The sequence below is a fragment of the Anomaloglossus baeobatrachus genome, chromosome 11, assembly GCF_048569485.1.
Source record: "Anomaloglossus baeobatrachus isolate aAnoBae1 chromosome 11, aAnoBae1.hap1, whole genome shotgun sequence".
Taxonomy (NCBI): domain Eukaryota; kingdom Metazoa; phylum Chordata; class Amphibia; order Anura; family Aromobatidae; genus Anomaloglossus; species Anomaloglossus baeobatrachus.
In genome coordinates this window covers 115,278,276-115,350,364 of record NC_134363.1, presented here as the reverse complement: position 1 = coordinate 115,350,364, position 72,089 = coordinate 115,278,276, and positions in this window count along the sequence as shown.

Genomic DNA, 72,089 nt, shown 5'->3' with positions numbered 1-72,089 from the left:
AAAAATATATATTCAGAGTTGTGTTGCCATTTTCAAAGCCCTGTAGTGTTTTCATTCTTCGGTTGATTGAGCCATGTGATGGCTTGTTTTTTGCAAGGCAAAACAATGTTTTTACTGATAACATTTTGGGAAAAGATAACACATTTTGATCTCTTATTACGGCATTTTATTACGGTATTGCAGTGATCAAAAAAATGTAAATTTGGCTTTCTTGAATTTTTTTGTTTGAAATGTTTACCGATCAGATTAAATCTTTCTATATTTCAATAGATCAGAAATTTCTGAATGCGTCAATGTCACATATGTGAATTTTTTTTTTTTTTATTATCTTTAATTTTAATGGAGCCAAAGAGGGATGGTTTGAACTTTTGTTATTTTTAATTTTTTTTAAACTTTTTTTTGCTTTTCACTGTTTTTAACAGTCCAATCATAAGTACTACAACCTAAGATCATCTGATTTCTTGGGCTATATACAGCAATGCCACAGCATTGCTGTATATACCGTAGTGAAAATCACAGTCTACTTTGAAGCCTGGACCCAGGCAAGGTTTCAAAGTAGCATTGTTATGACAGGTATGTAGGTCGTAAGCAGGCCCTTGCTGTCATAGCAACCTATCGGTGATCTGAGATTTTGTTATGGGTGCGCCAATAGGTGCAGATAGACGCTTAATATGTCATAGTTTGACAGTGAGATTTAACAGGTTAACATTCGCTGTTGAAGCTCTTCTTCTTCCATGATTGTTAGCTGCAAATACCAGCTGTAAGGCCTCTTTCACACATCAGTGAAAAGCACAGACATTTTTCACTGATGTGATGAAGGTGCGTATGTCCCTCCATGTACCGTGAATTTGGCACACGTGTGGTATCTGTGATAATATATGGAGATCTACTCACCTGTCCCCGATCCTGCTGTCCATGCTGCTGATATCTTCTGCTCTCCTGTGTCCGGCCGCTGTGTCTCCCCTCTGCAGCTACTTCCGGGTTGGCTGTGCAGTGCACAACTGTATATTCATGAGAATAATGAGCCGGCCTGGAAGCAGCAGAGATCAGCGACCAGAAACAGCAGGAGAAGGTGAGTACAAAAAGCTTTTTATTTTAAATGTATGTGATTTTTCTGGTACATGTTTCACGGATCACACCATAGTACCATAGTGTGGTCTGTGGGACATCAGTGATGCCAGAAAAAACGAACTTGTCTCTGTGCGGAGCACACAGACACACATATACTTTACTCAGAAACACGTCAGTGCAAAATCACTGATGTGTGTACAAACCCATTGATTTTAATGGGCCTGCGAATGTCCGTGATTCTGGCATATGAAAAAACAGTAACATACGTACCAGAATCAGTTTCGTGTGAAAGAGGTCTAACACAGCCATTACCTGCTGAGTATGGAGTGGGCTCACCCCATGAGCTTGCTTAAAACACCCGCTGGTGACATGCACTGTACATGTATGGCGGAGGTCATAAAGGGATTAATCATGATTGAATAAAGTCTGGAATTTTTGAGAGAGCTGCAACAAATCTCATTTTTCTTTTTCCATGTCCTTCATATGTCTGATCAGGATAAAGTTTCCTGTACCTAAAGAACTTGGACATTTAGGTTGATACTTTATATGGAGTATGTTTTATGACCTTGTTCTTTTTTATTAAGGCTTCAATGGATTTCAGTTAAGCCTTTAGGATTGCACAGTTTGGTATCCAGTACTTATCCTACTTGCTTTTATCCAATGTACATTGAAGCCTAAAAGTCATACATATAAAAAAAACATAGACAACATATATTTGCATTGCCTTTCAATAGTGTTTGACCATGTTAATTAATCTAAAAATAAACAAAGTTGCTTGTAGTGATATATTTTAGAGATCAGTTGTGTTTACTGAAATTGCCCGCGCACATTATCTCTTTTTAATGTGATGAGATTGAACCTGACATATTGGTTCAATATAAGCCACATAGGATAAAGAGAATGCTCAGAGGCAAATGAGGAATTATCAGGAATCAGCCAGGAATGTTCATATTCGCCATGATGCGGTTACCATCATGTAAGCAGTAAGGGTTGAAACAATCTGTACCCTAAGGACAAGGCCATGTAAGTTTGACTATGCTTAGATTAAAACTAATCCTCAAAAAATAATTGCAAATTAAAATAAAATACAAATAAGTAATATACACTTACAAATGCAATTATGTTATGTGATGTCATACTGTTTTTAGGGGCAACAATATATATATTTTTTAAATTTAACAATTAAATGGTTTTCGCTTATCAAAAAAAAAAGGGTAGAGACCCACAGAAAGGCTGGGACACAGTTGTAAAGAGGCCACAAGATGGCAGAACATCACCCAAGCTTGTCTTCTTTGTTTTCAAATGGACGGTACTATATTGTGTTAAAAGAAAAAAACTATCAAAGATATAAAATAAGATAGTCTCTAGAGATGAGCGAGCCTCTGAAGGCTTGAGTTCGGTTCGGTTCGTCGAACGGAGGTCCCGTTCGAGTTTGGTTCGATGAATCGTTCGATGAACCTCTCGAACCCCATTGAAACCAATGGCAGGCAAACACAAACACATAAAAACATATTATAAATGTACACATACAGTTATTAAACATTGCCATTACACTTACAGGTCCCCGTGACACGTCCTGCACTCTGTCTCTTGCTGCTTTTCCTTCTGATAATCGCTGCATCTTACCGGTAACCAGCACTGATGATAGGACCTTCCGTGATGTCAAAAAAAGCATGTGACCAGTCATGTGTTTATTATCTCATTGGCCATTGGCTACAGACTGGTCACATGGCTATGATGTCATGCTAGGTCCTGACATTGCATCTCTCCGGTACGCGGTGATCGTTCCAGCATCTCTGTATACTGTCAGGGCCAGGCGGTCGGGCAGACCCAGGAGGTGGATCCACTGGGCCGAACTCTAAGATGGTGGTAAGGAGTCCGGTAGCTGAAGCACTATGGGCAGTAGAACAGTCCGTGCCAGTGAGTGTAACGAAGGAGTCCCTGGGACCGCGGAGTCACAGATGGTAGTCCGGGTGACGTAGCTCAGGTTCGGAAGCCGAGGTGATGTCAGGCGGGGTCCGGAACCTTTGGAGCGAGATGACGGGTCACCGCAGGGATCCGAGATGGTACGGACTGTCAGATGGCAGACGGACAGCGTGCGGGGTTCGGGATTCAGCAGGACCGGATGGCGAGGCAGGATCAGCTCTAGAAGAGAGATACGTGAGTATGGCAAGACGACACAAGGAGACCTGACTCCTAGCTTGGAAAACACGAAGATCAGGCCCCGCCCTCTTGGACAATACACCCCTATATACCCTGTACCTGTTCAGCCTCATTTCCTGTTAATGGACGCTGGCCCTTTAAGAAAGGGTCAGTGACCGCGCGCGCGCCCTAATGCGCATGCGCGCAGCCCGGGTGCCAGAAGCCAGGGAAGGAGGCTGAGAAGAGGACGCAGGGGAGCCGGCCAGGGCCTGGGAGGCCGTCGGGCGCCGCGATCGGAGACCAGGGGGCCTGGGAAGGACGGGCACCGGAGCCAAGGACCCGGGGAGCGTGGCAGGTGAGCCGGGGAGCGGGGCTGAGGACCCGGGGAGCGGAGCGGAGGACCCGGGGAGGGGAGCCAAGGACCCGGGGAGCGTGACAGTACCCCCCCCCCCACGCCCCCCTCCCCGCAACCGGGACATGAAGGCACGGATCAGAGGAGTGCCCACGTTCTCCCTGGTCTCCCAGGACCTATCCTCAGGACCATACCCCTCCCAGTCCACCAGGAAGAACTGTCGACCTCGTACGGTCTTCATGGCCACGATATCCCTTACCGCATAGATGTCGTCATCGGCAATAGGTGGAGGAGCCGGACTGGCAGCAGCGGAGAAGGGACCAAGGACAACCGGCTTGAGCAGGGAGACGTGGAATGAGTTGGGTATCCTCATCGTGGCCGGGAGCTGTAGCTTGTAGGAGACCTCATTGATCTTGGCGAGGACCTTAAACGGCCCGATGTAGCGAGGACCCAGCTTGTAGGAAGGTATCTTCAATCGGATGTACTGGGAAGCAAGCCAGACCAGGTCACCAGGAGAGAAACACGGAGGGTCCAGACGCCTCTTGTCAGCGTGTTTCTTCATCCGCTGGGAAGCGCGTCCAAGGGACGCCTTGACAGAGTCCCAAATGGTAGCGAAGTCACGGGCTACAGTATCAGCCGCAGGGACATCCGAAGAAGGGGATATAGGCAATGGAACGGAGGGCTGAAGTCCGTAAACGACATGGAAGGGAGATTTGGAGGACGACTCACTGATGTGGTGGTTATGTGAGAATTCAGCCCAAGGCAGAAGCGTGGACCAGTCGTCGTGATGGGTGTTGACATAGTGACGTAAGAAGGATGTCAAGATTTGATTGACCCTCTCCACTTGGCCATTAGACTGAGGATGGTATGCGGAAGAAAAGTCCAGAGTTACTCCCAGGTGTTTGCAGAGCGCCCTCCAGAAGCGGGAGGTGAACTGAGTTCCTCTGTCGGACACGATGTGGGATGGAAAGCCATGCAAGCGGAAGATGTGATGGATATAGGCTTCCGCGAGTTCCTGAGCAGAGGGCAGTCCAGCCATGGGGATGAAGTGGGCCATTTTGGAGAACCGGTCCACCACGACCCATATGACTGTGTGTCCAGAGGATAATGGCAAGTCCGTAATAAAGTCCATCGCAATGTGTTGCCAGGGAACTGAGGGTATAGGCAGAAGACGGCCATAGGGCAGGTGTTTGGGCGTCTTGTTTCTGGCACAAGAGGAGCAGGCAGAGACAAAAGCAGCGACGTCCTTGCGAAGGGATGGCCACCAGTAATGGCGTGCAATCGCACCCCATGTTCTCTTCTGGCCTGCATGACCGGCTGTTTTTGAGGCATGACCCCAGTGTAACACTTTTTGCCTGTCAGTCTCAGAGACATAGGTCTTTCCGGGCGGTATCTGGGCCAGGGTGACAGGGGCCACCGAAATGATCTTGCTAGGAGAGATGATGGGTTGGGTAGTCTCTTCCTCCTGTTCCATGGGCATGAAAGACCTAGACAAAGCATCAGCGCGTACGTTCTTGTCCGCGGGTCGGAAATGGAGCTGGAAGTCAAACCTGGCAAAGAATAGGGACCACCTGGCTTGCCGTGGGTTCAGTCGCTGAGCGGACCGCAGGTATTCCAGGTTCTTGTGGTCCGTGTAGATAATCACGGGGTACACTGCTCCTTCCAGGAGGTAGCGCCACTCCTCCAGAGCCAGTTTGACCGCCAATAGTTCTCGGTCACCGATGGTGTAATTGCGTTCAGGTGCTGAGAAGCTCTTGGAGAAGAAACCGCACGTCACCATCTTGCCGGAGGAGGACTTTTGCATGAGCACTGCTCCGGCTCCCGAGGAGGAGGCATCCACCTCCAAGGTGAACTGGCGGTTTAACTCCGGACGGTGGAGTACAGGCGCGGAGGCAAATGCTCGCTTCAGTGAGCAAAACGCGGCGTCGGCCGCAGGTGACCAGTCCTTTGGATTAGCCTCCTTTTTGGTCAAAGCGGAGAGAGGAGCAGTCAGGGCAGAGAAGTGAGGGATAAACTGGCGGTAGTAGTTGGCGAATCCCAGGAACCGTTGGATTGCCTTCAGTCCAGAAGGGGGAGGCCAGTTGAGTATGGAGGAGACCTTCTTTGGATCCATCTGCAGTCCAGTGCCCGAGATGATGTATCCCAGGAAAGGGAGAGAAGACTGCTCAAAGACACACTTCTCATATTTGGCGTAGAGACGATTCTCTCTCAGTCTTTGTAGAACCAGCTGTACGTTCTCTCTGTGGGTCTGGAGGTCCGGAGAGTAGATAAGGATGTCATCCAGATAAACTACTACACAGATGTAGAGAAGGTCCCGGAATATGTCGTTCACCAATTCTTGGAAGACTGCTGGTGCGTTACACAAGCCGAAGGGCATCACGCAGTATTCATAGTGCCCATCGCGAGTATTAAACGCGGTCTTCCATTCGTCCCCGGAGCGGATACGAACTAGGTTGTATGCACCCCGCAGATCCAGCTTGGTGAACACACGGGCTCCTCTGAGCCGGTCGAACAATTCGGGGATGAGCGGCAGAGGGTACTTGTTTTTGACGGTGATCTGATTCAGACCCCGGTAGTCGATGCATGGGCGTAGGTCACCCTCTTTCTTCTTAACGAAGAAGAAGCCCGCTCCCGCAGGAGAGGAGGATCTCCGGATGAATCCCTTTGCCAGGCTCTCTGTGATGTAGGTAGACATGGCCCTGGTTTCGGCGGGAGACAACGGATATATCCGTCCTCGAGGTGGTGTTGTTCCTGGGAGCAGGTCGATGGCACAATCGTAGGGACGGTGTGGCGGAAGTACCTCAGACTCCTTCTTGTCAAAAACGTCTGCGAAGGACCAATAGGCCGAGGGCAGTTCCGGTAGGTTCTCTGGAACCGGAGGTCGTCGGATGGGTTGTATGGATTTCAGACACTTCTCATGACAAGCAGGGCCCCATCGGGTGATTTCGCCAGTACCCCAGCTGACTGATGGTTCGTGTGTCCGCAACCAGGGAAGTCCCAGCAGGATTTGATGGGACATGTGTGGTAGGACGTAGAGAGCGATGTTCTCGGTGTGCAGGGCACCGATACGCAGTTCGACCGGTCTGGTGACCCAGGAGATGGTATCAGAGAGGGGTCTCCCATCCACAGAGGCAATCACTAGGGGCTTCTCGAGTAGAGTAACAGGCAGCTGGTACTTGTCCACAGTGGCCTGCTGGATGAAATTGCCTGCTGCTCCAGAATCGAGGTATGCCTCAGCCGTGAAGCGCGTCTCTCCCGTAGACACTTGCACAGTCCACATAACCGGATCTGAGAGAGTCCCAGCACCTAGGGTGGCCTCTCCTACCAACCCTAGGCTTTGGAGTTTCCCGGCCTTTCTGGACAGGAGCGTAGGAGGTGTGTTCCCTCTCCGCAGTAAAAGCAGAGGCCCTTGGCGAGCCGCTCTGCTCGACGTTGTTCAGACTGTCGTACTCGGTCGATCTGCATGGGCTCGTGGACGGGAATCCCAGCTGTTGATGACTGAGGTACGGAGGGCTTCTGTGGAGGAGAAGAATGCCGTACCGGACGTCTCTCACGAGACAGCTCTTTGGAGCGCTCCTGAAAACGAATGTCCACTCGAGTTGCTAGGGCAATCAGGGCATCTAGGGTGGAGGGCACGTCACGACCCGCCAACTCATCTTTGATGCGACTCGAGAGTCCCTCCCAGAAGGCGGCTGTTAGGGCCTCATTATTCCACCCGAGTTCTGAAGCCAAAGTGCGGAAACGGATGGCGTATTGGCCCACCGTCAGTGTTCCTTGACGTAATCGGAGAAGAGATGAAGCAGACGCAGAGGCGCATCCCGGCTCGTCAAAGGTGCTGCGAAAGGCCTGCAGGAACTCTTGAAGATCCTTGGTCATAGGATCCTCCTTCTCCCACAACGGGTTCATCCACGCCAGTGCCTCGCCCTCCAGGTGAGACATGATGAAGGCGACCTTGGCTTGGTCGGAGGCAAACAGATGTGGCAGCTGCGTGAAATGGAGGGAGCATTGGTTTATAAACCCCCTGCAGGTCTTGGGATCTCCGGCGTACCGGGGTGGTGAGGCCAAACGCAGTCGGGAAGCATCCGAAGAGGCAGCCACGGGAGCGGGGGACGTGGCTTGACTAGTGGCGGCTTTGGATGTTGAAGACGTGACTGCCGCTTGTAGCGTGGTCAGGCGAGTGTCCACGGACGTCATAAAGTTCAGCATGCGGGTCTGGACTTCACGCTGGCGTTGGAGTTCCTCTTGCAAGGCCGCTAGTGCTGCAGCGGGATCCATGGCCTGATCTTACTGTCAGGGCCAGGCGGTCAGGCAGACCCAGGAGGTGGATCCACTGGGCCGAACTCTAAGATGGTGGTAAGGAGTCCGGTAGCTGAAGCACTATGGGCAGTAGAACAGTCCGTGCCAGTGAGTGTAACGAAGGAGTCCCTGGGACCGCGGAGTCACAGATGGTAGTCCGGGTGACGTAGCTCAGGTTCGGAAGCCGAGGTGATGTCAGGCGGGGTCCGGAACCTTTGGAGCGAGATGACGGGTCACCGCAGGGATCCGAGATGGTACGGACTGTCAGATGGCAGACGGACAGCGTGCGGGGTTCGGGATTCAGCAGGACCGGATGGCGAGGCAGGATCAGCTCTAGAAGAGAGATACGTGAGTATGGCAAGACGACACAAGGAGACCTGACTCCTAGCTTGGAAAACACGAAGATCAGGCCCCGCCCTCTTGGACAATACACCCCTATATACCCTGTACCTGTTCAGCCTCATTTCCTGTTAATGGACGCTGGCCCTTTAAGAAAGGGTCAGTGACCGCGCGCGCGCCCTAATGCGCATGCGCGCAGCCCGGGTGCCAGAAGCCAGGGAAGGAGGCTGAGAAGAGGACGCAGGGGAGCCGGCCAGGGCCTGGGAGGCCGTCGGGCGCCGCGATCGGAGACCAGGGGGCCTGGGAAGGACGGGGACCGGAGCCAAGGACCCGGGGAGCGTGGCAGGTGAGCCGGGGAGCGGGGCTGAGGACCCGGGGAGCGGAGCGGAGGACCCGGGGAGGGGAGCCAAGGACCCGGGGAGCGTGACATATACCTGCGAAATGCTCTGGCACATGGTCGGCTTTCCCGTTCTGCTTCCCCGTTCCGTTATTCACCGGCTGCCACAGCAGGTCAATAACGGAGATCACCGTTGCTATAACAACCCGCCTGTCAGCTTACAGCCTGCAGCCTCTGCTCGCTCACTCACTGAGTGAATAGACTGCATGGGGAGCAGCAGCGTCTTCCTCCCATGCAGCACTGTCTGATGTAGCAAAGCTGCATGGGTTGAAGGAGAAAGAAGACAGAAGACCATGGATTGTGAAGGGCTGACAGGGAGTAATAAACATGGAGTCTCTAATGTGTCTGTGTATTTATTTCTATTAAAGTATTTTTTCTCTGTATGGTGTCTTTTTTTAACCCTTGGAGATTCTTAATGGTTGGGTCAAACTTGCCTGACATTAAGAATATCTGGCTTAATACTAGCTAGTGAAACAAAGCTAGTATTAACTCATTATCACTCAGCAAGCCACCCGGCTTCAGGGCTGCTGGAAGAGTTGTACACAGCGCCAGATGATGGCACTTCTATGAAAGCACCATTTTCTGGGGTGGCTGCAGACTGCAATTCACAGCAGAGGGGCCCAGAAAGCTCAGGCCAACCTGTGCTGCGGATTCCAATCCCCAGCTGCCTAGTTGTACCTGGCTGGACACAAAAATGTGGCTAAGCTCATGTCAATTTTTTTTTAATTATTTCATGAAATTTATGAAATAATTAAAAAAAGGGCTTCCCTATTTTTTTTGTTCCCAGCCGCTGAAAATGTATATCGCTACGTTAGGTCAAGTTTACATATTGCACATTTTATAGGGATTTGTGGTGTGAACCCACTTGTCTTGGTGCAGTGGCCTTTGCTCAGTAACAGGACGGTGGTTATATTCAGACTCTATGTGGTGATATTTGGTCATGGTGTGGCGGCATTATTTTGCAATGTAATAATACATTGCAAACCTTTATAAGGTGGGTGTTGTTCAGTAACACTCTGTAGTAATATGTGTTATTTCTGACTATAAGCCGACCGAAGTAACATGCGTAATGATTATTATGATAATATTTTGTTTGTTTTTTTGTTTTTGTTTGCTTTGTTTTTTTTATCAGTGGGGGGCCCCATTCAGACTTTTGCTATGGGGCCTCATGATTTCTATGCATGCCCCTGACTTCAAGGAATATACATTGGGACACTAGTGAGTTTTGCCTGCATTATTAAAGTATCCTGAAGCATCAGGCTGTCTAAGGACACATCAGGAATAAAGATACTGGTGGAAATACGTTAAACCCCAAATTTTTGACTCTTCAAAGGGTGATTAATGTGGAGATCATTACAGGACTCAGTCACCTCACATGGAGCCAATTCTTTGACTCTTCAAAGAGTAACAAATGTGGAGATCGTCACACATCTCAGTCACCTCACGTGGAACCAATAACGTGTTTATAATAAGGTGTTTATCATCCTACCATTTGTAACTAGTCTGCCAAGTACTGACAGAACTAGAGGATATGTGAACTAGTGTTATTGTACACTAGATTCTATCTTTTATGTTTAAATGACCATTGATGAACCACCCTTAGGGAGGAGAAATGCGTCGGGTTGAGTGGCGAAACGGGTTAGCAACATTGCAACCTGAATACATGGTGTACCTTACTGAATCTATACTTTATGGTACCCTAGTTGGATACTGATATACAGGGATATGTCTCCAATAAAAAATATAGCACAGACAAACAGGGGAAGAAACCATATTGTATTTTCATCCTAGTGGATTAAGTCACAATCCCCAATAGACGGATGTCTAGAATATACTCCAAGATAAACTATAAAATTCGTGTCAAAACACGTATAGGAGACTCATTCAGGTTTGTAAAACATTAAATTTTATTCAACATCAAAAAAGATAAAATTCCTTTTTCATAGATGTAATTATAAGTATGAGGTAAGGTGGATTCTAAACACACCTACCCACAAATAAACCACACAAATCGGCCCATCAACATCTCAAAAAAAGTATATACCCAGCCAGTGCAAAAAGCAATGAGGGAACACCAAGTGGTTGCACAATCGCATTATAAACAACAATATTTGGACTTACAAATGGTGTCAAAACAGAGAGCCTAACAGTGGTGGTTCAGAGGTGGGCAGGTGAGTATCCTTCAACCCGCCTTCACCCTGCTGATGAAGCTTTGGCGACACGCGCGTTCGGGTTGAAGGATACTCACCTGCCCACCTCTGAACCACCACTGTTAGGCTCTCTGTTTTCACACCATGGGTAAGTCCAAATATTGTTGTTTATAATGCGATTGTGCAACCACATGGTGTTCCCTCATTGCTTTTTGCACTGGCTGGGTATATACTTTTTTTGAGATGTTGATGGGCCAATTTGGGTGGTTTATTGGTGGGTAGGTGTGTTTAGAATCCACCTTATCTCATACTTATAATTACATCTATGGAAAATGAATTTTATCTTTTTTGATGTTGAATAAAATGTAATGTTTTACAAACCTGAATGAGTCTCCTATACGTGTTTTTACACGAATTTTATATGATATGTCTCCAATGTTGCTAATACCTGGACATGTGACTGTTGACCATGGACGGATAGGAATCAGATTTCAATTAAATGTGTGAGGCTCCTTATATTATAGACACAATTGTGAAATAATGCAGATGTCTGAATAGGTGCCAGGTAAATTGCAGAGGGGTACCCTCTATGCATGTTTGTTGTTTTTGGTGTATTTATTGGAAGGTGTGAAATTTATTTACACATTTTTAAACAAAAAAGTGTTTGGTATATATAAAAATATGTCAATTTTTGTGATAAATGCAATTTCAAAAATTGGAAGTTTTATAGTCTGTGGAATTTTTTTTATACCCAAAGATAAAAGTAAATCCATATATGTTTGGTGTCGACGAACTCATACTGATCCAAAATATCATAATGACACATCAGATTTACCATATAGTGAACATGGTGAATAAAATATCCGAAAACAATCATGCATTTGCACTTTTTTTTTGCAATTTTTCCGCATGTGGAATTTTTTTGCTGTTTTCCAGTACACTATATGGTAAAACGTATGGTTTCATTTAAAAGTGCAACTCGTTACCCAAAAAAAGCAAACTATCATATGACAAGATTGATGGAAAAATAAAAAAGATACGGCTCTCGGAAAAAAGGGAGCAAAAAAAAAAAACAACCAAAAAAAACGGAAAATCGCCTGGGGGTTAAGGGGTTAAAGTATATTTACAAATTTGAGACAAATCTGCAGAAATAAAACAAATCCTAAACCTAGTTTTGCCATAGGTGTGGATTTTGAATATTTTATGAAAATCAATATACAATTATTGTTACGAAAATCACATTATAGTATTGCCGTACATCTTGTAGACTTCATTGCAAGAAACCATAGGGTGCAAAAAACTCAAAATAAAAAGGGAAAACTAGGAATTTGTTTTCAATTACTGCACCATGCTGCAAAATGTTCATCTTTTTCTGAATAGCTTCTTAGACCACCTTTAGAATAAAGTATTTTTATTGCCATTATCATATTCGAAGAGCCATAATGGTTTTTATTTCATTTGCGTAGTTGTATGTCAGCTAAAAACAAAATTCAGAATTAGTTGTATTTGTCAGTAGCAGCAAATTTGGGTATATACAGCTTGCAAAATAAGTATTTTAACACGTCACTAATTTTCTCAGTAAATGTATTTCTAAAGGTGCTGTTGACATTAATTTTTCACTAGATGTCAGTAACAATGCATTGAATCCCCACAGACAATGAAGTCAAACCATAGATGTCCATAAATTGTGTTATAATGAGAAATGATATAGGGAAAATGTATTGAATACACTTATTAAAATGTATTTAATATTTCATGCAAAAACCTTTGTTGGTGATGACAGCTTCAAGATGCCTCCTGTGTGGAGGTTAGTTGCACGGATTGATCAGGTGTGATTTTGGCCCATTCTTCCACACAAACACTCTTCAAATCCTGAAGGTTTCATGGGCTCCTCCTATGAACTTTGAGCTGTAATTGCTTCCATAAATTTTCTATTGGATTCAGGTCATGTGATTTGCTAGGTCATTTTAGTACTTTTATTTTTTTTTTTCTCTGAAACCAATTCAGATTTTCTTTGGCTGTTACTTTGGGATTATTGTCTTGCTGAAATGTCCATCCTCTTTTCATCTTCATATTTTTGAGAGATGGAAGTAGATTTTTATCAAGAATGTGTTGGTATATTTGTCCAATCATCTTTTCTTCAATTATATGAAGTTTTCCAGTGCCATATGCTAAAAGATAGGCACATACCATAATGTTCCCACCTCCAAATTCACTGTTGGTATGGTGTTTTGAGGGTGATATGCAATTGCCTTTTGGCCTCTAAACATGCTGTGTATTATGGCATCCAAAAAGTTCAATTTTGGTCTTATTTGACCAGACAATATTCTCTCAGTATTTCACAAACTTATCAAAATGTTGTTGAGCACACTTTAAATGCATTTGAACATGATTTTTGTTGAGTAATGGAGTCTTGCATAGTGAACGTGCATGCAGTACATGAAGGTTGAGTGCATTCCTTATTATTTTCCTTGTAACAATTATACCTGCTGATTCTAGATCTCTCTGTGGCTATTTACAGGTGGTTCTTAACTCTTGGATAACTCTTATGATAATTCTTTTCACTCCTCTATCTGAAATCTTGTAGGGGAGCACCAGGTCATTGTCAGTTTATGACAAAGGCCTAAAACACACTTCCGCAAAAAAAGTGCGTGTGACACGGTACGTTTTTTGAGTCCGTGTTCCTTTTTTTGGGGCGTTTCTCCGGTACGTATGGCATCCATGTGATGGCGTATGCGAGCTGTGTGTACGTGTAAAGTGTCCGTGTTTGTGTGTAAAATGCCTGTGTATGTGTACGTGGAATGTCCGCGTGGAATGTCCGTTTGTGTGATGCACAATGTCGTTGATACATGTCGGCTGACAGCAGACAGAGTTGCACAATGAGAATGAACTCGGGTGAACTTCACCCGACTTCATTGTCATGCCGCGGCTCTGTCTGTGTGCCGTGTACTGATCAGCGGTCACCTGTGAAGGATTCAGCAGTGACCGCTAATCCCCCGAGTGACTGAAGTGAGCAGCCCTCTCTCATACTTACCGCTCCCCGATCACCAGCGCGGCGAGGAACAGCTGTGCAGAGAATATGCGGCAACAATTACTTTGAATATGCCGGCCGCTCATTAATCAATCTCGTATTCCCTGCTTTCCCCAACTACAGACGCCTGTGATTGGTTGCAGTCAGACACGCCCCCCACGCTGAGTGACAGCTGTCTCACTGCACCCAATCACAGCAGCCGGTGGGCGTGTCTATACTGTGCAGTAAAATAAATAAATAAATATACATGGGTCTCCGTGTGTACGTGTCTCCGGTACGTGCAAATACGTACCGCACACGTACAAATTAAACGGATGTGTGTTGCGGGTCAAAATGATAGCTTTTTTATTTTTGGATTATGGCCCTAGCAGTGCTCACTGGAGCATTTAGTATTTTAGAAATTCTTTTGGACCAAATGTTTATCAACAATAAGGTTACAAAGGCTTTAAGACTGCTCACTGGTTTTATCCATTATGAGAAGTGTGCTGTGTGGCCACTTGGTAATGAAACACCTTTTTATAGGTCATCAGTTTAACTATTTTATATTATTTTTCACTGAGCAGTAGAATTGCTTTCTAATTAAAGGGTTTCAGCTGCAGTCATGACTAACCATGGCTTTTCACATCTCCCTTTCTTTATGTGTTTTGTATTTGTTACCTGAGTCATTTCTTAATACTACACATAACCTAATTTATGGAAACCTATGGTTTGATTCTGTTGTCTGTGTGAATAAATGTGTTATTACCAGCATCTGGTGGGACATTCATGTCAATAGCACCTTTACAATTAATTATGTTTTTAATTAATTAAATTATAATTTAATTTAATTATTAAATAATTAATTTAGTTATTTTTACTTAGACAATTGTTCACCTTTTAAATACTTATTTCATCCTTTGTATATAACTTATTACCTGTCTTTATTATTTTTTTTGGAGGCGAAATAGAAAAAAGCAGTTATGCTATTGTTTTTAATGTTTCATATTTTCACTTATTCACATATTTCACAAAACAATGGACTTGTTAATTGTCTGGATCTCGCTGATTATGATGTATTCTAAATTATATAGGTTTATTTATGTTTTCCTACTTTAGTACATTAAATTCTCTGAAAAAAAATATATATTTTTGTGTGGTGAATCTCGTGATAGTCTGAGTGCCATATGTTTTAAAAAAAAATTTCAATGCAGCTGTATGAGTTGTAGTTTTCAGTGGTACTATTTCACTTTTTTTTACATTTTTCTGTTGGAATGTACAAAAGTAAACATTGCTGAATTAATGCTTTATTATTAACAATATAAATAATAATAATACTAATAATAAAACAATACCCAAGTAATATAGAATTTTTAAAATGTTTTCTACTCTTAAAATCAAATTTTGCAATATTTTTTTCTTTGAGGGGAGGGTTCACTGTATATTAATACTTGTAAAAATTATTTCTATGCACAGAGTTGTATAAAACCGTATTATTGTGGAGCAACCTGTAGAGATGAGCGAACCCAAACTTTAAAGTTCGGTGTTCATACTGAACACATACTTTACAAAAATATCAGTGTTGGAGTTTGCGTGCTGTTTGTATGCAGACTACTCAAGTGAGCATCGCTGAGCTCGGGTACACTCGGTGTTCAGTCCAGTGCGACCCACTTGCAGTGTTTGAATGCTCGCACTGGGGTTCCAACTTCCAATTATCTGCTCATCTTCAGTAGCCGATAGTTTTCATCTGTGTTATTTTTGGCCACGTACACTTTTTGGTCACTTTTAAAATCATTTTTTTGTAAGACTGAATGCCCAGTATCTAGAAATTCTGGTATTTCTTTAATATTTGTTTCATGTGTTCACTATATTGGATAATGTATGGTATACTTTTATTGTATGGATGAATATAGTTACAGGGATATCCAACTTATACAATTTTATTTTCAATTTTTCTACTTTTGCACATGAAAATTCCTGTTTTAACAAAAATGTTTTTTATTTGCATCATGTTCTGAGACATTTAGACATATCTTTGAAGTCTTTTTTTTTTCCGCATAATAAAAATGTCATTTTTGGGGTATGTTTTTATTACTTTTTTACATGAAAACCTTTTAAAATGTTTAAAAAAGGTGTTTTTACTTTAACACTTTTAAAGATTTTCACTTTAATTTTACAATATTTAGTGGAAATTTCTCATCCTATGATCAAACTCTATACACATGCTTCTCCCTAAAGCCCGCTTTACATGCTGCAATGTATCTTACGATGTGTCGGCGGGGTCACGTCGTAAGTAACACACATCATAAGTTACATTGCAGTGTGTGACAGGTACGTGCGATTGCGATTGAACGTTAAAACGTTCATCACATACACATCGTACCTTTCTCTAAAATTGCACGTCAGATTACACAGCACAACAAATAAACACTTTTTGTCTGCTACTTGGCAAAAACCATGTGCACTATACTAAATCGAATGCACTGAATCCAAATCTGAAGTTAGTTTTTTTGTAGCACGTCAGGATATTAAGTTATTCCAATTTTTGTGAAAATTAAAATAAGCAATTAATAAAGATACAGAATCGTTATGTCCCACAGTTTCACAACATGTATTATCATTTTTATTGAAAAAGAAGTATAGGTAAATAAACCAAAAAACTTAAAAATCACTTATAGTAGCTTAAGAAATCGCCTTGAACTCAGCAGAGTACTTTTAAAAGTGCTTCAGGCACTTGCTTTTGCGCTTGTGAGTGGTCCTAGTGGCCCGTTGCAAAAACCAGCAGTAATCGCCCATCATGTTGGGGTTAAAGCGACCTGGGTATCTTTTTTCCATAGTAGAAATGTCCTGGTGGAATCTCTCACCATGTTCGTCACTGACATTACCCATATTTGGAGGAAAGAAGTCAAGATGTGAATGTAGGAAATGCATTTTCAATGACATTCGGGCACCATGCATTTCGTATGCTTGAAGCATATTGTCTATTAGTTCAGCATAGTTTTCTGCTCTTTCGTTTCCAAGGAAGTTTTGAACTACTAATATAAATGCATCCCATGCAGTTAGTTCAAGTGGGCTGAGTTCTTTCTTGAAGATTTCATCATGGATTAGTTGGTGGATTTCAGGACCAATAAAGATTCCTGCTTTGAGTTTGGCCTCAGTTATCAATGCACTAAACTTTTCCTTCAGATACTTAAATCCATTCCCTTGATGATCCATTGCTACTACAAAATTTTTCATTAGTCCTAGTTTAATGTGAAGAGGTGGAAGATAAACTTTAAGTGGATCGACAAGTGATTCGTGTTGAACATTGTGCTTACCAATCTTATGTTCATCTCTATTGGGCCACCGTTTAATTTTATAATGGTTGTTGTCATCTCGACTGTTCCATAGGCACAGAAAGCACATATGCTTAGTGTAACCTAACTGCAAACCAAGGACTAGTGCAACAACTTTGAGGTCAGCACAAATGTTCCATTGATGTTCTGAATATTTAATCAATTTCAGAATGATCTGCATAGAAGCATAGGTCTCTTTCATTCCAACCGCATGTGCAATGGGGACAGATGGCTTTTCATTGCCATTGTGCAACAGAACAGCTTTCAAGCTTGCTTTACTAGAGTCTATGAACAGTCTCCATTGATCTGGAAAATGTCTACAACCCAACTCTAGCATAAGCCCATTCACATCAGTACAGAAGAAGACACCATTTTCCATGACATTTTTCTAAGTATAACTCAAAATCTGGACGTGCTGTGCAAATTCTGAGTTCATATTTGGAATCAGCATGTTCAAATTAGTAAAGAACACATGTTTTACCCTCAGTAGCAAAAACATTGTTGTGCTGTGTTATTCATCGTACCCGCGGTAGCACACATCTCAGTGTGTGACACCCCGGGAACGATGAACAGATCTTACCTACGTCCTGCGGCTCCCGGCCCACAATGCGGAAGGAACGTAAACATCCCGCTCCGCTCCGCCACTCCGCTTCTATTGGCCGGCTGCCGTGTGACGTCGATGTGACGCCGAACGTCCCTCTCACTCCAGGAAGTGGACGTTCGCCGCCCACAGCGAGGTCGTATGGAAGGTAAGTACGTGTGACAGGGGTTATTCGTTTGTGCGGCACATTCAACAAATTGAACGTGCCACACATACGATGGGGGCGGTTACGATCGCATACGATATCGTATGCGAAATTGCAACGTGTAAAGCAGGCTTTACTCTTACATTCTTCTTTTTCTTTGTCTGAGAACTGTTTCTACAGTGTACTGTATCTTGCTGCATACTACAATGTATAGTTCACTTATATTGGCATGATTGCTTTAGCAGCAGTGTCCATCAGCACATTATCCGAAGAATCCCATTTTTCCTTTCTCTTTTCCTATATACAGGTCTACCTGATGACACAACAAAATGCCTGCTCCCCCAGATAGAGCCATAGTCATGTGGCACTTTGAAAGCATATCTGAAATCAGTGTAGGTGTTTGCTGTTTAATCTTCTTTCATGTTTCATGCTACAGCAAGTGCCTTCAGCTATGCCTCCTACACTGACAGAAGGACAGGAGTGGTAACTCTATCAGATCATCTTCCAAGAAGGTCACAGCATTTTCCCTGTGTGGATTCTTCTCATAGTATAACCTGTATTCATGAGGGTGGTGTGTGGTTGTTTGTGTTAGAAGAAAAGCATAAGGGGCTGTCTTTCTTTAATATGTGCCTTCTTTTATGAGTGGCACCAGCTCCCTTAATCTGTGTAACTATTTCTTCTACACCTCAGGAGCTATCATCTGTTACTGATAAACACTTACTTTGTATGTTACATGTAATTTTTCACAGTTTCTTCTACATCTCAGAGGCTCTCATCTATCACTTGAAATAGTAACTTCACACATTCCATGTATGTTTCATGATTTGCTGGACAAAAGGAACCGAACCTTTCCCTTCACTTGTAGCTACCAACCTACTCCTTACCACTTCTTTATATAAACAGTGGGTACAAAAAGTATTCAGACTCCTTTAAATTTTTCACTCTGTTTCATTGCAGCCATTTGATAAATTCAAAAAAGTTCATTTTTTTCTCATTAATGTGCACTCTGCACCCCATCTTTCCCCAACAAAATAGAAATGTAGAATTTTTTTGCAAATTTATTAAACAAGAAAAACTGAAATATCACATAGTCATAAGAATTCAGACCCTTTGCTTAGACACTCATATTAAAGTCACATGCTGTCCATTTCCTTGTGATCCTGTTTGAGATGGTTCTACTCCTTCATTGGAGTCCAACTGTGTTTAATTAAACTGATAGCACTTAATTTGGAAAGACACACACCTTTAAGACCTCACAGTGCATGTCAGACCAAATGAGAATCATGAGGTCAAAGGAACTGCCCAAGGAGCTCAGAGACAGAGTTGTAGCAAGGCACAGATCAGGCCAAGGTTACAAAAGAATTTCTGCAGTACTCAAGGCTCCTAAGAGCACAGTGGCCTCCATAGTCCTTAAATGGAAGAAGTTTGGGACCATCAGAACTCTTCCTAGACCTGGCCGTCCAGCCAAACTGAGTATTCGTGGGAGAAAAGCCTTGGTGAGAGAGGTAAAGAAGAACCCAAAGTTCACTGTAGCTGAGCTCCAAAGATGCAGTAGAGAAATGGGAGAAAGTTCCACAAAGTCAACTATCACTGCAGCCCTCCACCAGTTAGGCCTTTATGGCAGAGTGGCCTGACGGAAGCCTCTCCTCAGTGCAAGACATATGAAATGTGGGTTTTCTACACTGTAACCACGCAGCTTAGACACACTGTTCAATGAGTATTTGTATTACCATGTTCTTGTGAGAATTACTACACTCAAGAAGATTTGCCAGGCCTGAAGACATCCACCCCATCATTACTCTAACACCATTGATAGATCTGTGAAAAGTCTTTCTTTTTCCTGCTTTTGCTCTAGCAGATGATGCTTTTATTGATATAATTTTGATTTTCATTAGTGATGAGCGAGTATGCTTGTTACTACTCGGTATTCGCACGAGTATCACTGTACTCGGGCTACTCGGCGGGGACCGAGTAATCTCGCGATACTCATGCTGTACTCGTGGTCTTCATCCCTGCATGTTGGCGCTCTTTTGAGAGCCAGCCCTCATGCAGGGATTGGCTGGCAGACCACTGCAATGCACAGCCCTGTTAGTTGTGGAATTGCAGTGATTGGCCGGCCTGCACAGCGTGACCGAGCCTTTATACCGGCGGGCGCGCTGTGCTCTGCACACAGCCATCTCATATTCCATGCTTTCCACGCCCACAGGCGCCTATGATTGGTTGCAGTGAGACACGCCCCCACGCTGAGTGACAGGTGTCTCACTGCACCCAATCACAGCAGCCGGTGGGCATGTCTATACTGTGCAGTAAAATAAATAAATAAATAATTAAAAAAACCGGCGTGCGGTCCCCCCCAATTTTAATACCAGCCAGATAAAGCCATACAGCTGAAGGCTGGTATTCTCAGGATGGGGAGCCCCACATTATGGGGAGCCCCCAACCCTAACAATATCAGTCAGCAGCTGCCCAGAATTGCCACATACATTAGATGCGACAGTCAAAAAATGACCGACATCGCTAGTAAAAAGCACAAAACGTGCGTTTTGGACATCGGAGTGCCACACAATGTTTTACGTAAAATCTTTCATGTATTAATCTCAAAAAGTAACATACACCAGCTCTATCTCACTATTGGGTATGTGGCCTTAACATTTCCGCCATGAAAAATCATTTTGGTGTCATTTTGGAAGGTTTTCTGGTGAGTCCGTAAAAATGGCGTAAAACGCGGACAAAATTGTTCACAGCTGTGACTTTTGAGTGATAAATGCTTCAAGGGGTCTTCCCCATGCTGTTGCCATGTCATTTGAGCACTCTTCTGAGACTTTTGTGACATTTTTAGGTTTTCTACATGCTGCCGGGGGTCATTTCACAAAAATACTCGGGTCTCCCATAGGATAACATTGGGCTCGGTGCTCAGGCCGAGTACACGAGTATCTTGGGATGCTCGGCCCGAGCCTCGAGCACCCGAGCTTTTTAGTACTCGCTCATCACTAATGTTCATACAAAATTTAAATAGCTGTAAAGTGCATTTTTGAGAGAAGTATAATGACCAAAAAATTAAAATACTTCCTTTTCAATATTCTTTTTTTTTTTCCATTTTTCTTTTTATTACAGATTAGTAATGAGGGTGTCTCATAGACTCATCCCATTACGAATATAGGCCTTAGTGGCAGTTGTGAGCTGAGATTAACCCCTTATTTACTCTGATTGCCACCACACCAGGGCAATCGGGAAGTGCTGGGTAAAGTACTGAGATTGTAACATCTAATGGATGCGACAATCTTGGATGGCTTCAGGCTTCTATTTTTAGACTTGGAGGCCAATAATTATGGATCTCCCCAGCCTGAGAATGCCAGCCCCCAGCTGTCTGGCTTTATCTTGTGTGGGTATCACTAGTTATATTTGGACAAAAGAAAGGTGGATGAAAATATTATATTTTGTTCTTTTTCATGTGTTCTACATTTTTATTTAGTCCAGTTAGGGGACAAGAACCTATGATCGCTTACGCTATATACTTTACTACTATAGTATTGCAGTATATTATGTTAATTGACTTGATTTGATTGCATGAGTTTTTGGATGTTGATATGTAATACAGCAAGCATCTTCTTCATACAGTGATACCACACATCCACCATAAATGTTCACTACCTGTTACAAAATAGTTAAACAGGTATTCCAGACTGATTGAAAATTGAGCAAAGAATAGGGATTAATGTAAAATATAGAAATAAACAATATTCACCCTTTAATTTCCCTGTTGCTCCAACACTGCCGCTGCAGTGGTTCATGGTATTCTGGAAAGTGTTGACATCTTATCATCATTCACATAACTGCTGTAGTCAATTACTGGGGTTGATTATGTGCCATACATGTATATATTACCATTGATGTCAGTACTTGATTGTACCAGTAATATTATATATAGGCCACAGCCACACCATGGTTACCAACTTAGTGTATATAAAGCATTATAATTTGAATCTTGGTGTATCATATGGGACCTGGGCAAATTGCTAATAATTATGAACAAGAAAAAACAGGGATTGCAATCACAACGCCCAAATGCTGAAAAAGTGATATCTTTATTAAACAGGGTAGGTGAGGAGCGGCACAGTTACAAGCAAGAACACGGGCAACAGGATTAACTGGAATCAAGGGTAAATACTAGTGATGAGCGAGTACTAAAAAGCTCGGGTGCTCGAGGCTCGGGCCGAGCATCCCAAGATACTCGTGTACTCGTCCCGAGCACCGAGCCCAATGTTATCCTATGGGAGACCCGAGTATTTTTATGAAATGACCCCCGGCAGCATGTAGAAACCCTAAAAATGTCACAAAAGTCTCAGAAGAGTGCTCAAATGACATGGCAACAGCATGGGGAAGATCCCTTGAAGCATTTATCACTCAAAAGTCACAGCTGTGAACAATTTTGTCCACGTTTTACGCCATTTTGACGGACTCACCAGAAAACCTTCCAAAATGACACCAAAATGAATTTTCATGGCGGAAATGTTAAGGGCACATACCCAATAGTGAGATAGAGCTGGTGTATGTTACTTTTGGAGATTACATGAAAGATTTTACGTGAAAACATTGTGTGGCACTTCGATGTCCCTGAGAAGAGACGTACATGAAGGCCTCTTGAATCTAATGTGCCCATTTTGAGGAAGTGGGTCTATTGTAGTATAGCCCTTTGGCAGGGCAGCCAAAAAGTGGGAGGCTCCACGTTGTCCCTGGATAGAGACGTGCATGAGGGCCTGTAAACCTGAAGTGCCCATTGTAAGGAAGTGGGTCTATTGTAGTATAGCCCTTTGGCAGGGCAGCCAAAAATTGGGAGGCTCCACGTTGTCCCTGGATAGAGACGTGCATGAGGGCCTGTAAAACTGAAGTGCCCATTGTAAGGAAGTGGGTCTATTGTAGTATAGCCCTTTGGCAGGGAAGCCAAAAATTGGGAGGCTCCACGCTGTCCCTGGATAGAGACGTGCATGAGGGCCTGTAAACCTGAAGTGTCCATTGTAAGGAAGTGGGTCTATTGTAGTATAGCCCTTAGGCAGGGCAGCCATAAATTGGGAGGCTCCACATTGTCCCTGGATAGAGACGTGCATGAGGGCCTGTAAACCTGAAGTGTCCATTGTCAGGAAGTGGGTCTATTGTAGTATAGCCCTTTGGCAGGGCAGCCAAAAATTGGGAGGCTCCACATTGTCACTGGATAGAGACGTGCATGAGGGCCTGTAAACCTGAAGTGCCCATTGTAAGGAAGTGGGTCTATTGTAGTATAGCCCTTTGGCAGGGCAGCCAAAAATTGGGAGGCTCCACGTTGTCCCTGGATAGAGACGTGCATGAGGGCCTGTAAACCTGAAGTGCCCATTGTAAGGAAGTGGGTCTATTGTAGTATAGCCCTTTGGCAGGGAAGCCAAAAATTGGGAGGCTCCACGCTGTCCCTGGATAGAGACGTGCATGAGGGCCTGTAAACCTGAAGTGTTCATTGTAAGGAAGTGGGTCTATTGTAGTATAGCCCTTAGGCAGGGCAGCCATAAATTGGGAGGCTCCACATTGTCCCTGGATAGAGACGTGCATGAGGGCCTGTAAACCTGAAGTGTCCATTGTCAGGAAGTGGGTCTATTGTAGTATAGCCCTTTGGCAGGGCAGCCAAAAATTGGGAGGCTCCACATTGTCACTGGATAGAGACGTGCATGAGGGCCTGTAAACCTGAAGTGCCCATTGTAAGGAAGTGGGTCTATTGTAGTATAGCCCTTTGGCAGGGCAGCCAAAAATTGGGAGGCTCCACATTGTCCCTGGATAGAGACGTGTATGAGGGCCTGTAAACCTGAAGTGCCCATTGTAAGGAAGTGGGTCTATTGTAGTATAGCCTTTTGGCAGGGCAGCCAAAAATTGGGAGGCTCCACATTGTCCCTGGATAGAGACGTGCATGAGGGCCTGTAAACCTGAAGTGCCCATTGTAAGGAAGTGGGTCTATTGTAGTATAGCCCTTTGGCAGGGCAGCCAAAAATTGGGAGGCTCCACGTTGTCCCTGGATAGAGACGTGCATGAGGGCCTGTAAACCTGAAGTGCCCATTGTAAGGAAGTGGGTCTATTGTAGTATAGCCCTTTGGCAGGGCAGACAAAAATTGGGAGGCTCCACGTTGTCCCTGGATAGAGACGTGCATGAGGGCCTGTAAATCTGAAGTGCCCATTGTAAGGAAGTGGGTCTATTGTAGTATAGCCCTTTGGCAGGGCAGACAAAAATTGGGAGGCTCCACATTGTCCCTGGATAGAGACGTGCATGAGAGCCTGTAAACCTGAAGTGTCCATTGTCAGGAAGTGGGTCTATTGTAGTATAGCCCTTAGGCAGGGCAGCCAAAAATTGGGAGGCTCCACATTGTCCCTGGATAGAGACGTGCATGAGGGCCTGTAAACCTGAAGTGTCCATTGTCAGGAAGTGGGTCTATTGTAGTATAGCCCTTAGGCAGGGCAGCCAAAAATTGGGAGGCTCCATATTGTCCCTGGATAGAGACGTGCATGAGGGCCTGTAAACCTGAAGTGTCCATTGTCAGGAAGTGGGTCTATTGTAGTATAGCCCTTAGGCAGGGCAGCCAAAAATTGGGAGGCTCCACATTGTCCCTGGATAGAGACGTGCATGAGGGCCTCAAAACATTGTTCCCATTGCAAAGGAGCGGGTCTCCTGTCGTTGTAATGTCCATTCTGAAAGAATGGGCGAAAAAATTTACCACTGGGGGTATACCTGAAACAAAGGCCTAACTATTGTAACGGTCATCATGGTGGCGCATGAGGAGAAGGAGGAGCAGTCCAGCGATTATCCAAAGTCCAGAAGTGTGTACCCATGGGTGAGTGGAGGTACATGGCAAATTCCCGTCACAAACTTTAAATTCCGCTCTCATTTGCTGGTGGTGTGGTGAAGTCTGGCCCAATCCAACACTTGTTCATCTTGATCAGAGTCAGCCTGTCAGCATTTTCAGTTGACAGGCGGGTGCGTTTATCTGTAATGATTCCACCTGCGGCACTAAAAATACGCTCTGACAAAACACTAGCGGCAGGGCAGGCCAGGACTTCCAAGGCGTAGAGAGCCAATTCATTCCACGTGTCCACCTTGGATAACCAATAATTGTAAGGCACAGAGGAATGTCGGAGTACAGTTGTTCGATCTGCAAGGTACTCCTTGAGCATCTGGCCAAACTTAGGATTTCTTGTGGCACTACCCCGCACCTCAGGGGCTGTGGTACGTGAGGGGCTGAGAAAACTGTCCCACATCTTAAAGATTGTTCCCCTACCTCTGGCGGATTGGACTTGTGCCCCTCTCGGCTGTACGCCTTGGTTGTCCACTGATTCCTGACCTATGCCGCTAGCGTTTTGTGAGGTGAATGCTTTGCCTACTTCCGTGACTATGGCCTTCCGGAACTGCTGCATTTTGGCTGACCTCTCCGCCTCGGGAATAAGAGACATAAAGTTCTCCTTGTAGCGTGGGTCTAACAGTGTTACCAACCAGTAATGATTGTCGGCCAAGATGTTCTTAACGCGAGGGTCACGAGACAGGCAGCTTACCATAAAGTCAGCCATGTGCGCCAGACTCTTAACAGCCAGGACTTCAGTAGCCTGACCAACACGATGACTGAACATGCTGTCCTCCTCCTCCTCCTCATCTACCCTGTCCTATGGCCAGCCACGCTGAACCAAGGATATGACTGGTGTGCATGTCATATCCTCAATTTGGCCGGAGAGTTGCTCCACGTCTTCATCCTCCTCCTCGTCATAGTCCTCTACTGCACGTTGTGATGAGACGAGGCTGGGCTGTGTGTTATCACCCACACCCACTACTGTTTCTTGCTCCAACTCATCGCGCTCCGCCTGCAATGCATCATGTTTGTTTTTGAGCAGAGACCGTTTTAGAAGGCAGAGAAGCGGTATGGTGACGCTAGTAATGGCGTCATCACCACTCCCCATCTTGGTGGAGTCCTCAAAGTTTTGGAGGATGGTACATAGGTCGGACATCCATCTCCACTCCTCAGGTGTTATGTGTGGAGTTTGACCCATTTCCCGACGGCTTAGGTGATGCAGGTACTCAACAACTGCCCTCTTCTGCTCACATATCCTGACCAACATGTGCAGAGTTGAATTCCAACACATGGGGACATCACACACCAGTCTGTGAGCCGGAAGATGCAAACGGCGCTGAAAGCCGGCAAGACCGGCTGAAGCAGTAGGTGACTTTCGAAAATGTGCAGACAGGCGGCGAACTTTTACCAGCAGATCAGACAGCTCTGGGTATGACTTTAGAAACCGCTGAACCACGAGGTTGAGCACATGGGCCACGCATGGAACATGTGTCAGCTGGCCTCGCCTCAAAGCCGCCACCAGGTTCCGGCCATTGTCACACACGACCTTTCCTGGCTTTAGGTTCAGAGGTGTGAGCCAGTGATCTGCCTGCTGTTTCAGAGCTATCCACACCTCTTCTGCATTTTGGGGTTTGTCACCTATGCAGATTAGCTTCAGCACAGTCTGTTGCCGCTTCGCCGAGGCAGTGCTGCAGTGCTTCCAGCTTGGGACTGGTGTGGAGGGTAAAGTGGATGAGGATGCACAGGAGGAGGCTGAAGAGCATGACATTCCGGAGCTGTAGAGTGTGGGTGAAACCCTGACTGAGGTAGGGCATGCAAACCTTGGTGTGGGAAGGACGTGTTCCGTCCCTCGCTCAGACTGGGTCCCAGCTTCCACAATATTAACCCAGTGTGCCGTCAACGAGATGTAGCGGCCTTGCCCACAAGCACTTGTCCACGTGTCTGTGGTTAGGTGGACTTTGGGTGAAACAGCGTTGTTCAGGGCACGTGTGATGTTTTGTGACACGTGGTTATGCAATGCGGGGACGGCACACCGGGATAAATAGTGGCGGCTGGGGACCGAGTATTGTGGGACAGCTGCCGCCATCAGGTCGCGGAATGCTTCTGTCTCCACCAGCCTAAAAGGCAACATTTCCAGAGCAAGCAGTCGCGAAATGTTAGCATTTAGAAATGTGGCATGTGGGGCGTTGGCAGTGTATTTGCGCCTGCGTTCAAAGGTTTGCTGAATGGATAACTGAACGCTGCGCTGGGACAAGGACGCGCTTGATGATGGTGTCATTTCTGCGTAGGCAACTGCAGGTGCAGGACCGGAGGAGGCTTGTTCGCAGGCAGCATGGACAGGGGACTGGCTCGCATACACAACAAGCGAAGACGTAGCAGTGACATCAGCAAGCACTGCTCCTCGACTCTGTTGTACTTCCCACAAAGTCGGGTGCTTGGCTGACATGTGCCTGATCATGCTGGTGGTGGTCAGGCTGCTAGTTTTGGTACCCCTGCTGATGCTGGCATGGCAGGTGTTGCAAATGGCCTTTTTAGAATCATCTGGAGCCAACTTAAAAAACTGCCAGACTCGGGAAGACCTAACATTTGTACAGGCACCTTGTGTCGTGTTGTTGTTCCGGGGAACGGTTGCCTGACTTCTGCCTGGAGCCACCACCCTGCTTCTTACTGCCTGTTGGGATTCTACGCCTCCCTCCCCCTGTGCACTGCTGTCCTCGCTCTGCATATCCTCCTGCCAGGTTGGGTCAGTTACTGGATCATCCACCACGTCGTCTTCCTCTTCCGCACCCTGCTCCTCCTCCTGACTTCCTGACAATTGTGTCTCATCATCGTCCACCCCTTGTTGAGACACGTTGCCAACTTCGTGAGAACGTGGCTGCTCAAATATTTGGGCATCTGTACATACGATCTCCTCATGACCCACTTCAACATGAGCTGGCGACAGGCCAGAATGTGCGAATGGAAACGTGAACAGCTCTTCCGAGTGTCCAAGTGTGGGATCATTAATGTCCGAGGACGTGTACTCAGCCTTGTGGTAGGAAGGAGGATCAGGTTCTGAAATGTGCGGTGCAGTATCACGGCTACTGACACTTGACCGTGTGGAAGACAGAGTGTTTGTAGTGGTGCCAATCTGACTGGAAGCATTATCCGCTATCCAACTAACAACCTGTTGACACTGGTCTTGGTTCAAGAGCGGTGTACTGCTGCGGTCCCCAAGAATTTGGGACAGGACGTGCGAGCGACTAGATGTGGCCCTTTGTTGTGGCGAAATTAGAGCTTGCCCACGACCTCGGCCTCTGCCTGCACCACCATCACGTCCACTTCCTTGTTCGTTGCCAACGCCCTTGCGCATTTTGCAATGCTGTGCTGACGTGTATTCACTAGACTTGTGCGTTATATCCAAGTTTGTGCAAAACGCACACAAGTGCACCTGAACGCTGCCACCAACAGGCACACACGTGCGGTTTTTAAATGCAAGCACTGACGCACTAAGAACCTAACAGGTTTTTAGGAGCGACAATTACTGAGAAGTCTGACACTATCAAACACTGCTGATGTGTATTATTCACTAGACTTGTGCATTATATAATAGTTTGTGCAAAACGCACACAAGTGCACCTGTACGCTGCCACCGACAGCCACACACGTGCGGTTTTTAAATGCAAGCACGGACACACTAAGAACCTAACAGGTTTTTAGGAGCGACAATTACTGAGAAGTCTGACACTATCAGGACTGTTTTAGACTGTGTACACCAGCCCCAGATATGATGAAGGCTGGTATACGGTCACCACTAGGAATGGCTATATACCCTGCCTGTCTGCCTGCCTGTATACTGCTACAATAGTCCTGACAAGGACTCTTCTGGTCACTAGCCTGTATTCCGACCTGGCTATACCCTGCCTGTATACAGCAACAATATTCCTGAGAAGGGCTCTGCTACTGTACTCCGACCTGGCTATACCCTGCCTGCCTGTATACAACTATAATAGTCCTGAGAAGGACTTCTGGTCATACTGTTTGCAGCCCTGCTACGGAAATAACTATAAAGGGCCGCAATCCTTTCCCTGAAGCAGCAACCCTCTCCCTGCACTGACTGTCTGGATGGCTGTGTGCAGAGCACAGCGCGCCCGCCGGTATAAAGGCTCGGTCACGCTGTGCGGGCCGGCCAATCACTGCAATTCCACAACTAACAGGGCTGTGGCATTGAAGTGGTCTGCCAGCCAATCCCTGCATGAGGGCTGGCTCTCAAAAGAGCGCCAACATGCAGGGATGAAGACCACGAGTACAGCACGAGTATCGCGAGATTACTCGGTCCCCGCCGAGTAGCCCGAGTACAGTGATACTCGTGCGAGTACCGAGTAGTAACAAGCATACTCGCTCATCACTAGTAAATACCCAACAGTAATACAGAGAAATACTGTAGTCAATTACAAAATGTAATGAATACGGACAATACAACTCCTTATATTGTATAAAGACAAAATAGATGGTGTCACAAACCACCGGGGGGGTCACTCAGAAATCCCCCGCGCTGGCTACCAGTACGTCACAATCGGGGGGTAACAAGTGGGGGTCACCCCTCCTTTATACCTCCCGACCGACAGACAGAGCACGTGATGCGCTCTCTAGCGCCCCTCTTATAGTCAGGCCAATTATGGAATTGCCCGACAATAAGCAAGGAGGCCGCTATACTACTTATGCCGATTATTGAAGGGTCCCCGGTGAGAGTAGGGTAAGGGCGGCACGGTGGCTCAGTGGTTAGTACTGCAGTCTTGCAGCGCTAGGGTCCTGGGTTCAAATCCCACCAAGGACACTATCTGCAAGGAGTTTGTATGTTCTCCCCGTGTTTGCGTGGGTTTCCTCCGGGTTCTCCGGTTTCCTCCCACACTCCAAAGACATACAGATAGGGACTCGAGATTGTGAGCCCCAATGGGGACAGTGTTGCCAATGTATGTAAAGCGCTGTGGAATTGATAGCGCTATATAAATGAATAAAATTATTATTATTATTATTATATATTCCCCCGACCTCCGCGGGCGGAATATATAAAATCTCCCCGTATCTCACTGGCCTCCCCACAATAATCCTTGGCACAAACTCGCTGCCACCAACCGCTTCACGGTAACTATTAGCCGAACACACAGACGTGGGATTCAAGATCGAGATAACAGAACAGCCCAAGATTAATTATATAATTTAATCAGCCTAAAGCACACTAGAAACTACAATATATACAATAGGGAATCTACAGAATATACATATGTCAGAGTACAGTTACAATCAAAGCATGGGTTACAAACAGGCATACACAGTTCCAGCAGTTACCTTGTTGCGTCTGGCCACAGGGGGGCGCTGTACCCAGGTTTCTAGGATCCTTCCCACAGATGTTTCCTACACGTGCCCCCAGCGAAAGAACACTGGAAAATGGCCGAAGTAGGGTTATCAACCTGGGCAAGTCCAGGTCCCCTCCTACCTTCGTGACCTCAGAGGGAGCACTGCTCCACCCCTGGCTGGAGTTATGGACAAAATCCACAACATGGAATATGGCCATAACTTTGCCTGGGAGCGTCGTAGGCGGACGCCAATGCTCTCATTGTGACAGTTATGAATTTAGCTACAGAACGAGGGGACTCATGACCTGTCTGCCAGTTCCCCATTGGCTGATATCACGCCTGGGGCATTTCCCAATGTCCTGCTCCCATAAAAAGGGTGTGCCGGCATCGTCCGCATGCAGAGACACCATTTTTATGGTTGCCATATTTATCGGAAATATGGCTTGCGAGATATGAACCATTTTTTACTGGAGTCGTTCTGTCTGGCTATTTCCATAGCCTTGCTAACTAGCTAGCAGCTCCTACTACAGGGTGACGGCAGGGAGTCATCCTGTGTCCATTGTTCCCACACCACCTAATTTCCATATCACAGGACATGGCCATGGAGGTGTAAGTGGAACACTGAGAACAAGAAGGGAGGGGGCACTGCCAGGGAGTGATGAGGGATTATGACTGGAGTCATAATTCATCTTCATATCCCGGGATTTGCCTCACACCTCCCCCCTTTTGAGGGCGCTAGGGGGCAGCACACTCCGGTGTTCCCCCGTGCGCCTGTCCGCGACCTCTCCTTGTCGGGACAGCCCGTCTGCGTTACCGTGGTCACGGCCCCTTTTGTGGCGAATGGTGAAGTTGTATTGCTGGAGCGCAAGGCTCCATCGCAACAATCGCCCATTCGTCCCAGAGACGGTGTGCAACCAGCTGAGGGGATTGTGGTCCGTCTCCACGATGAAGTGGCGCCCGTATAGATAGGGTTGCAGACGCTGCAGGGCCCACACTATGGCCAGGCACTCCTTCTCCATCGTGGAATAGGCAACTTCCCTTGGTAACAGCTTCCTGCTCAGGTACAAGACTGGGTGCTCTTGGCTCGCAGAGTCCACCTGGCTGAGCACCGCACCGAGGCCGAAGTCACTGGCGTCGGTCTGTACTACAAACGGCCGCGTGAAGTCGGCTGCCTGTAGCACGGGCGGGCTGGACAGGGCGTCCTTTAGGGCCCGGAAGGCTGTCTCGCAGTCCATTGTCCAATCGACTGCAGAGGGCAGCTTCTTCTTGGTGAGGTCCGTCAAGGGCTTTGCCAGGCTACTATAGCATGGAACAAACCTCCTATAGTACCCAGCGGTCCCCAAGAAGGACATCACCTGCTTCTTGGTCCTGGGGGTGGGCCAGGATGCGATGGCTTCCACTTTCTCAGGCTCGGGCTTCAGTGTTCTCCCACCTACCCGGTGACCGAGGTACTGGACCTCGCTCATGGCCAGCTGACACTTTCCCGGCTTGATGGTCAAACCTGCCCGGTGGATCCGCCTGAGCACCTGTGCTAGATGCTCTAGGTGGTCCTCCCAGGTGGGACTGAAGACGGCAATGTCATCCAGGTACGCGGCCGCGTACCCTTCAAGTCCCTTGAGCAGGGTGTTGACCATCCGCTGGAAAGTGGCAGGGGCATTCCTCATCCCGAATGGCATCACCGTGGACTCGTACAGTCCAAATGGGGTAATAAAGGCAGAGCGTTCCCTGGCCTTGCGAGTCAGGGGGATCTGCCAATATCCCCGGCTCAGATCCATGATGGTCAGGTACTGAGCCCCGGCCAACTGATCGAGCAGGTCATCGATGCGTGGCATTGGGTACGCATCGGCGACCGTGACCGCATTGAGCCCCCTGTAGTCCACGCAGAACCGAGTGGTTCGGTCCTTCTTAGGGACGAGGACTACAGGCGAGGCCCAAGCGCTGTTGGATGCCTGGATCACCCCCAGCTTCAGCATCTCGTCAATCTCCTGGCGCATGTGTTGCTGCACCTCCAGGGAGACCCGATATGCTGAACGCCGGATCGGGGGATGATCCCCAGTGTCCACGTGATGGACAGCCAAGTCAGTCCTTCCGGGCTGGTTGGTAAACAACCCCCGGAAGGGGAGGAGGGTGGCCCACAGCTGGGACCGTTGGTCTTCCAAGAGCTGGTGGCCAACCTCCACATCCTCAATGGATCCGCCTGCCCTAACCTGGGCTAGCATATCCAAGAGGGTTTCCGCTTCTCCCTCCTCGGGCAGGTTGCACACGGGGAGCGCACATGCCTCCCGCTCATGATGTGCCTTCATCATGTTCACATGGAAGGGCTTCCGCCTTCCACGGGCAGGGTCCAGGGTGACCAGGTACGTTACAGGGTTGAGCTGCTGGTACACGAGGTATGGGCCTTCCCAGGCTGCCTGAAGCTTGTCCTGTGGTACGGGGACCAGTACCCACACCTTTTGACCCACTTGGTAGGTCCTCTCACAAGCGTTCTGGTCGTACCAACGCTTCTGATCGGCCTGGGCTTGAGCCATATTGTCGTGTACCAGTTGCGTCAAGGCCTGCATTTTGTCCCGGAAGCGCATGACATACTCGATAACCGACACTCCAGGGGTGGCCAAATCCCCTTCCCAAGCCTCTTTCACCAGAGCCAGGGGGCCCCGCACACGTCGCCCGTACAGGAGCTCAAACGGTGAGAATCCTGTTGAGGCCTGTGGAACCTCCCGGTAAGCAAATAACAGGTGTGGGAGATACCGCTCCCAGTCACGCCCATGGGAGTCGACCAACATCTTAAGCATCTGCTTTAAGGTGCCATTGAACCGCTCGCACAGGCCATTAGTCTGTGGATGGTACGGGCTGGCCACCAGATGTCGCACCTGGACTTGCTTACAGAGGGCCTCCATCAGCTGGGACATGAATTGGGTCCCCCGGTCAGTGAGCATTTCCTGGGGAAAACCCACTCGGGAGAAAATCTCCAGCAATGCGGTGGCCACCTTGTCAGCCCGAATGGACGACAAGGCCACTGCTTCTGGGTACCGGGTGGCATAGTCCACTACCGTCAGTAGGAAGCGTTTCCCGGAGCTGCTGGGGATGGCCAGCGGGCCGACCAGATCCACAGCCACCCTCCTGAAAGGCTCATCGATGATTGGCAGAGATACTAGTGGGGCTTTGGGGCGTGGCCCCGCCTTCCCCACTCTCTGACAGGTTTCACACGAACGGCAGTAGGCAGCCACATCGGCCCCCATTTTTGGCCAGTAGAAATGCTGGTTTAACCTGGCCTTGGTCTTAGCGATCCCTAGGTGTCCGGCCATCGGAATCTCATGTGCGATCCGCAACAACTCCGTCCGGAACGGATAGGGTACCACTAACTGTCGGTCCCTGGGCCACGCCTCCGGTGAACCCTGCTGGACCGTGGCCCGGTACAGCCGTCCTTGGTCCCAGACCACTCGCTCCGGGTCCGAGTCCGAGGGAGGCTGTGCCGCCTGCTCCTTAAGAGCTTTCAGGCTGTCGTCAGCCTCTAACGCTGCCTGAAACCCCTGACTAGATGTGGCCAGAATCGACGAGACTGTCACATCTTCAGTCAGTACCCCGGGACCTGTGTCCTGGCCTCCACCTGACTCGGCTGCCACTTGGTCAGAAGGGGAAGAGCTATCGGACCTCCGGGAGGCCCCTTGGCTTCCAGCACTCCCACTGCGGGTGACAGCGGCCACAGCCGCTGCGACCGTGGGTCGTGCCTGCTCCTCCTCCGTTCCTGACCAAGTCGCCGGTTCAGGCAGACCTACCTGGCTTCCTGACACCCCGGTTGTGGGGGAACCATGCACCGAGATCTTACCTGGGAGCACTTCCGCTCCTGGACCGGCCCCAATCTCACCTGCCTGCTCCCCTCCTGCAGCAACAGAACCCCGCTGTGAAATCTCTGGGGACCCCACATTTGCTGTGGTAGCCCCCACCCCACACACTGGTCCTCCCCCTGCAGCACCCTGCTCTCTGCTTATCCCTGCAGAGGGCAGCAGATCCCAGCTCACAGGCTGGTTACTTGTAGAGGCATTGTCACACCTTTCTCTGACCCCCTCCCCTGTCACAGCTGCAGCTGAGTGTGTGTCTATGGTGTCTATGCAAGCAGAAATATCAGAGTTCACTCCCTCCTCCCTTACATCATTCATAGATAACACATTAACATTGTCCGGAGGCACGTCAGTACTGGCTGAAGGTTCAGCCCTTGGTTGGGGCCCAAACTGGGAGGTTATCTGCCCCAAATCTGTCCCAAGTAGCACGTTTGCGGGGATCCGATCAGTTACCCCCACCTCCCTCACCCCTCGCCCTGCGCCCCAGTCCACATAAATGTCAGCAACAGGCAGCGCCGGGTCAGTGCCTCCAATCCCGGAGACAGCGAGGGTTTTTCCAGGGATCAAGTCTTGGGGGGACACCATCTCAGGCCGCACCAGAGTCACCTCCGAGGCGCTGTCTCGCAGTCCTATGGTCACAGACCGGCCGACGGTGACAGGTTGGAAGCTGTCCAGGGACCTACCACCACCCCCACCCACACAATACACCTTGGGCGGCCCTTGGGACGGGGACGGAGCCGGGGCCTTGGGACGCAGAGGGCACATGGCCTTGAAGTGTCCAGGTAGGTTGCGCTGGTGGCACCGTCTTGGTTCTGCCACGGGCCTGGAGAGGGGAGTTGAGGGGGACACCCCCTGCAGTCTAGGGGCAGGTGGGGCAGTCGCAGAATTCATCTTACCCCCTCTCCAGGTGCTGCTGGTGGCTGCTCTCCTGGCTTCAGGAGCCCGGTTGTTGGTGTAGTCATCGGCAAGGGCAGCTGTAGCCGTGGACCCCTTTGGCTTCTGGTCTCGGATGAACTGGCGGAGATCCTCAGGGCAGTTCCACAAGAGTTGCTCCGTGATGAACAAGTCCAGGATCTCCGGTCCGGTGGAAAGCTGCAGGCCTTGGGTCCAGTGGTCGGCAGCTCGGGCAAGTGCCCGCCGGTGGTCAGCCCAGGAGTCCTTTGGTCCCTTCTGTAGGCTCCGGAACTTCTTGCGGTAGGACTCTGGAGTGAGGTTGTACTGTTGGATCAGGGCCCGCTTGATGGTGTCGTAGCCCTGATCTGCCTCAGCAGGCAAGTCCCCAAGGATATCCAGGGCCTTACCCCTTAAACGGGGGGTCAGGTATTTGGCCCACTGGTCCTTGTTCAGATGGTGCTGCAAGCAAGTCCGTTCAAAAGCAGTCAAGAAAGAGTCCAAGTCTCCATCCTTCTCCAGCACTGGGAAGTCCTCAACACGGACCTTTGGAAGTTTGGTGTCTTGAAGGTCACGTGTGGCTGATGAGGGCCGGAGCTGAGCTAGCTGCAGCTGGTAGTCACGCTCTGCCTGGCGCTCTTCACGCGCTGCCTGCCGCTCCGCAGCCTCAGCCTCACGCGCTGCTTGCCGCTCTGCCCTGCGCTCTGCCAGGAGTCCCTTGTAGCCCTCCTGGTCTCCAGCCTGGAGAAGGGCCATAGCCATTTGAAGAAGGCTATCCGAGCCTCCCAGGCTCGGTGGAATGGCACGTGGTGATCTGCGGCCCGCTGCGGAGCCTGGTGATTCACTGTCCCTTGCAGAGCGGAGGGCTGGCATCTGGCTCGTTGAGGACCCTTGGGTGAGCTGCTCCTCATCTTGTCCATAATTGCCAGCTTGTGCGCTGTCCTCTGCAGAACGGTTTTCTGGCGTCGAGCTCCTGGAGGACTCGTGGGCAACCTCCTCATTACTGTCCACAGCACCGTCCTCCCTCTCTTCGGCTCCTGCTTTAGCATTGGCCAGTTGCATAGCTCTGCTCCTGGTGCCATCAGCCATTCTTGCAGACTTTTGGTCACTGACACAGAACTGACACCTGATGCCTCCACACACCTTACAGTATCTGCACTCTGACACTCTAGTGTTGAGCTAGTCTGAAGACCCCAGCAGCCACAGCTGCTGCAGGCAGTCTTTAGTGTCTGGGAGTATGGGTCTCACACTCACACACACTATTATCTCGATCCCACCGCTATGCCACCAATATGTCGCAAACCACCGGGGGGGTCACTCAGAAATCCCCCGCGCTGGCTACCAGTACGTCACAATCGGGGGGTAACAAGTGGGGGTCACCCCTCCTTTATACCTCCCGACCGACAGACAGAGCACGTGATGCGCTCTCTAGCGCCCCTCTTATAGTCAGGCCAATTATGGAATTGCCCGACAATAAGCAAGGAGGCCGCTATACTACTTATGCCGATTATTGAAGGGTCCCCGGTGAGAGTAGGGTATATATTCCCCCGACCTCCGCGGGCGGAATATATAAAATCTCCCCGAATCTCACTGGCCTCCCCACAATAATCCTTGGCACAAACTCGCTGCCACCAACCGCTTCACGGTAACTATTAGCCGAACACACAGACGTGGGATTCAAGATCGAGATAACAGAACAGCCCAAGATTAATTATATAATTTAATCAGCCTAAAGCACACTAGAAACTACAATATATACAATAGGGAATCTACAGAATATACATATGTCAGAGTACAGTTACAATCAAAGCATGGGTTACAAACAGGCATACACAGTTCCAGCAGTTACCTTGTTGCGTCTGGCCACAGGGGGGCGCTGTACCCAGGTTTCTAGGATCCTTCCCACAGATGTTTCCTACACGTGCCCCCAGCGAAAGAACACTGGAAAATGGCCGAAGTAGGGTTATCAACCTGGGCAAGTCCAGGTCCCCTCCTACCTTCGTGACCTCAGAGGGAGCACTGCTCCACCCCTGGCTGGAGTTATGGACAAAATCCACAACATGGAATATGGCCATAACTTTGCCTGGGAGCGTCGTAGGCGGACGCCAATGCTCTCATTGTGACAGTTATGAATTTAGCTACAGAACGAGGGGACTCATGACCTGTCTGCCAGTTCCCCATTGGCTGATATCACGCCTGGGGCATTTCCCAATGTCCTGCTCCCATAAAAAGGGTGTGCCGGCATCGTCCGCATGCAGAGACACCATTTTTATGGTTGCCATATTTATCGGAAATATGGCTTGCGAGATATGAACCATTTTTTACTGGAGTCGTTCTGTCTGGCTATTTCCATAGCCTTGCTAACTAGCTAGCAGCTCCTACTACAGGGTGACGGCAGGGAGTCATCCTGTGTCCATTGTTCCCACACCACCTAATTTCCATATCACAGGACATGGCCATGGAGGTGTAAGTGGAACACTGAGAACAAGAAGGGAGGGGGCACTGCCAGGGAGTGATGAGGGATTATGACTGGAGTCATAATTCATCTTCATATCCCGGGATTTGCCTCACAGATGGTGACATGCCCATATAGACTCCAACCAGGTATTCAGAAAATATATGGTAGCCCTCAAGGACAAGGTAGGTAGTGTGCCCACAAACACTCTGGAGTAACATAAACTCCTATTAGCATAATAGATCATAAGAAAAATAGCACAGATAGTGTCCTATCAAATAAGAATCTAGGACACTCACCCACCTGAAATGATCAAAATATATTAATAGCAAATGCTGAGACAAATAGTCACAGGTACTACCATACCTGGGGAGAGAGGCCCGAAGATCCACGTGTACCCTCATCCACCCGACGGCCATTTTGGCTATCAGTGACAAAATGCATGCGTTTTGCTTCCCCAGCAAAGTCTATGATAAATCAGAAATTCCATGCTCACATTGCTTTTTTTCAGCAGCGTTTTGTTTGACAAATATTTGTCAAACTCGTTGCGTAAGAAAGCATGTCACTTCTTCATTGCATTTTGTGAACATTTTCCTCCCATTGAAATTAATGAGGTGTGTCAAAACGTAACCAAAATGTTTAGCTGTGCATTTGAACTGACTCTTTGTTGCGTTTTGGATGCACTTTTGTCAACAAAAACACAGATCACCAACTTTTCTCCATTCTCTCGCTCACTCTCTGTCTCTCTCCACTTCATACTCACTGATCACCGTCATGGTGCGATTGACATACTGCTCCCGCAGCTTTCCTGCTTCTGAAAGTGCCGACCTCTCACTATGCTCATCTCATATTCACTTCACCCGGTCATTAGGCTCATTTCATATTTACTACTTCCCATGCCCATCAGCGTCTATGATTGGTTGCAGTCAGACACACCCCCACGAGATGAGTGACAGCTGTCAGACTACAACCAATCACAGGTGCCTGTGGGCAGGTCTATATCGTATAGTACAATAAATAAATAAATAATTTAAAAAAATGGCATGCGGTCCCCCCCAATTTTGATACCCAGCCAAGATAAAGCTTCACAGCTGGGGGCTGGTATTCTCAGACTGGGGAGACCTACATTATTGGAGACCCCAGCCTAAAAATATCAGCCAACAGCTGCCTGGAATTGCTGCATCTATTAGATGCGACAGTCCTGGGCCTTTACCCGGCTCGTCCCGATTGCCCTAGTGCGGAGGAAGTCGGGGTAATTAGGAGTTAATGGCAGCCCACAGCAGCCATTACATATAAGTCCTTAGCTTCATCACTAATCTGTAAGTGAGAGTAAATAAACCCGAACATCGACAAAATCCTTTATTTGAAATAAAAGACAAAAAACCACCCTCTTTCACCACTTTATTAATCCCCGAAATACCTGTCCAGGTCTGATGTAATCCACACGAAATCCCATCATGCTTCCAGCACTGCTACATCTGACACTCACAGCCAGCACCATAGAACAAGACTGCTTGCTGTGAGCTCCACGCACCAACTGAAGTGAGTCACGCTATCAGCGGTGACATCATCCAAGTTGACCACAAATCAGGCTGCAACACAGAGACAGAGTTGCGTGAAGAGAATAAATGTGGGTAAACCTCTGATGTCACAGCTACGGGCCCCGCACTACTTCCTGTGTCTCATCAGAGGTTCATCTGCGTTCATTCTCATCATGCGGCTCTGTCTCTGTCTTCTGTCAGCGGGCAGTTATGCTCTATGATGCTGCTGTGACAGGACAGAGGTGTAGCAGAGCTGAATCGCCGTAGGACCTCGTGTAGATTACTTCGGACCTGCAGGGGTGTTTAGGGGTGAATAAAGTGGTGAACGAGAGTGTTTTTTGTATTTTATTCCAAATAAAGGATTTTGTGGTATATGTGTTTATTTACTTTCACTTACAGATTTGTGATGGGGCGGGGTCTCATAGATGACTGCCTTCACTTATATAGGACTTAGTGGCTGCTGTGGGCTGCCATTAACTCCTTATTACCCTGATTGCCACCGCACCAGGGCAATGGGAAGAGCCGTGTCCAGCGTCAGAATTGGCGCATCTTATGGATGCTTCACTTCTGGGATGACTGTGGGCTGCTATTATTAGGCTGTAAAGGGCCAAATAATAGTGGGCCTTCCCACCCTAATAATATTAACCTTCAGTTGTCTCCTGCACCTTGGCTGGTTTTAGAAAAATGTGGGGACCCCACGTCACTTTTTTCTTTTTAAATAAATGAAATAAAAAAAGTGTGCGATCCCGTCTGTTTTTCATAACCAGCCAAGGTACAGTAGACAGCTGAGGGTTTCAGCCTGCAGTTGCTGTTCCTGTGCTGAATATGAAAAATGGGGTGGACACATTGTCATTTTTTTACCAAAAAAATTAAAAAAATAAAAAAACAGCTGGCCAAGCTAGCTATCCCTCTATCAAGCTATTCTGTTATTTCTTTTTCTCTATTCTATATGTTGTTTCTTATTATCTATTCCATATGGTCTTTCTATTTATTCTATATGTTCTTTCTATCTATCTATTCTTTCTATCTATTTCTTCTATCTAGTTTAGTTACCGATCAATTATCCTATCTTATCATATTTTATTTCTCCTTTAAAAATGCATCAAAAACGCATTGAAATGCATCAAAAACACATCGATTTTTACCGCTTTTTTTGTCAAACGCAGTGTTTACAGTTGTCAATTCTGCCAGAGGGTGCTGTTGTGAATGTTAGTTATGTCTTGGCTGCTGGGAGGCTCCCTCTGGTGGCCAGGAAGGGTTTGGACAGAGACCAGGTGGGTTGTGCAGTGGGTGTTTCCTTTCATAACTCTCTGCTTATTTAAGTCCTGGTCTGATTGCAGGCTGTTGCCGGATATCAGTTGTTCTTTGTATCTTTAGCCTGCTTGATCCTGCTTAACACCACATCTTCTCCAGATAAGTGCTTGCTCTTTATTTATTGTCTGGTTCTTTTGCTTATCTGGGTTTGTCATTTGCTGTGGTTGGTTTCAGTTTATTTGCTTGCAGGGATTTTCCCCCTTAGTGGATTGTTGAGGAACTCCCTGCAGTTCTGTTTGGAGTATAGCTCCTTTGGGTCCATGTGTTTGTGGCTTGTTGACTTTGTTATGATTCTTGTTTTCTGTTCATTGGTATGACAAGGGCACCTGGTATAGGACGGAGTTCAGATCGAGCGATCTGAGGGCCTTTTTGTACTATCAGGAAGTTGGTATTTTGCAGGGGTTTTCTCTGGCAACCATCAGTCCCTTTCCCGTCTTTTCCTATTTTAGTCAGCTGGGGCCTCACCTTTTGCTAATCCTGTCATCTACCTGTGTATTGTGTTTTTCCTATATCACCGCAGTCTTTGAATGTGGGGGGCTTGCTATTCTTGTCTATTTTCTGAGGCAGAGAGTTATTCATCTTTCCTACCTTTAGGATAGTTAGTTCTCCGGCTGGGTTCGCGGTGCACAGGATGTTAGTTCACCCCTCGGCTACTTCTAGTTGTGTTGGTTAGTAAGGGGATGGCGGCCAGATTAGTTGCCAATGCTCTTGTCATCTTTTTGCCAATGATTTGTGGTGGTCTTCCATGGTTCCGGATCATAACAGGGTGCATTTTTTGGCAAATCAAGAATGCAGCGTGCGGACATACCCTTAAACTTCCGACACAGCTGGCTATCAAAGAGCAGTAACACTTGCGCAGCAGGATATTGAAGCGTTTAGTAATGGTATATTTTATACCATTCTCTACTCTTTGGCCAGTTTTAATAAAGTCTGAAAAAAGTTTATAATAAATGCAGTATATTTTTTAACAAAACCCCTTTGACTAAAGCGTGCGTAGGTCCATTTCTCTACACACATAAAATGATCACATTCAATAGCAGCCTAATAAATACATGCAAATGTGTTTCTCTCTCTTCATTTTTGCAGAAGTTTCAATGCATTACATAGATTTAGTTCTTTCTTCTATGTCTGATATTTGCTATGAAATTAATTTTGCTAAAATCAATTTTACAAGCATCTTCTCAAAAACATAAAAATATTTATCTACAACACATCTATAAAGTCTTTAGCTCAGCACGTTTTGAGTTTGTTTACAATTCTGTGAAAAGATCATAGCTCTTATTGCATATTTGTTACACTGAGTGGTTTCTGATCTTTAAACAAATATTTTATCAGATACAAGAAACCTGGGGAAATATGCAATAATATCTTTGAATTATTTAAACATTGATCTGTGCACAAAAAAGTTTTGCTACATAACTTATGGCTGAAACCATCTAGTCAATTTAGGGGTACTTTGCACGCTGCAACAACGCTAGCCGATGATAGCGATGCCGAGCGCGATAGTACCCGCCCAAGTCGCACATGCAATATCTTGTGATAGCTGCCGTAGCGAACATTATCGCTACAGCAGCTTCACATGCACATACCTTTTCAGCGACGTTGCTGTGTCTGCCGAAGAATCCCTCCTTCACCGTGACGTCACTAATCGGCTGGCCAATAGAAGCGGAGGGGCGGAGATGAGCGGGATGTAAACATCCCGCCCAACTTCTCCCTTACGCATTGCCGGTGGACGGCGGGCGCAGGTAAGGAGATGCTTGTCGCTCCTGCAGCTTCACACACAGCGATGTGTGGAGCTGCAGGAACGACAAACAACATCTTACCTGCGGACGCACCAACATTATGAAAATGACCGACATGACACAGATCAGCGATTTTTTACTGTTTCATGCTCGTTCATCTTCTTTCCTAGGCTTTACACGTTGCAACATCATTACCGGCGCCGGATGTACGTCACTTTCGATTTGACCCCGACCATATCGCAGTAGCCATGTCGCAACTTGCAAAGTACCCCTTACAGTTATAGTCTGTTCTCATAATAGTCAGATTAAGGGTGTCCAAAGCCCTAAACAGGTTTGACTTTGTGAGCCCCTTGATGTGCTAGATCTCCTGATTGAGAGAAGAAGGCTAAAAAAGGCTAAAGAAGAAGTGAAACAGAAATGATTTATGAATTATCCTACAATGGCATATCCCCTCTCAAAATGAGTCCAGACCATACCTCAGACTAATAAAAACCACTCTCAGAGAGATAAGCTACAGTATAAAAGAGAAAAAGCCATGCAACAAAGGATATAATGTGCTATAGACATTAAAGGAGGATACTAATGTAATAAGGAAGAGCGCTATATTTAATATACCAGGACACCATGCAATAAAAAAACAATGCTATACATAATAACGCAATACGAGATACCGCTATGCCTACTAAGAATGGATATTATTTACTAAAATATATTGATATACATAAAAAATTACAAGTTTGCAATAAGGGATAATGCAATTTATATTGGAGATGGCATGGCAATTTACACAGTTACATAGGTTTAAAAATGAACTAGGTCTATCAAGTTCATCCTTTCTCTTCCAATTCTATTTTTTTTTTTGTTACTAGTCATTTACAGTAATACTCTGTGCTGTGGGTACAATTTCCAGCTTGTGTCCTACTACATTATCTATATATTTACTTAAATACTCTGTTCTCTGGGTGGAAAGAGCACTTTCGAGCTTGTGACCTACTAAAATATCTTAAAATTAATTTCCTGAAATACGTTGCACTTCGGCTGGAACCGGCACTTTCCAGCATATAATCTATGACAATATATCAACAGTATTTACTGAAATACTCTGTATTGTGGGTGGAACCAGCAGTTTTCCACTTTTGACTTACTACAATGTCTCCACAGTGCTTTCCTGTATGCTGCATGTGGAACCAGCATTTTTCACCTTGTGAATTACTTCAATATCTCCTCAGTCATTTCCTGAAATACTCTGTGATGTGAGTGGAACAAGCACTTTTCAGATCATGACCCATTACAATATATTAACAGTCATTTCACTTAAATACTCTGTGCTGTGGGTGGAACCAGCACTTTCCAGCTTGTGACCTACTATAAGGCTGGGGCCACACGAGGCACTACTGCGATGCTTACATGAGACTCGGCTCATGCTGGCAGCACAGCAGGAGCCGAATGTCCTGCGAGTGTGCCTGCGTCTGAGGTCCGACCCTGCGAGCAGACCTCAGAAGGGGAGGGCTGGCTCTAAGGAGGGGAGGGAGGGATTTCTCTCCCTCTTTGCTCCGTAGCCGGCTATTGCGATTCTCGCTCTACACTCACGGTACCCCGGTGTACCGTAAGTGCAGTGCAATTTTTCTCTCGCCCCATTCACTTGAATGGGTGCGAGAGAAAAGAATCTCGCATTACAATCGCAGAATGCTATGATTGTGTTCTCGGTCCGATTAGGGCTGAGAAAATAATCGCTCATGTGTGCTGTCACACAGGCTAGAATTGGTCCGAGGGGAATGCGATGTTTTATCACACTCCACTCGCATCGATTTTCTCGCCGTGTGGCTTAGGCCTTATAACTCAACATTAATTTCTTGAAATACTCGCTGCTGGGAGACAATTCTCCTTCCACTGTTTAACTCTGTCTATGACCAACCACAAAATTATTATACCCCTTAAGTACTCTGTGCTGCAGGTGGAACCTGTAGTTTCCAGCTTGTGAACAACCACAATATCACAACAATCCTATCCTAAAAACCTCAGTGCTGCTAGGAGGCCCTGCCTCATTCACAGTATAGCTCTTCTCCATCTGTTACCTACTACAATATCATCTTGCTGCTTTCCTAAAATACTCTGTGCATCTGACCTCCTAAAGGACTGTGATGTTCTGCTAAATTACTCTGTGCTGCAGGGAGATTCTTCTTCTTCCTCCACTATGAAACTCTCAGGCAGTGACCCACCTTAAGGTCAATACACATCTCTCCTGAAATGCTCTGTGCTTCTGAGAGACCTCACTTTACACTCTCCATTTTATACAACTGGCATATTACTGCCATATGGTACCAAGATTGCATTGTATAGACCCAGTATAATAACATCATGTAGTAACAAGATTGAATTGTATATATCCAGCAGAATATCGCCATAAAGTAACAACATTACATAACATTGTATAGACCCAACATAATAGTACCAATACCATTACCTACATCTGTCTCTGTATCACACTAAAGGAACTAAAATACTCAAAGTAGTTCACTGATTTCAAAAGGATAACTTACTTACATGGAAAGTTATTCATAAAAGATATCCTTTCTTATTATGGCTAAGACAATTTAATGACATTTCCACCGTACCTGAAAAAGTCTGAACCACACTAATCCCTAGTCAGAAGGGATACTATATACAATAGTTATTAGGAGTGTAAATAGAAAAAAGACAATGTGAAGGCTAAACACCAACCCTACATGAAGGAACATGAAAGCTGGGATATAGAAGTGGTGTGATTGATCTTGCACTGATAAGGATAACCCCACAGTTTCGAGAAATCTCCTTCCAGTGAATGTCTGCTGAATCTGAAATCGAAAGTAACTGAGCGCTAGCAGGAGGAATTCAGATCACATAAAGATTGCTGGTATAAACTCCTCTCTCAGTAGGAGGAGGTGCACAACACTCATGCTTTATTGTTAATACACAAGCCTTTTATAGAGTAATAGTGGGTTGATCCCTTAGAAGAACACCTAACAGTATGGCATTGGTTATATTAGAAGCATACGCAGAAAGCATATGATGATGTTTATGTCCATATTTGGGATTTCCGCTTCAGCAGAATTAAGCTGGTGTCACACACAGCGACAACGACAACGACGTCGCTGCTACGTCACCATTTTCTGTGACGTTGCAGCGACGTCCCGTCGCTGTCGCTGTGTGTGACATCCAGCAATGACCTGGCCCCTGCTGTGAGGTCGCCGGTCGTTGCTGAATGTCCAGCTTCATTTTTTGGTCGTCACTCTCCCGCTGTGACACACACATCGCTGTGTGTGACAGCGAGAGAGCGACGAAATGAAGCGAGCAGGAGCCGGCACTGGCAGCTGCGGTAAGCTGTAACCAGCGTAAACATCGGGTAACCAAGGGAAGACCTTTCCCTGGTTACCCGATGTTTACGCTGGTTACCAGCCTCCGCTCTTGCTCAGTGCCGGCTCCTGCACTGTGACATGTGGCTGCAGTATGCATCGGGTAATTAACCCGATGTATACTGTAGCAAGGAGAGCAAGGAGCCAGCGCTAAGCAGTGCGCTGCTCCCTGCTCTCTGCACTGTGACATGTAGCTGCAGCACACATCGGGTTAATTAACCCGATGTGTACTGTAGGAGAGCAAGGAGCCAGCGCTAAGCGCGGTTCCCTGCTCTCTGAACATGTAGCACAGCGACGTTATGATCGCTGCTTCTGCTGTGTTTGACAGCTAAGCAGCGATCATAACAGCGACTTACAAGGTCGCTGTTACGTCACCGAAAATGGTGACGTAACAGCGACGTCGTTGTCGCTGTCGTTTAGTGTGAACCCAGCTTTACTCGTGGAACCTTATCTTCACCTCACCATAGCTTGCAGGATCCTTGTCTCATAGCACCGCGAGGCCACTATCTTCAACCCAACATTACTCTCAGGGTCCTTGTCACATAGCTCACCAGTCATGGATCTGAACTTGCGCAGATGCAGCCTATCATCATCATCAACATCTTCATTCTGTTTCCTTGTATTTGACATCAGCTGCAGGCTTTGGTGTACATACACTTGATTCATGATATGCAGCAATAATCAGGAAACAGGCTCTACCTTGTTACTCATACACTGTAGAAAAGAAAGCTTAGTTATAGAAAAGAATATATAAATATATATATATATTTATATATATATATATATATATATATATATATATATATATACACTCTCTCTCTCTCTCTCTGATTTATATATATATATATATATATATATATATATATATATATATATATATATATATATTGCATTCCCACAGTAGAAAAGCATAACAGCATATAGAAAAATATATTGTATTCTCACAGCACCACTTATAGTGACGATCTATATATAGACTAATGAGGAACCAACATTAAAGGAATAAGAAGGGCTATAGATGATAGGCTGCTGCTGACAATATTCTACGTAGTAGAGGGAGAATCAGTCCTTTAGTTTATTGCACTTTTCTTTGAGTAGCTACAATAATTACTCTTTCATAGCAAGAAGTTTTCAGTTAAACCTTAACTATAATAATAAAGGCTATATTTTAAAATAATTGTCCCCCTAAGTCAGTGATCCCTACAATTGTTTCTGCTCTGCTATATCTGACCATTTTACATAATGTAGCAGAGCTGAGACGGTCAGATATAGCAAAGCAGACACAGATGTAGCTTCTCTGACCATCTCTGCTCTGCTACATATGATGTCTCAGATGTAGCAGAGGTGAGATGGTCCAATGTAGTTAAGAAGAGAAAGTCACATGTAAGAAAGAGAGAGACGACAAGAGAGAGAAATAACCAGGTAGTTCTTCAGCTATTCAGCTCTGAAGGAGTCCAGATAAGCAAGGAGTCCCTGCACTCTGCCAAGGAAATCCCCAGCTTCAGTGAGAAAACTCCAATCATTGAAAGATGCTTCTTCACTGTAACCCCAGCACTTGAGCACCATGCGATACTCGGCACTGCTCATTACTCCGGCACACCAATGTTCAATCGAGTAACGAGCAATGCTGAGCATGCTCACTAACCACTATTGATAATGTTCTAGGCAACATATTACGTGGATGGGATTTGTGCCAATAGTTTATATTTAATAGACTATAAACTAATGTTTGTAAAATACCTGTATATTATGCATGACATGAGCAAGAATGTATTATTTGAAACATGTTGTTTTTTATGTAATAACATTTTTATATCTAATTGATTCACAACTACATCATTAGAAGTGATGGGAGAATGTGCTAAGGAGAACTCATTATTCGATTGAGACTCAAGCATCTGAGTTTGAAAATGATTGAGTTTTCCATTGCTTTACATTATGCGTGATACTACAGTTGCATATTCAATATTTAAATTGTCTCTTCTGGGAACAAGGAGACAAACTCTAGTATCACCAGATTGGTTTGTCAGTCTCCGCAAGGAGAAATATTTTCCCCTTAGACCCCACTATACTGTAGCTTATCAAACAACCAGATCCGTTCTCATACTTTGCACTGACGAGGGCCAATCACTCCGAAATACCATGTTGGCAAATTGAGGTTTTGATCTGGCATAAATCCTAAGTCATATGAAAAGGCTTGTTAAAGGGTCACTTTTGACTTTTAGGATTGCTACTTCCAATAGGTGGAACTAGAGTTTGTCTCCTTCCTCCCTAAAGAGACAATTTGTATATTTCCCAGAGGAGTATTGCAGCTATAAGACTCCTCACTGTCAGCCAGATTGGTTTATCAGTCTCCGCAAGAAGAAAAGTTTTCCCCTTAGGCCCCAGTAAATAGACTGTGCCACCCAGAGCTTTTGGGATTGATGTCTCTTCTATCACCAGCAGGAATATACTATAGAAGGAATACAGTGGTGTCTGGTGACAGAAGCAGGCGTCACAGGAGTGGGTCCTAGAGGAGATACTATATGACTCAACCATTATTAATTTCATTAATAGCATAGGAAGGCATGTTTTGGTATGGGAGAGGTCCCATAGGCACAGATTTTTGGTACTGTATACTCAGTGAATATATTATATATCTCTCAGATTGAAAAACTTTAAGATTATGCTATCTGATAGAGGTTATTCTTTTAGAACTTCATGGTCATTATTTTACCTAGTCATTTTGTCCTAATGATCTCTAAAATTTCTAACTTCCACTTTTATGAGAATAATTAGCTAGAATGTGATGTTCTGTACAAAGTAAATCTTATAGAAAATGCAATCCTAAAAATTATGGAACACAGGAGATGATCAAATACTTTAATTCGAGCTCCACTTAGCCATCTTGTCTTTAGATATTAGTAGTGTAATAAAAAGACATTTCTATTATTAAAACAACCTTTCTTATGGAATTAATGAGAACAACCTTTGAGGATAGGAATGATCAGGAGAAATGTGTTCCAATAATGAAGAAAGTCTTTATGAAAAAGCAAAATAAAAACTGTCAAAATGGAGCCTTGGAATGTCCGAGAAAACATCTTTCCTGCTAAATATCTCCTTTTAATCTTTCTATAAACATTTGTGTCTCCCTTTTCCTGGTAGCAGTGGAATAAAGGAGTTGTCCGACATAAACTCAAACATTTTTTTAAGCTTATCTGTGCTGTATTGTCATATAAAACATCCCTACATTTTTTTATATTTTTTTAAGGGTGCTTTACACGCTGCGACATCGCTAGCGATTGCTAGCGATGTCGTGAGCGATAGCACCCGCCTCCGTCGTTCTTGAGATATGTGGTGATCGCTGCCGTAGCGAACAATATGGCTACGGCAGTGTCACACGCACATACCTGCTTAGCGACGTCGCTGTTGCTGACGAACAATCCCTCCTTCAAGGAGGAGCTGCGTTCAGCGTCACAGTGAGGTCACAGCGGCGTCACTAAGCAGCCACCCAACAGCAGAGGAGGGGCGGAGATGAGCAGGCGGAATTGTGCCGCCCCCGTGCTTGATGGCAGCCGAACTGCTCGGGTCCGGAACTTCAGTGGGTGGCTCGAGGGCCTCCAGACCCGGGGGGTCATGTGGTCACTCCGATCTAATAGGGGTTGATGTTTCGGGGACGTAGGTGTACGGCCGGAGCCGTGTGTAAGTTTGTGATGCCACCACGGGATGTGGTGAAGGTGGACACCACCGCTGCGGTTACGGGTCACCCGGGGGAGATGTTGCGCAGCAAGTTGTTAACCTCTCTGTGGGTAGGGATGGTGGCCCCGGGAGCCGTTAGGGAGAGCTGGGCAGTGCAGGGAGATGAGCAGCTGGAGGGCACTGATGTACTCACGATTAGTAACACACGCAAGTCTCTGGTAAACCAAGATGATGATGGTCGGTGCCCGCAGCCGCCTGCAGTCTGGTCCCCCACCTGGTTGGTGGTCTCTGTCTTTCTCCTGCGCCATTTGTGTGATGGTGGACTACCTGCGCCTGCAATGTCAGGAGTCCTCTCCCCGGCTTGTGGTTGCCTAAGGAGCCCTTTGCCCGCAGACGCTGGCCCATGGGATCTTTCTGCCGTGGTGGTGGCTTTCTATCCCCCTCGTTGGGCTATTTTCTTCAGTCGGGACCTTGGGTAGGACAGCACCTATAGTCCTGGCCTCTATCAGTTAATTAGCTAGCCCCCAGTAGCTTCTGGACCTAGCTTCAGGGTCTGAGTACCCCCTTTGTGCTCTGGTTTCCGAGTCGGTTCCCCGGGTCGGTACCGGCGGGCCACTACCCTGTCCTGGTCCACCACGGTTCCACCGAGCCGTCTTCCCGGCTCCTGCAGACAGAGGCCTGATAGCCAAAGGTACCAGGGCTCCAATCCTGGGACCTGTCAGTTAGTTGCAGACCTAACACACAGGCCTGCCTCCACTTAACTTCACCTCCACTAACAGACTCCTCAGACTAAAAACTGACTGTATTTCCTGCCTCAGGCCCTCTAAACTCTTCGGTGGGCGTGTCCAACTGCCTAACCCCGCCCCCTGGTGTGTCCATCCAGCTCTGAGGGAGGTGACCAGGGTTTTAAAGTGTGGCTGCTGTCACCTTGTTAGGGGACTGGTGTAATGTGGGGCCCTATCTGTGACTACCTGGCCCGGCCAGGGCGTCACAGAATATCCCGCCCACCTCCTTCCTCCCTCATTGCCGGTGAATGCAGGTAAGAAGATGTTCATCATTCCTGTGGTGTCAGACATAGCGATGTGTGATGCCGCAGGAACGATGAACAACCAGCGGCATGCACCACTAACGATATTATGAAAAGGAGCAACGTGTCAATGATCATCGATTTTTGACGTTTTTGCGATCGTTGATCATTGCTCCTAGGTGTCACACGCTGCCATGTCGCTAACGACGCTGGATGTGCGTCACTAGCGACGTGACCCCGACGATATATCATTAGCGATGTCGCAGCATGTAAAGCACCCTTAACTTTTGTTCCTCTTGAATTATCCCTTTATTCTATGCAGACACTTTATTTATCTGCAGCTCAACCAAACATGTGCCAAACCTCACAGTCATAGCTGGCACTGCACGGTCTCACTGTCCAGACCCACCCTCTGCCCACTCATTGGCTGTCAGTAGTTTGCCCAACACTGACCTCTCATCACTACAGAATTGGAAGTAACAGCCCCACATAAGGCTCTGCACCTCCCATATAGGTCTCTGCACCCCTCACACACTGCTCTACACCCCCCACACAGCCCTCTGTACCCCCCACACAGCTCTCTGCACCCTCCATATGGCACTCTGTACCCCTCACGGTGCTCTGCACCCCCACACATGGCGCTCTGCACACCCCCACACAGCACTCTGCACCTTGCCAAACAGCACTCTGCACCCCCACAAACAGTGCTCTGCATCCTCCATACGGCACTCTGTACCACCCACAAGGCACTCTGCACCCTACCACACAGCACTCTGCACCCTCTCATACAACGCTCTGCACCCCCACTCCCCCACACAGCGCTCTGCACTCCCCACACAGTGCTCTGCAGCCTATTATAGCATTATACGCCCCCACTGTGTAATGAATAAATACATACCTCACCTCAGTCCCCTGCTCCTCGTTCACACACTGTCTGTGCTCTCACCATATCAGCACAGTAGTGACACCACAGCTGTACTGAACTATCAGAGAACATAGACAGCGGGACAGTGATAAGAAACAGCGCAGCGCTCCCTCTCGTCTGTGCTTTGAAATGTATCGGCATCTGTGATGCCGATTCATTTGAACATGCAATCCTGAGCAGGGGGCCCAGTGTTGGTGCTGACACCGCAGGAAGCCACCGCCAGGCCTCTCCCCTTCAGCCCACAGGTCCCACAGCAGTGGTGTGGCAGAGTACGGAATGTGCTAGAGGGGGAGGGGGTGGGCGAGTACTTTACATGCTCACAGAGTGGCTACATGACGTCGGTTGTGACGCCCGTCTACAAGGTGAGCATAAGCTTCCTCCTCTGTAGACCTGACATCACAGGAAGCACCAAAATCCCAGCAGGAGTGGTCACATGACCATTCTGAGTCTGGGGAGAGGGGCTGACAGCAGGGCAAGTAGGTAGTTGCTATCTACTTACCTGCCGCAATGTAGCTCAATAGTGCAATAAACAAAATTAAGCAAAATAAGACGAATAACTCTACTCATGCAGTTTTAGAGTTTTTTTAGGATGAATATTTAGCTGCAACCAGCAAAGTAAGCAATCAATGTGACACACACGCAGAACAGAGGAAATCGGGATAAAATAGAGATTTGTAGCATAATTTTGAAACAATATTGGATGGTAAGAGCTATATATATTTGTGTAAAGAAAAAGACAAGGTTTCAGATGCATTGACTATAACTCACTTTGATCATTGTTTCCTATCCTAGCTTGGCTACCTGAGGAGCTACTGAATAGGAAGGTCTGTGTGTTGTGTCCAGCAATCCAATACATAACTAATTACAGCCAAGTCACAAAATCATAATCATAGACAGGAAGGGTAAAAATATGGATTATAGTGTATCAAATAAAGCTTTAAATATTAGGTCAATTGAAGAAGATTACAAATTAAGAGATTAGTTTGGGAACAATTTAATATGTTTGTACCCACATAACAAAAGTATCGGCTAAAGTGTTTTTGCTCACCTTAAATGGTTGTGTGAGCCACAACACTAGGAAAGTTTCAAAATAAAAGTGTTCCAGCTGCTGTAGCTTCACAGTGTTATACCGGTGCGTGTGGACCCACTGCGGGACAGCAGCGGGTCACCCTGAAGGGGCAGAACTAAAAAATTACCTCATTTTCACTAGCGCCTCTGATTGGGAGGATAGGCTTGTGCTGGAAGGTAGTCGCCAGGAGCCACTCCAGGGATATGTCGGGGCAGCTAATCTAAGAGGTCTATGATGCAGGGATAAGCTAAAGTGCAAACTGGCGGCTGGTGCAGGATAGACAGCTGGTTCAGAGGGTACGGTAGATATGGTAGGTGTAACAAATACAGCAGGCACAGCCGGTACAGCAGATACGGTAGGTACTAGAACACAGGTATGGGTTAGAAGGCACAGGTAATGAACAAAGGATGCATGGAACAGGACCTGACACCTAGCAAGCATAAAGATACAGTAACTAAACATGGTGCTCAGGCACCTCCCAAAAGGGAGAGGATGCCTTAAATAGTTACTACCTCTCAGCCATAGGCTGAGAGGTATTTCCAGGTAATGGTGGTCTGGCACTTTAAAAGGGAAGAAGCATGCTCATGCACCCTAAGCACACTCCCTGCAGACCTGTAAGGTGTGTGCAGGCCCCAGAAGCAGGAGGCAGCAAGTGAATATGTGGATGACCATGGAGAGGCAGAGGAGCATGCAATCCAGCAACAGAAGGGAATATGTCAGCACCTTTACTGAAGGGGAGAGGCCGGTCAGTGAATGGACACCGGCATTACACACAGGTTGACAAAGCTTCATATGCCTCACTGCCTGTTCCAGGACAGTAAAGTCTCTTCTCACAATTAGATGAGAGCTCATCTGGGTAATTTCCCTACAGCCCAATCAACGGATTTTTCCTTTACATATCTCCCATTACATTTTTCATCCACCTTTTATAGTCCTCACTAAAATAACGAAAAAGAAATGAGAAACAAAGGAAAAATACACTTTTTTTTTCTAAATTCCTTCAGTGGATTTTAAGTTTATCAGTATTTGAGCACCTCATGTTCACATGCCTTCATATTTTTCTCCAACACCCTTTTCTTATTCTCTCTGTGAATCCTTTTTTTCAGATCCAACCTTATGTATAATGGACAAGGAATTAGTTTTGGCAGTTAATGTGTAGGGTTTTTTTTCAACACGTTTTTTGCCACCCTGTTTTGCAACATTTGCAACAAAACTTTGTTGGTGTTGTAATAATACCTCATTATCTTGCAATTTCAAGTGTCCTAGTAATGAACCCAAGACACTACTTGTCCAAAATATTCCGATAGGTCCTGCACCCCTATAAAAGTGTATCAAAACGTGTATTCTCTCCCTCCTCCCCTCCCTCAACTCCTAAATTTTAGATTATTTTGATACCCCATCTTATTTAATTGTCATTCCGTTCTTTTTTAATACATTTATTCCTGAATCTGTAATTCTGTTATGGAATCTCATTTATCCTTTTAACCCCTTAAGGACGAAGCCAGTTTTGTACTTAATGCCCAGGCCATTTTTTGCAATTCTGACCAGTGTCACTTTATGAGGTCATAACTCTGGAACGCTTCAACGGATCCCGGTGATTCTGACATTGTTTTTTCGTGACATATTGTACTTCATGATAGTTATAAATTTATAACGATATTTTTTGCTTTTATTTGTGAAAAAATCGGAAATTTGATGAAAATTTTGCAATTTTCAAACTTTTAATTTTTATGCCCTTAACCCAGAGAGTTATGTCACACAAAACAGTTAATAAATAACATTTCCCACATGTCTACTTTACATTAGCGCAATTTCTGAAACAAAATGTTTTGGGGTTAGGAAGTTAGAAGGGGTCAAAGTTCATCTGCAATTTCCCATTTTTTCAACAAAATTCACAAAACCATTTTTTTAGGGACCACATCACATTTGAAGTGACTTTGAGAGGCCTAAGTGACAGAAAATACCTAAAAGTGACACCATTCTCAAAACAGCACCCGTCAAAGTACTCAAAACCACATCCAAGAAGTTTATTGACCCTTCAGGTGCTTCACACGAACTAAAGCAAAGTGGAATGAAAAAAAGCAAAAAATAAAATTTTACCTAAAATGTTGCTCTACCCCAAATTTATTCTTTTTTAGAAGAAATAACACAACAAAATGAACTCCAAAACTTGTTACCCACTTTCTTATGAATGCGCCAATACCCCATATGTGGTCAGAAACCTTTGTTTGGACAAATGGGAGGGCTCGGAACAGAAGGAGCAATATTTGAATTTTGGAAAGCAAATTTGGCTGAAATAGATTGCGGGCACCATGTTGCATTTACAGGTCCGCTAAGGTACCTAAACAGCAGAAACCCCTCACAAGTGACACCATTTTGGAAACTAGACCCCTTAAGGCTTCTATCTAGGGATATAGTGAGCATTTTGGATCCACAGGTACTTCACAGATTTTGATAACGTTACGTTGTCACATTGAAACTTTTCATTTTTTTCTCAAAAATGTTGCTTTAGCATCAATTTTTTCACTTTTTCAAGAGATAATTCCAAAAATTTGACCCCAATGTTTGTTACCCACTTTTTTATGAGCGCGGTGATACCTTACTTGTGGTCTGAAACCTTTGTTTGGAGAAATGGGAGGGCTTGGAACGGAAGGAGCAATATTTGAATTTTGGAAAGGAAATTTGGCTGAAAAAGATTGCGGGCACCATGTCGCATTTGGAGGACCCCTAAGGTACGTAAACAGCAAAAAAACACCACAAGTGACCCCATATTGGAAACTAGGCCCCTCAAGGAATTTATCTTGATGTTTGGTGAGTACCCTGAACCTCCAGGTGCTTTACAGAAGTTTATAACGTTGAGCCATGAAAATAAAAAAATAAAATTTTACCACAAAATTGTTACTTCAACCAGGTAGCTTTTTTTTTCACAAGGGTAACAGGAAAAAAATCACCATGAAATGTATTGCGCAATTTCTCCTGAGTTTGTTGATATCTTGTATGTGGTGGAAATCAACTGTTTGGGCACACTACATTGCTCAGAAGAGAAGGAGTGCAATTTGACTGCAAAATTGGCTGGAATCAATAGTGGACGCCATGTTGCATTAGGAGAGCCACTGAGGTGCCTAAGCAGTGGACGTCCCCCACAAGTGACCCCATTCTGGAAATAAGCCCCCTCAAGGCTTTAATCTAGGTGTATATTGAGCATTTTGAATCCACGAATACTTCACAGAATTTGATAAGCTTAGGTTGCCATATTGAAATTTTCATTTTTTTCACAAAATGTTGATTTAGCGACACATTTTTCACTTTTTCAAGAGGCAACAACAAAATGTGTACCCCACAGGTTGTTATCTAATTTCTTGTGAGCGCAGGGATACCCCACATGTGGCCAAAAACCTTTGTTTGGATAAATGGGAGGGCTTGGAATGGAAGGAGCACCATTTGAATTTTGGAAAAGTTGAAGTAAATTGCGCGCACCATGTCACATTAGCAGGGCCCCTTGGGTACCTATATATCAGAAACCCCCCACAAGTGACCTCATTTTGGAAACTGCACCCCTCAAGGATTTTATTCAGGAGTATAGTAAACATTTTGAATCCACAGGTACTTCACAAAAATGTTGCTGTAGCAACAAATTTCTCACTGTTAAGGGGGCTTTACACGCTGCGACATCGCTAATGCGGAGTCGTTAGGGTCACGGAATTGGTGACGCACATCCGGCCGCATTAGCGATGTTGCTGCGTGTGACACAGATGAGCGATTTTGCATCGTTGCAAAAACGTGCAAAATCGCTCATCGGTGACATGGGGGTCCATTCTCGATTATCGTTACTGCAGCAGTAACGACGTAGTTCGTCGCTCCTGCGGCAGCACACATCGCTATGTGTGACGCCGCAGGAACGAGGAACCACTCCTTACCTGCCTCCCAGCCGCTATGAGGAAGGAAGGAGGTGGGCGGGATGTTCCGGCCACTCATCTCCGCCCCTCCGCTTCTATTGGGCGGCCGCTCAGTGACGTCACTGTGACGCCACACGGACCGCCCCCTTAGAAAGGAGGCGGATCGCCGGTCACAGCGACGTCGCCGGGCAGGTAAGTATGTGTGACGCGTCTGCGCGATGTTGTGCGGCACGGGCAGCGATTTGCCGGTGTCGCACAACAGATGGGGCGGGTACCCACGCTAGCGATATCGGGACCGATATCGCAGCGTGTAAAGTAGCCTTTAGGCTATGTGGCCATGATCCAGCGACACGGCGTCTAGTACCCAGTGTCAGCCTCCTGCAGAAATGTGAGTGTTGTCCACGGGAGAACGCAGCTGCCCATGCCCACGATTTGGGTTTAGGCTGCTGTGGAGCTCTATGCTACCTGCAGACAACAATCTTGTCTCCGCAGCATAAATTGACATGCTGAGGCTCGGGAAGCTGCGCCACAGGTCGATTTATGCTGCGGAGAAAAGAAACACAGTGGGCACGGGATTTCTAAAAATCCTGCCACTGTGCTTCCACTGCACAACGCAGCGTTATGGACGCAGGGAAAACACTCTGCGCCCAAAACGTTGCAAACCCTGATTGTGGGCACACAGCGTAAAATGCTACAATGGATGATGTCAAACATATATAACATCCCACCCCCCTGCATATTCTAAGCTGGCGCCCTTTAGTGCCTTTCATGTGACACTAAAGGATGCCTAGCCTTGTATTTAGCCCAAAAAAAAAAAAGAATTAAAATAAATGACGTGGGGTCCCCCCTATTTTTGATAGCCAGCTAGGGTAAAGCAGACAGCTGTAGCCTGCAAACCACAGCTGACAGCTTCATCTTGTCTGGTGATCAATTTGGAGGGCTCCCCAAGCTGTTTTTTTTTTTTTTAATTATTTATAAATAAATAATTAAAAAAAAACAAAACAAACGTGGGGTCCCCCCAAATTAGATCACCAGCCAAGGTGAAGCTGACAGCTGGGGTCTGGTATTCTCAGGATGGGAAGAGCCATGGTTATTGGACTCTTCCCAGCCTAAAAATAGCAGGCCGCAGCCGCCCCAGAAGTGGCGCATCCATTAGATGCGCCAATTCTGGCGCTTCGCCCCAGCTCATCCCGCGCCCTGGTGCGTTGGCTAACGGGGTAATATATGGGGTTGATATCAGGTGTGTAATGTCACCTGGCATCAAGCCCAGCAATTAGTTATGTCACGGCGTCTATCAGATACCCGACATAACTAATTGACAGTAATAAAAAAAAAATTGACAACAAAAAAAAATTTATTTGAAAAAACACTCCCCAAAACATTCCCTGATTAGCCAATTTATTGAAAAGAAAAAAAAATCCACTGTAATCCATTTGGACGTCCCACGTCGACTCTGGACCTTCTAGAATATGGGGGGCACGTTCAGGGAACGTGTCCCCCATTTTCTAGGAGGGCATACCCTCCATTTGAGGAGAGTGGGTGCAAAGAATCTGCACCCACTCTCCCCGGGTCACAGCTGCAGTGTGTGAGCAGAAGCAGCAGCAGCCAGCGTCCTGAACACAGGAAGCTGTCAGCTGCTCTGCACATGTGACCGACGTCTGCTGAGAAGGAGCCGGAGGAGGGGGCTGCGGGGGATCAGCGCTCCGACCGGTATGTAGGACACCGGGGAACACCGGGGGGGATAAGGGGGGACCCCGGCAGGGCCTAGGGAGCAGGTTTCTGTCGTATGTGTTATGGCACATACGACAGAAACCATAGGAACAGTGTACATGCGGCCGGCGTGCTGCTGTGCTCGCCGGTGTGCGCGGCCATCTTGGATTTTCGGGAGAGGGTTGGGGGTCGGGGGGGCACTTTGGGGACACCGGGGGACCGGAGGGAACCGAGAAAGAGATTTTTCTCCCATCTGACATGTTTGATCATGCCAGATGGGAGATAAATAATTTTTTACCGGCGCGGTCATTTACTATAACTTGATGATCGGTATACGGTGGATACCGGTCATCACGTGACTGGGGACCGGAAAAACCGGCCCGAATCATGATCTCCAGGGTCTCAGCTACCCCCGGCAGCTGAGACCCCGGAAATTTTGTGACTCTGGGGGGCGCTAGACCCTTTTTTCCGACCGCCGTTAAAAAGCAGCAGATCGGAAGAAGTACCCTAATTTGTCGCCGTTAAAAGGCGTATCGGCGGTCGTTAAGGGGTTAAACCTCAACACCCCTGGGCAAATTTTCTGTTTTTCGTTTTATTTTCTTTTTTCCACCTCTATTTCCGAGAGCTGTAACTTTTTATTTTTTTCATCAGTTTTGCTAGGCTTGTTTTTTGGGGGATGAGTTGTACTTTTAAATGAAAACATAGGTTTTACCATATAGTGTACTGGAAAATGGCAAAAAAATTCCAAGTGCGGAAAGATTGCAAAAAAAAAGTGCAATTGCATGATTGTTTTGGGGATATTTTATTCACCATGTTCGTTATATGGTAAAACTCGTGTGTCAATGTGATGCCTCAGGTCGGTATAAGTTCATAAATACTAAATATGAATAGGTTTACTTTTATCTAAGGGGTTAAAAAAAATTCTGAAGCTTGTCCAAAAAAAATGGCACACTTTTTGTGCCATTTTCCGCGACCTGTAGTGTTCTCATTTTTTGGGATCTATGGCTCAATGATGGTTCTGTTTTGTGTATCAAGCTGATGTTTTTATTGGGCAATTTTTGCGCAGATGCTACGTTTTGATCGTCTGTTATTGCATTTTGCGCAACATTTGCAGTGACCAAAAAATTAAATTTTGGCGCTGAGAGTTTCCTTTGCCACTACGCCGCTTACTGATCAGATTATTTGATTTCATATTTTGATAGATCGGGCATTTCAGAATGTGGCGATACCAACTGTGTGCATATTTTTTTAACCCTTTAATTTTCAATGAAGGAAAGGATGGTTATTTGAACTTTTTTTTTTTTTAATTTTTATTATTTTTTAAAACTTTTTTTTTTATTTCACTTGTTCCCCTAGGGGACTATAAAGCGGGCTTTACACGCTACGACATCGCTAATGCGGAGTCGTTGGGGTCACGGAATTCGTGACGCACATCCGGCCGCATTAGCGATGCCGTTGCGTGTGACATCGATTAGCGATTTTGCATCGTTGCAAAACAGTGAAAAATCGCTAATCGGCGACACGGGGGTCCATTCCCAATTATCGTTACTTCAGCAGTAACGAGGTTGTTCCTCGTTCCTGCGGCATCACACATCGCTGCGTGTGACGCCGCAGGAGCGAGGAACGTCTCCCTACCTGCCTCCCGGCCGCTATGCGGAAGGAAGGAGGTGGGCGGGATGTTACGTCCCGCTCATCTCCGCCCCTCCGCTGCGATTGGGCGGCGGTTCAGTGACGTCGCTGTGACGCCGCACGGACCGCCCCCTTAGAAAGGAGGCGGTTCGCCGGTCACAGCGACGTCGCCGGACAGGTAAGTATGTGTGACGGCTCTGGGCGATGTTGTGCGCCACGGGCAGCGATATGCCCGTGTCGCGCAACAGATGGGGGCGGGTACGCACACTAGCGATATCGGGACCGATATCGCAGTGTGTAAAGTAGCCTTAAGACTCAGCAGTCTGATCAGCTCAGATCAGCTGAAATGCTCAGATCAGCTGAAATGCTCATTTCATCTAGCAGTGGCTGCTCTGCCAGCTGTTAGAGGAAGTGAGTCATAATAGCATTAGAGGAAGTGGGTCATAATAATCACATGACCCTGTGCTACTATGGCAACCATTCGCTTACAGTGATCACATCAGGCCGCTGCCGATGGAGCCGAGAAAGTGCACGTTTACTGCAGTGGGCAATTAATTAGCTCTGTCACATTTTGACAGCACAATTTAAGGGGTTAACAGGTGCAGGTGGATTGTGAATCCACCTGCTCCTGCAAGGCACACATGTCAGCTGTTCAATTCAGCAAACATGTGCAGGAATCACTGTCAGCTGCCTGCAGCATCCGAAGGTGATTATCCCTTAAAGATTTAGGACATACCAGTATATCCTCGGTTTTTTGGACAAACATACATAATATATCAAATAATGCCATCCCTCGCCCCTAGCAGTCCACCTGGCAGCATCTATGTGTCTCTCCATCTCTGTATTTTATTTAATTTTGATATTACCAGTTCATTTAATTGTCATTCCATTCTTATATAAGACATGGTGATGTGATGCTCAGCCCACTGTCCTCAGTTTAGGGAGAGATTTTCTAGGCGGCAGAACTGACATTAGAGCAGGCATATACTGTAGGTAGTGTTTATTTGATATTCCAGTAGTTACATACCACTGCTGCACCATTAAAAAAAGTCCTTTTCAGGCCTACATACTGTGCTTTTGTCAAGCTGGTGAGTGTGAACCCAATGTGCCACAGGACCAGACTCAACCTAGATTGTTATGATTAAGTGGCAACAGGATCTGCTGAAAATAATTTGTTTTAGGTGACAAACAGCACACCGCCATAAAATTGTTGAAAGTTACAACAGACCAGACAGATCTGTTGCTCTCGCCGTGGAACATAGAGCCAGGCATGTATGTGTGTGATAATGAATGACCTCTGAAGCTTGGTAAGATGGCACACATATCATGCGTGGCCTACGTTCTCAACTTAGTGGTTCAGCAGTTTCAGAAAACTGCAGTGGACAGGGACACCTGGAAGCCCAAAGGAAACCCAGAAAAAAAAATCTACAACCAAATACTGAAACCTACTACCCTTAATGGGATAAGAAAGTGAAGATTTTTTGACCCCAGGTATTATATCAAAAGAAGGGATTCTCCTCTTTGGACATAAGAAACCATTCTGGAAAACAATCCTATGATGAAGGGCACCATGGCACAAACATAAACCCCCACTTGAAAGAGAGGAACATACTAATCTAAGGAGTTGAACATGATAGAATGAGCATATCTACAGAAAGGAAAAGTATTAAGAATAAAAGGAATAGAAGTGAATCACTCTATCAACGCTTTGGACTAAACAAGAAAAATCCCCAGAAAATACCCTTTTATTCTGTTTTGTCTATGAATTTAAAAAGACCCCTGATGAACTCCAGAAGTTTGGGGAGAAGCGCATCGGGTCATTACAGTTTTGGGTTAACTCATTAAGTGGATCAACACTTGTTTTAAATCACCTTATATCTCTCCTATACTGGTGGTGAGAAGAAAACTATTCTAAACCTTTTTAAATACCTATCACATCTTTTCATCTAGTCTGCACAGGTGCCTATACCCACTCCTCTACACCTAGTGTGACGCCCTGGCCTATCAGGTCGTCGCAGGGTATTGTGCAATCTGCCCTTCTGCACAGTATCCACTCCTCCTTGGTTACGGATCCTGGTCATTTGGTGTTGGTAACAGCTAAGCCAGTCAAAATCTTAGCAACACTTTTCACCGAACCCATGAGACACACTTTTGGGGGGCCTGAAGGGAATAGGGCCGCCCACATGGGGGGTTGGTGGGGAAAGTGAGAAAGTGACAGAGAAGTGAAACAGGAGTGAAAGGAGTAGGATGTGTAAAATGACTCTCTGGGAGAGAGAGGTCACCGGTCCGAAGCATGGCTCCTGAAGTTTACTAGGTGGCAGACGTTTGTCTGTGCCTATTAGGAGCTGGAACCTCGGTCGCAGGGGATCGCGTCAAGGGGCACGGACTGCCGAGCAGTGCAGCCGGTGCCCTTGAGCCATCACCGGGCAGGGGCCAGGGCACAACAGGGTATGTGGACCCTAGGCCGAGAAGGAGCTTCAGGCGTTCCGGTAATTTACCCGACAGGGTGAAGACTTCAAGATTCATCCACAACCCGCTCCAAAATTGGGGTACTAGCGCACCGATGGGATAGGACTTTCCCAAATTACAGTCCAAAGAAATCCTACATGTGAACCCTGAGCGCAAGCTCACTCTGTTAGCCATACGGGTGAGTGGGACCTGAAAAGTTTCAAGCTTGAGGCTCCAAGTAGTGAGAAAGTGCCACAGAAAAGGCCACAGGCTAACAGTAACACCAAAGACACGGAGCCAGGCGTGCTCCCTCCATGCTGCAGTGGTGCTCAGAATTCTGGTTTACAAGCTGTCGGTGTTATTATTCCTGGACTGAGTGAGTAGGCTGAAAAGCCCCTTTTCCTCTACCCAACGGCACCCCAATTACCAATGCCCAACGGGCCCCGGGGCACAAACCCCTACCCACTGAGGGGTTAAACATCCTGCTTCTACACCATCGCCACTGGGCTCCCCAACAGCAGCGGTGGTCTCCTACATTACCACGCACCGTGGGTGGCATCACAAACGTACACATCCCCTGCACATACTTATGCCCCTCTCTTTTAATTTTAGTGTCCATGCAAACCCCCCGGGTCCGGAGACCCCTCGAGCCACCGCGGTTCCAGATCTGAGCAGCTCGGCCGCTGGCACGGGGGCGGTACACTATCATACAGCAGTAGGGAATAAGTAGGAACGGTGAGCCGCCGAGGAGTGGGGGCACCAATTAATTAAACTAGGGTGCCGAGTCACCCCACAGGATAGGCAGTAACAGAACCAAAGGGAAAGAATAGGGTTTTTATAATCACAGGGATTGTGTCACGAAGGGTGGGTTACACACAGGAATTTGTTTTGTTAAGTGAGTCTATAATACAATAAAAAAACGTTTAAAGTATATACACTCTGTGATATTTCCATAAAATAGGATCTACGATAAAAATAAGTACTGTGAGTTTAATACAGTTTCTGAAAACCTACCAAGAATTACCTGAACTACTTGTGAAGGTAGGCCACGTGTCCACCCATGTCTGAAAATCAGCTACAGTTGCCTCTTATCTGGCAGTGCTGCAGCAGAACCTGCAAACTGCAAGTGCCAGCTCACAGACTGGTGTGCACCGTGCTCACGTGATGGAACGCAACATTACAAATGGCAATGCTTTGTGAGCAGTGGAGGTCAGTAGTTGAATACCAGTTACAGCATGCCCTTCCGTATTCTGCTCAGCCTTCACACATAAGAACTGATGAGTGGCCATGGATGTTTAACATCTGTGTGATTCTCAAAAACTTTGACGAATTAACCAAGATGGTGAGGGACGATGACGCCATAATCAGAGGAAGCTTTTAATGTGAAGGAAGAAACTACTAAGGGTGATACTACCCAACCCAGCCTTATCCCATCTTTTTAGCATGGATTGGGTAATAGTGAAGAAGAGAAGGTGGAGGAAGAACAGGAGATTGTTTCCTGCAATTTAGAGGTTACAACTTGCACCAGCTTCATCATGTCTACTCATCATGTATTGGCTGAAGAAGAGGAGGAGTAGGAGATGGAGAGCCTTCTTCCTGGTTGCGACAGAAATTCTTGTCTGTTGGGAGTTTGACACACATGGCTAACTTTGTCCCACCAGCTTTCTCGTGACCTTCACGTTATACACATTTTGGCCAATACTGATAACGTGTGGTTCATTTTTCTTGACCCATGCTACAAGGAGAACTTTTAATCTCTTCTTCCTACAGTGGAGAGGCCGAGTAAAATTGTGCAATACCAGAAAGAACTAGCTGAGCAAATAGTAAAAAAATAGCATTTGACAATGCTGGCCACAGAAGTCATAGTTCCTTGGGCAACCTAGGAGGAGAAAGAATGGAGACACACATCAAGTCCAAAAGAGGCAGGGCAGCACTATCAATGGTCTAGGATAGTTTCATTATACCCTCCAAGCCTCCAGGCTCTGTAGCCTGTGGTAAGTCTGAAGAGGTGGGAATTTTTTTTAAGATAGTGAAGGAGTACCTAGATGATCATTCCAACATCCTCCATGATTTCCCTGTGCCATAAAACTATAAGGTATCAAAGCTGGAATTATGGCATGGACAGTCCCTATATGGCTTAGAGTTGCTAGCCTGCTCGCCACAAGCGTTTTGTCAGAGTGGGTTTTCAGTGCTACTGGTAGCATAATAACTAATTGGCGCATTCTCCTGTCAACTAAAAATGCTGATAGGCTGAATTTTATCAAAATGAAGAAGACCTGGATTGCTCCAGATATCTCCCCCCCACTGGATCACAGCAGCGGAACCTAAATCCTATTGAAATTAATATTCAGAAGTAATCCACCCAATCCAACGTAGTCCAAAGTTGGAAACCTGATAACCAACAAAAGATAGAATTAAAAAATTGAAAACAAGGGCCAGTCCCTCATTCACCACTTTATTAGCTCCCTCCAAAAAATTTGAAAATCCGATGTAATCCATGGCAATCTCTACTGATTCTCCAGTAGAACCTATGGAACCTTGTTCTGAGAACAAAACTTCATAGGTCATTCACGATCATTTCTTATGAGCATTGACGTCTGTAACTCAGTAATGGGAATAGAGCATGGCACTTCTGGTTTCTATGTATATCCACTGATAGGATCAAAACCCATTGGCAAAAACAATATAACAAGTTACTCCAAGGTGTGTAACAATTATTTTTTATTTCAGATATCAGCAGTATCCAATATATGAATGAAGACATTTTGGTCTAAGCATAGACCTTCATCAGTTCACTGGTTCACTGGTAAGTACAAAAATGAATATAAAAATAAAATGAAAGAAAATTCAACACAATATATAGAGGGGTACAATCATGTCTATCCATCTAGCATAGTACTTTGCTGGACAACCAAATGTTGTTAAAAATAATACTACAAAAATGCAAATTAAATATGATGAGTAGGAAAAATTTCTTAGGGTAAAATGGATCATGCATGTAATCCGGGGAACCCGTCTATCCAGTGGTGGCTGGTCGGCCCAATGAATCGGAGTCCTTCCCTGGGCTCTGAGCAGAAAAAAAAAGACAAAAGGAAAAGGGCGGTCAGCACAATCCATTGTCTTAGATGTCAATTAATTAAATTAAATATATGGAAAATCAAGGAAGGAGAAGATCAGTAGAGAGGAAGTAGCGGAAAGAAAAAAATAAAATAAAAATGTGAAAAAGAAGAGGAAAAAAGATTAAATGATATATGAAAGAAAGGGGGAGTTGAAAAGGAGTCATAACATTTTGTACATGGGGATTCGAAAGAAAACCTGATAGAAGGAAAGGGATTTCTGATACGTATGAGACCACGAGACTATGTTTCCTGGGTAACAGAAACATGCAAATGAAAGAGCATGATATATTCTGATTATTAACTAATGGTAGTAACTGGTGGGAAAATCTGTGTATAAATTGGGCAAATTTGTCTTAGACAAATTATGCAAACATCAAAAATACTATATGAGTGTTATTGTTAAAAGTGCCCTTGCACTATAGCTCCTGAAAGTGTCAAAGGAAAATGAGCAAAGATAAAGACCAAAGGTAAATAAATAAGAAGGACCAGAAAAGAGCAGCTGCAAAAACAGCAAAATATCTGTGCAACTACTCAGTAAGGGTACTTTCACACCTCCGGTTTTTCTTCTGCGGCACAATCCGGCACTTTGCAGGAAAATCGCAACCGTTTTTTTTTTGCTGCCGGTTGCGATTTTCCTGCATAGACTTTAATTAGTGCCGCATTGTGCCGCATGGCCTTGCGTTCCATCCGGTTTTTGCCGCATGCGGCAGATTTAGCCGATGCGGCGGCCGGATGGAACGTTGCCTGGCACGTTTTTTTCGTGCGGCAAAAAAAAACCGCATCGCGCCGCATTCGGCCGATGCGGCCATCTCTCAATGCATGCCTATGGCGGCCGGATGCGGCGCAATGCGGCAAATACCGCATTCGGCCGCCGCATGCGGTTTTTGCCACTGCGCATGCTCAGTAGCATGCCGCAAGCGGCAAAAACCGGGCGGGCCGCATGGGAAAAACTTATGCAAAGGATGCGGTGTTTTCACCGCATCCGTTGCATAGCTTGCACAGCCGGATTGAGCCGCAGGGCTCAAGCCGGATGTGTGAAAGTAGCCTCAGTGCTCCTTCGATTTAATGACCCAGGCTGTAGAACACCTGCAGAAGAGTATCAAGGAAAGGAAGAATTGCATCACCAGCATATAAAATAAACTTGAATCTACACTTCCATCTATAGAAGAACGTATCTCAATCAGCAATCAAGTGTAAACTAAAGGCTAATATCAACCAACACTGAAGGGATAAAGAAAACAAAAAACTTCAAAAATTCCAAAGAGATATGGAGGACTGTCACAGGGAAAACGTCTACAAATGGCAGGACAAATACATTGCCCAAGAAAGCCACTTTCACTACAGAAGGTTTTCCAAAGACTATTCAACCTCCAGTCCAGAGAGCAAGTGCAGGGGCCCAATATCATCATCTGCACATTTTCTAGGCCCAAGGAGAAGACCACCTTTATGAAGAAGAAAACCAGGAGAAAAGGACAATGCAGACAATGAAGCCGCAACAATGAGTATTACCCAGTTATGGGTAAATTATCATTAGAGGTTAACATTTATTCTAAAACTTTGAATGTGGCACTATTGTCTACTTTACAAAAGGGTCTTCATTTTATCCCACATAGAAATTCAGTACCTTTCATTTAGAAATGGAGCTAGAACGATTCTGTCCACTTAACTGCAGCATCTATCTTTTTCTATTCTTCAAGAACAATCTATTTTAGAGCCTCGGTGCTAGATCAAGAGTGATTTTTAACGTCTCATCAGAATTCCCCATAGGTGTTCAATTGGATTCACTGAATAACTTATACCCTGCTTTTCTACAGAATTGCAACAGATGTTTGTTTTATATCATTTCCTTTTTGAAAAAGTGCACATCTACCATCGGCATGGAGTGATCGTAGCATCTTCACTTTCAATATTGAGCAGTTTATTTGTGAAATTATGATAATATCAATGAAATGTATCTCCCTGACAACAAGAGTACCCATGCAGCCAAATATAAGAACACTACCTCTAGCATGTTTCACTGTAGGGATCATACTACTAGAAAAATGGTTCCTCTGCTGCTTGCAGAATCTTCTGCCCTCAAGCACTGTGCTGTGCTGGTGTTGTTGTGCCTGGGAGTGTTATGTACAGGCATATGGAAGGTCACCAGCATCTTGTGCTTTAGACATCCTGCATGTCTACACAGAGGCCTCCCAGGAACCATGATGCCAGAAGTAAAGGTCAGTGGAAAACAAGATTTCATTCCTAGCGACAGGGGATTGTAAGATTCTGTGAAGACCAGACGGAAGTAAGAGGCAAAGGTACCGTAAAGGTGAGGGAAAGTGGACTATAATGACTTCTCTTTAAATTCAAGAGCATAAAAAGGGACATTAAATTTGTGGGTAAAAACTGCTCTGTGAATTAAATTTCTCAGGAAAAAAAATTAAGACAGGCAAGATTAAATGTTGCATGATCTACTCATCTCTATATGCGGTGCATAAGGAAGACGCCTTGGCTTTTAAGAAGTCGTAGTGAAAAAAATTATCACTTTTGCACAGTAGAAAACTGAGTTGACAATGGGTTGACTTCTTTTGCCTGTTACAAAATGGTTAATCATCCCTTTTTGTGAAAAATTAAAAGGTTTGGTATTTGTTCAAAAAATGAGCAAGGAAAGCACCAGGGCACAAACGGTATAGTCAACAATCCCCCACGATAAACAGAATAAGCTAGGAGACTAACTATTGGCACTTGCATAAACAGTACCAACACCGTATAGAATGTGAGGGGCAGGCAGGAAATGTGCAGCTTTGTAGGGAGAGCACTGGGTGCCCTGACAGCAGTCGCTGTATGGTATGAAAGTGTCAGTGTCAGCAACAGCACAGTATTCAACATCATTCAATAACATGGACTGGTGTTGTGAATACATTTGAATTAGATTACAGTTTGGAGCTCCCTCTTGTGGTCAGTGCTGGTAGTGCAGTTGACTTGCTGAATGGGAAACAGAAAGCTGAGGAGGATTGGCAATCAGGCCATTTGGATTGGGCCTATATAACTTTGTAGTTTCTGCCTGTTCCTTGCTGGTGCTCAATGTATCTCCTGTGTGCTAAGGACATTCTGAAACCAGCCTTTTCTCTGTGTCTACCAGAACTCTTCTCAGATAAGTTGGTCTTTGTACCTCTGCTTATGGTTTTCATTGTCTTGTTATTTTGCCTGTGTGGAGTTCTTGCTGGAGTTGGATTATTCCCTGCTGGGAGTATCTGTGTACCTTGCTCCATGTTCTGTTATGTATGGTGTTTTGTCATGCTTGGTACTAAATTCAGTCTCTCCTCTATATCAGTGTTTTTCTTGGATCCCAGTAACACCAGAGTACTGATATAGTGTGGGAGAGCCTGTGTAGGCTCAGTATTTTTTCATAACAGGTGTGCTGGTATTTACTAGGGTTTTTACGGCTGCAGTCAGTGCTCTTTCCTATCCTTTTCTATGCAGATAGTTTGTGCCTCATCTTTGCTGAATCTTTTCTCTAGCTATGTATTGTGTTTTCCTATATCATCATAGTCTTTACGTGTGGGGGTCTTATCTATGTCTTTAGGGACTGCTTCGAGGCAGATTAGCTTTTCTAATATTTCTCTCTGCAAGAATATTTAGTTCTCTGGCAGTGTCGAGGCGACCAAGTCATCGTAGGCACGCCCCACAGCTACTTCTAGTTGTGTGTCAGTATTAGGTCTGCAGTCCGTTAAGGTTCCAGCCACTCTGGTTATTTTTTGGGTTTCCGCATTTTTGTCCTTTTTCTGATCTTGCTCGGTCACTGAATCATAACAGACTGGTAAAAGAGGTGCAGCTGTGTAGGACAAGTACTAGAAACCCTAGCAGCAGCATTGTATAGAGAGAACATGATGGAGAGCAAGAGATGTGTGGCGTCCCTGCGGCTTCAGGCGCCACAGGGTACTGCACATCACCAGATTTTCAGTATTCATCTCGCATATGGAGGAGGCATCACCGATAAACCACCAACAACACCCTCAACCAACACATAACACAGGAGCTCTGGGACTGGGCTAGGGTAGGTGCTGGGGGTATGAGGTATGGGACTTCTTTCCCACTAGTTCAGGAACTCGGGAGGCGGGGCACCAACAGGGAAGTCAGGAGCCAACACATGCAGTATTCAGGTGCAGCAAGCTCCAGGTCGCACTCAGGAGGAGATAGGCAGAGACACAGACAGTTCGGGACCCATGATCTGGAGCTGGAGGCTCGACCCGTGTTCTTAGGAAAGAAGGGGGATCTGCAGGTTCATGGGGAGTGCAGAAGGCATCCGTTACCCGTTCAACAGCCCAGAAGCTGAGGGTGGAGAGAAACCAAAGAAAGCTGACACATAGAAGGAAATACTGGCCTTGACCTCCGAAGTATCTGGGATCAGCTGAAGCCCATCACAGCGTAGCTCGGTGCTCCAACAGCGGTGTGCTTCCAGTGAGTAAAGATCTTGAACTGCAGCCTCTGTGTCGTCCCGTTACTGCCGGCACTCCGAACATGGCGCCCCATCGCCATCGGCGACTACTACCACTCCCATCCTCCCTGGGGCCTAGCTCTGCCTGTGGAGAGTTGTAACACCCAGTCTGCATCATCATCTGCCCCAGAAGAGAGAAGTACCGCAGCGGCGCCTAATAAGTGGCCGCACAACACAGGTGGCGTCACTAACAGCTACCCCCATCATCCCCCATCCCCAACTTTATTGACAGCTCCGGGGTTACGGAACCGGGCAAGGCCACCGTGGTGACCCAGGAGAAGAACCGCGGCCCGGTGACGAGTAACCCCAGACCCAGTGGGTGCATCAGATGCCCAACTGTGTAGGAACATCAGCACTGCAAGCAGTAAAAAAAGTATATATCATGCTGAACAGGCAAGTGTCAAAGTCAATCAATGGCATCTTCACAGATCTATATCTAATTCATTTTCAGAAAAGTAAAGGGTACTTTACACGCTGCGATCTCGCGATCGCGATCGTACCCGCCCCCGTCGGTTGTGCGACATGGGCAAATCACTGCCCGTGGCACACAACCTCGCTTACACCCGTCACACGGACTTACCTGCCCTTGCTCTGGCTGGCGAACCACCTCCTTTCTAAGAGGGCGGTTCGTGCGGAGTCACAGCGACGTCACATGGCAGGCGTCCAATAGAAGCGGAGGAGCGGAGATGAGCGGGATGTAACATCCCGCCCATCTCCTTCCTTCCACATTGCCGGTAGAGGCAGTTAAGGAAATGTTCGTGTGTGGTGCCGCAGGAACGAGGAACAACATCGCTAATAAGCAGAGAACGACTTTTGGTGTCAGGACGACCTCTCCACGGCAAACGATTTTGACCGCTTTTGGGATCGTTTAAGGTCACTCGTACTTGTCACACACTGCGATATCGTTAATGACGCTGGATGTGCGTCACAAACACCATGACCCCGACGATAATTCACTAACGATATCGCAGTGTGTAAAGTACCCTTAAGTCTTGTCACACTTGTGGAGTACAATCTGGTTTGCTTGGACATAACAAAGCCATCCTGCGTGTGACTAAACTGGAGAACGAACAATATAAGACACCTATCAAAAACACAGCCCGTTCTTGTCACTGGTCCACTCTTCTAAACTATAAGTCTCCTAGTCAGAAATTCAGTCAGCAGTTACCTGCTCAGCAAAAAGCTTTGCCTAGTAGAGAATACAGTTTAAGGTGACAATACACTAATTTTAACTCTCTTTCAGAAGTTGGACACGTCCTCAATTTTTCTTGCATAGTGTGGATCTAAAAGTATTGCTATCCACTAATCATTGCTTTATATGATGCTAATGATACATCTTTTAGACTGCAAGTAATCAAATATATATGACTTACCATTTACGTCAGCATGACCAAGGTCATCGATTATTCACTTTATTGCCTTGGATGATCGCTCATCATAGCCAGTTTTGTTGTCATTGTTATCAACTTCACACTGGCCATCAGGATCATCTCCATACTGTGTTTGAGATATTTAATGTCCTCCTTTAGATCGACATGCTGGTTTTTTCTGCTCCTCCTCCACATGCATGAAACGTGGCATTGTTCTTCAGAGTCAACAAAAGTTCTAGGATGGCGATGATGATGTAAAAGTTGCTGTTCTTATTAAATCCATTGTTACAGATTTATTGTTTTTTTTCTATATATATGGGGGTATGGTATTGTTGATGTTACAGTTGTCCTACTGAAAAGTTTAGTAGCCTTTTTCAAAGGCCTAAGCAGGTCATCAGCTGTGAATGGGAGATTTCAATTTTACACAAGTTTCAGTTAGCCTGCTCTGTGATGTATTTAGTCCCCAATTTCAAATGCTCATACAGGCACTGCAACCTGTGCTGCTGGTGCTCAAGCAAATCATTCGGAGTTTGCAAAGGCTGGAGAGAGCGCTTTGCAACTTTACCAATATAGAATGATTAAAGTGCCCAGACACTATCCTAGCCATGGGCACCACTTTCTGCAAGCATGTGTATTTCTTTTTGCATGATCTAATTTAGGACAAGCCACATCCAGCAAGCATGTCTTCTTTTGCCAAAAGGTAATTCAGCCACAATATTCTTGTTATTATAGTGTGGCGCCCCTGAGGCACCAGTCATCACAGAGTATTGCACCTTATTTAGGTGCGATATTCGCCTCGAGTATGGAGGGGGGTTATTCACCAGTGTTCCACATTCACACCTTACATAAAGCCTTGGAGCCTTCTCACAGGGGGAGATGACTCAGGGTAGGCAGGAGGGTGGCCATCACGAGGCATGGAACTTCCCCGGTCACTGAAGCCGGCCACCTGGGGGGCGGGTTCCACTTGGAGTAGAAGTAGGAGCTCACTCATACAATCTTCAGTCAGTATACCTGGGACACCAGTTCTGGGACACAACACCATCACTTCTCTTCTCTTCACAGGGACTGGGGCTTGGAGCGGAGCGTTCAGCCCAGGTTTATTGCAGCTAAAAGGGCAACTCTGAAAAGGACTTTCTTCTTTCAAACACCAGTGACTGCTTCTAACTTATCTGAGATTGGTGAGGCTCATCACAGTGAGTGACCAGTACTAACTGAGCTAGTGGCATAAAGAGTGAGTAAAGACACCTGGAACCGCAGCATCTAACTCGGACTCTTATTACCGTCACTGCCGGTAACTTACCTCAGCGCTAAATGCCATCGCCATCACTACTCCCCTCATCATCCTCCCCGAGGCCCGATCCATCTGTTGGGAGCGACACCATCTCTGCTGCTACTACCATCCGCCCCAAAGGACAGCGACAGCAGTGGTGGCTAATCTCTGGCCGCGTACCACAGGTGTCGTCACGATAACTTATCTTACTAGTACCCCATCATCTTCCCTACTTATTGGTGTACGCCTTGGGGCACGAAGACGGGCAGGCCACC